Genomic DNA, 69,995 nt, shown 5'->3' on the forward strand with positions numbered 1-69,995 from the left:
TGTGTCGGAGTATGACCAGAAGTACCTCGTCATCTCGCTGAAGAGCATGTACCTCCACATGATGGACGTCGTCGAAGCGCTTATCCTTATTTCCCGCGGCGAGGAAGAACAGCGTGGTCCTGAGTACACTGCGCAGATCTTCAAGGAGGAGATCCAGCCTGCCCTGATGAAAGCGTACGCGATTATTTGGAAACTCGAGGAGTTCGAAGAAAGTCTTCCCAAGCCCCCTCTCACCTCCCAATCTGGACCCCGTCCTGAGCCCGAGAACGAGAAGGGCGTGCTTGTGCCTAATCCAACCGCTGACCCCGAGAAGGAAGCGCGTCTTCGCTCGCTGATCCGCGAAGCTATCTCCGAAGTTGCCGCCAATCTGCCGCAGGATCGCAAGGCGTGGTTTGAAGTGGTTGACTTTGACATGCTGCGCCCTTTCATTTACTCGAACGGGATGGAGTGGGTCGAGGATTACTTCGAGAATACGTACAAGGATGTTCTCAAGACTGCGGTGGAGTGCTTTGGTACAGGTACAGCTGCAGCTAAGGCGACTGGTGGTGCCGGCAATGAGTACATTTATCGGGGTGATGAAATCTCGTCGCCCGACTCCGAATTGACCACGATCGCGGAGACTGAGTTTGACGGCTCTGAGGATGAGGCGGGCAACGACATTTGCGTACCTTCCTGCAGCAAGCCAAATGAGTCCTCGGATGCACAGAACGCAATTAATGTCTCGGACGCTGCGGAAAACAACACCCAGCTCCCGATGACCGTGCCGGAACAGATCAACGCAATAGTTGGCATATTCAGTGAGGCTATGGCAAAAGCCCATCTCATTGCGCCCACAATGCCAAACCACATCATCCTCAACAATGTGGAATACTATCTCCGCAATGCCCCCCGCGCCGTTCACCAGAACAACGGTAACGACGCCATTTCTTCAGCTACTCATGCCTCCTCGGACGACGAGTCAAACTCCGACGATTCAAACACAGAAGACGATGACAACGACTCGGACAAGGAGAATCGCTCTCCCGTGGCGGAGGAGCCCGAGACCACCATCAATGAACAGCCCGTCCCCGATACAGAGTCAGATGTGCTCGCGTACCAGATGGGCCTGTGGTCGGGGATCATTGATTTTGACACCCCCCTCCGTGACCCTCAAACGGGCGCGCTCAACTTGTCCCCAGAAGCCCTTGCAGAAGTCGAGACATTGATGCGATGTGATGCCCGCTGGCTTGGTGCACGTGCCGGCGGTAGCTTCGCGGTCCCTGTGAGCTCTCAAGGCCACGAGGGCAGTGAACACGGCGCCAACGGCATCATCAACAAAGCCCCCGCCGATGAAGGACATCTCCCGACGACCCGCGGCTCGCTGGGCAAGAATCCAGCCTTGGATTCGCTCCTAAAGATCCGAAACGACATCAAGCTCAGTCTGGACGGGATCGTCGACGATGTCTATCGAGTCCTCAATCTCACTCAAGAGCTCGACAACGCTCTCGCTATTTTCGAGGATAGCATTACTGATTCAGCTCCACCTGAAGTCCATGATACCGTTGCTGGACCGTTCACAACTACCGCTGCCACGGTGTCCGAACCTCCCAATGCCCACAAGTATCATCTCCAGGCAGCACGCGAAGCAATCCCCCCATCCGTAGACTCAAATGCCGCGACTGCATCGTCCACGACTACCGAGACTAGGTTGACCGATGCTTCAGATATCCCCGATGAGGATGCCGAGGAAGAAAGCGAGTGCGAAGCCCTTGCCGCGTTTGTGGAGCAGTGGGACGAGCATTCTGAGGCCCCTGACGCGAAGGAGAACGCGACTACGTATGACGATCTATATGATGCCACTGACGACGAGTTGGGCGAGAGTACAGTTGGTGATCTATTTGACCTTTACGATGCATTGTTTGAAGATGAGAGCACTGGCGACGAGGCCGAGACCTCCGGCACTCTCGTGAACTCAACCAGCGCCGACGAAGACGAGGCCTCAACTTCAGTGACCCTGGTGAACGAGTCCACAGGCACCGAACGCACTGACTCTCCCGAGGAGTACGTTATTGTCGAAGACGGGATGGAGCTGGAGCTTCCGAATGGCGTCCGCCCTGGCGATGAATTCCCTCCTGGATTCATCTTCCTTGGTTCTACGCTTGCGGAGGCGATGGAGGCTGTTCGTGGTGAGAGGCTTCGCACTGATCCTGATTTCGATCATCGTTGGTAGAAGGTTTATTGCCTTGCCGGGTGCATCTTGCAGTTGTTCTCTGCATCCTGGATTAAGGTTACTTTGTTGCACGAGGTGTCTGGATACGATACCATATCTTGGATTCGCGTTGGACACTGTCAGCAGGGACGTATTCTCTTTTCATTTTCATGTTTCATTTGTGACTGTCTATCATGCTTTCGTTATCCTTTTCCGGGACTAAATTGTATCGTTGAGATTGATCGAATGGTCATGTATCTACCTAGTAACTGGGTTGGGTGAGCAGCTACAGAGCTCTAGGATACGAATCTCAACTCCCCATAAGATGTTGTTTCTCTTTTCTTTTCTCGAATTCAAGGTAGACGCAACGGTTTTTGCTTTCCATCCAAGGGCTTGGTCAAGTAGATCTCGCGCCGGATGCATCCACCGTTTACGAGAGGGCCTGTTTCTCCAGTTGCGATGTCAACGAATACGGTGGTCGGAGATAGGGCCTAGTGAGCAGTATATCTTTATCCAACTGTCTTGGATCACAATAACACGAGGCGGGGTATTTCTCACCCGAATCCTAGATTTATGGATGGATGGTTCTCGATCGCTCCGTATACGTAGCCAGTGCGCAGGTAGGACAGCAAAACAACCCCATTAGCTCTCTCACCTCCAAGACCCCGTTGACTATTATTCTCGATGTGGATTGCGAACAACATTGAGAGAAATATATTGATGAATCTCGCAAGTTGTCCGGCGACATGGATGGCGATATCCTAACAATCCGGTCAGAGAGCAGCGGAGCTCGGTGCAGACCTGAAGTTCTAGCTAAGTAGCTCACGTTGATTAAAGACGCCGTATCCCTTCTTGGAATACGAAGAACGGGCCTCAAAGGTTGGGTATTTCGCATCCGCGGACGTTGTCCCTGGAACCGGGGTCTCGCGAACCAATCATTCCTGCCACTGGAGGGTTTCAAGACGCCCAAAGTGCGCTGGAGGTCTTACTTTCTGACAAGGCGTATGGATGGCGTTATTTGTGTCCTTTGAATGTAGATGGTGTCCCCGATTGACGCGTGAGCCAGGCGTTCTCCTCGGTAACGACCATCGCTGCCTAATAGATTGATAAATTCTTAACCTTGGGATTCAATTTGAGTTTCCAGCATCTTGGTAATCTTACCTTTGTTGTGACTGCTGTGACAGATTCCAACCTTCAAGTCTGGCGAAGTAATCTCTCAGCGAGAACCGTCGTCGCTGCTTCACTGCCACAGAGGCCCGCTGTCCAAAGGTCCTAGTTAAGCACCGTGAGGCCAACATTGTATGCGGCGTGAATCTCGCAGCAGGACGGGGTTTAGGCGAGAAGGGGTATTTCCTTGGGGCCATAGTATGTAAAAATCGAATTCGCCGATTGATACAAAACGCGGCGGATGAATGGAGGAAGGATCGACGACGAGCTGGAGGGACGGACGGAGGCACGAATCAAAGGAGGAGGCTTAGCACTGTTATTTTCCAACTAGGAGACGTCCTTGTTAGTCCAGTGGTTGTGGTTGAGTAATGATTTCCAAATCATCTGAGGGTTTGTAGGTGTTGGAAGTGTACCTCTGTAACGTGCTCGCTTCGAGCCCTTCCATCCACCTCCTTGTCCATTTCTCAGCTCTCGCTTCTCCGGCTCTCGTTCCTCCCTCACTGACCAAATCTAAGAATGACGGGCAGGCACCATGCACGGCAGATGTAGTAGCAATCTGTAGGTTTGAGCCATCCAGTTCCCAAGTGTCGCCGGGAAGATTACCTGGCAAAGTTGAAGCGCTGCGTTTTTATCAGGGCACGCATTGAACAAGGTACTGACTAGCAATTCATCAGCATTCATCCGGCTGTTTCGGCGAATGGTGCTCTGCCGGAACTTGGTTTGGGAGAAGGGTGCTTTCGGCGGGCTGCAAAAACCGAGCGGTGGCAGATAAGAATCATGCTCATGACAGTTGAATCCCCCATGTTTGAAAGGGAGCAGGAACGATAGCATCTGTAAAAGAAGTTCGGGATGCTCAACCATTATCTGAAGCTTGTTCATGTCGAGATGAGCATGCGGGGCGGAAGACAGGAGAGCGGAATGTCTAAGCCGTCCGGGAAGGAGACACTCACCCTCAACCAACTTGGCCATCATCATTGGCAGACCCGTTGGAATTCGATGATCTCCGTTCAAATCTCCAGGCAATAACTTATTTGAGGATTCGATAGCCTTCGTTTTCATTAATCAGTGGATGGTGCAAAGTCCCTGCTCACAAAGTCACTTAGTCTTGATGGGTCACGATTTCTTCATTTCAACATCCAAGGTCAGTCATCATACATCAATCACAATCTGCATATAGTGAGCCATATGCGGCTATAGGGGGCTTACCTGAAACACAGGACAGATTCAAAATCGCTCCATCACCGATGTATCCAACGAAGCCTGCGATCGCGTCATCTGCTCAGTCATGACTCATCAGACCAGTCCCCTCGCAGAAAAGCTTCAAAGCTTTGCTAAACCCGAGCGCTGACCGTCGCGCGACCTGCACATGTGATGACGACCGAGTGAGAGCTGATTCCACCAACGACGGCTGCTACAAGGCCACGCGGAACCATCCGGAGATACAGGAACATGGATAACTTTGCGCCATGCGGTTGTGCCACAAGGTAAAGGGTCTTTTAGATCTCACAATCATACAAACTCAACTGACATTCTGTTCCATCCAGTATCGTTGTCAAACTCTGATTTGATTATAGTTACCACTTGCGTGTTGACCCCGGCCGAGCACCGCGCATGATACCTAGGGTAGGATCGGTAAGGTACCTCAAAAGATGTATTTTCCCTCGAACTCTTTGATTCATCTCGCGATAAATCTGTGTGGACGACCTTGCATTTCTCGCTGATATTCAACGGCATACAGACTCACCATGACACCTCGAACAACGGTCCTTTACGCGGCAGGCTTACTCCTATCATGGGTGATCCCATCTAACGGCCAAGGTATGCTAAGCCGTTGCTCACACCCAATTAATAGACGACGCTAAATATATAGGGTCCAGATATCAATGAGGCTCTGCTTGAACGCTTCGACATCTTCGCCCAGTACGCCGCGGCCTCCGGCTGCGACCAGAACAACAACTCCACCGATTCGTCGCTCATTACATGCGACTACGGCTGCCCCCTGCTCACATACTACGGTGACACGACTCTGTACGAGTTTCAGAAGTACGTACCGGCCCACGAGACTGATACCCCGACTCAGAACAGCTACTGACCGTATTGAAACCCCAGTCGAGGGCTAGGCGACGTAACCGGATACCTAGCCCTCGACAACTTCCGCAAGCTAATCGTCCTCGTGTTTCGAGGAAGCACATCCAGCCAGAACTGGCGCGCGGACCTCAACTTCCTCGCGTATTGGGATTGGCTTCTCTGTCCGAACTGCTACGTGCACGCCGGGTTCTGGGCCTCGTGGAAATCCGTCGAGGGCGATGTCCTATGGACGATTCGACAAGCGGTGACCCAGTATCCAGATTATCAACTTGTCTTTACAGGCCATAGCCTTGGTGGCGCGGTCGCCACAATGGGCGCGACCCTGGTGCGGAGTCGGGGGTGCTGGGGGGACCGATCGATTGATCTTGTGGGTTCCAACTCCTCCGTCTCTTCATCAGATTCAGGACCTCCGGCGAAGCTAACTTGCTCGCCGACGAATAGTTCACATTTGGCGCCCCCAAAATCGGAAACACTGCGACCGCGCGGCGGACAACCGGGCTCACCCGGCTCTATAGAGCAACGCACAAGAACGACCCTGTACCTAGGCTACCGCCGACATGGGGGTGGCCATACGACTACAGCCAGCCGTCGCCTGAGTACTGGATTCTAGCGGAATCTGGGGATGATGTCACGCTTGATGATGTTATTCACGTCGAGGGCATCAACAGCCAGGGCGGAAACGCTGCTGCAACACCAGGCAACGTTTCGGACCATATGTGGTACTTTAGCTATATGACGGTTTGCGAGGCGCCTTTAGATCAGTGTCATGGGCTGGTAGATTGTATTTTTGGAGGTGGAATCTGGCATTCGAGGGACTAAGGACGGGGAATCGCACCATCCTACGTCGGACTCTAGTGTAGAGCATACTCCCTCTGTAATCAGTAGGTTAGATGTCCTGTGTCGTCTATGTGATGTATTCGTCTTGTAACGTGGATCTGTTGTAGAAATAACCGCGCCTTTGGAGATTACCAATAGGTGGGATCAAGCCATATAGGGAGTAAATGCCGTCCATGGTGTGCTTCACTTGCGTGCAAGCATCTCCAAATCAAGTATCGAATGTTGTTAAAGGGTGCATCTTAGGTAGTAGACCATGGGGGGAAAGTCCAAAGTTTGCACCAGTACTGAATAGCTAGAATCTTTTGCTGCAATGTCAGCGAGCTGCTGCTGATTTTCTATTCTGGATCACTGGATGGAGCTGAAATCACCGGCGCTTATATTATTGCCTAATAACCTGCTTGTGTACCGTATTACTCAAATTGGGCATGTTTCGTCAACCCCCACCCCCAAAACCTTTACCAACGCCTCACCATCCATTAAAGAAGTCGACTCATTCAACAACGTCTCTCCAGCTTACCTTGGGCCCTAGTCCAATCCTTCTTTCTGCCCGACTGCTAAATCCCCTGGTCACATAGCTGATGAGAATCCCGTCATCAAGTTTTAGAACTCCGCAACAAACGACGGGCTTGTCAAACTCGGCAAAATCCACAAAGGCAAGTTTTTTATGTGTCCTTCATCTACTAACCTGGCGGAACCGCAGTGTGATCGCACTATCTTGATTAAGGCAAGGAAGACATCCGAGAGCGTCGGCGCGATCCAAAATGCTGTAGCCACCATCATCGATATCAGCGTGCCAGGACGCAAGGTCGTTATCGAGCCGCACGGACAGGGGCCGTGGTGTCTTGACGTCGTGGCAGAGAGGGTAACAAAGGCCGGGGGGCAGTTATTAGTCTGGCCATGGTGTCGCGAATGGCAAGTTTATGCAGTTGGTTTATTCAAGATAAGATATCTCATCGAACCACATACCGCTACATAACCCGTCTGCGTTGGTTGCGAAGGTAAAGACAGAGTTGAGTGGTGATTGGGACAGTGATGAATGGTTTGGCAGGCGGAAAAAACGGCTCTGTCAACAAGAGAGGCCCCGGACATGTGAGCTTTTGCGTGACAAGTGCAGTCGAGATCTCGAGGAGGTCGGTCGGAGTGAGTCCATACACGTTTCCATTGGGCTCTCAGAACCTGTCAGTCTACTACTCCATCACCGTGCAACTCACTCACCTGTCTGATCTTGCAACCGGGGGGTTACGGAGTTGACTTCCGGTTGTGAAGGCATCGCCTTCGATAGGGCCGGTATCTCAGGCTCCTCGTACGATGCTCCTCCGCAAGTGGTCTCGCTGAAGTTTTCGGAATGGTCGCCATCAGCTGTTTGGTAAGCAGAGTAGATCCCTAAGCCAAGATGGCCTACTGACATTCTGGATTCAGGAGACACTTAAATTCACGCAAGCCATCTCTGATGCAGGTAGATTGATGCCATTCTTCCTCTGCCAGTATGGCATGGCTGGAAACTTCTTCCTCAGTGCTTTCCTCGTGTCCCTGAAGGCCGACTTACCCTAAACTGCGTAATTGGCGGGGATCTTAACGCCACCCACGATACCTTCGAGCCCGAAGCAGATAACCTACACCACGGCAGTAAGATTGCTAGGTAGGCTAGTAATAATAATATTAGCTATATTAATAAGCCAGGCGTGTTTACACACGAAGCCAGCTATATTTTTAACCTAACCTTTTTAAATATTTTTTTTACCTATATGTTAGTAATGCCTAAGTTATATAATAACTTTAATTATTAAACTTTTATTATTATAGTACCAGGGCGCGGGAAAAAAATATTAAAATAATATTATTATAGTATACTAAACCACAAGCTTAAGCGCCTAGCTAGACTTATAAAAAATAAAATAATATTTTTTTTTTAATTTAAAGAACTTAAAAACATAATAATATTAAATTAATATATTAAATTTTTTAATAATATTATTATAAAAGTTATATAAGTAATTAATAAATACCCTAACCTAGGGAGCTATAACACCCCCTAGTAATTAATTAAATATATAAAAAATTATTAAGCCTGGGTAGTAAATCTTACCTTAAAATAAAAAAAGTATTTTTTAGTTATAGTTTATAAAACTAAGCATGTGTATTAAATTAAGATAATTAATAATATTAAAAATAACTAAAAACTATATTAAATAATAATATAATATAAGCTAAAGCCCAGGCTTAAGGCTTTCCTATTATTAATAAATAATAAAGTAATTAAAAACACGCGGGAAAAGGCTAATATCCTATAAAAAATAATACTAAAGTATTTTAATATAAATAATAATTTAAACTTTAATTTTTTAGTACTAGAGCACTAGCAGGGTAATAAATATTTTTATTAGTTAAAAAAAATCTTACTAAAAAAAATTAAAAAAAATATTATTAATATAAGCAGCACCTTTTTTAAAATAAACTAGGTAATAATTTATATTTTAAAGGCTTGCTAAAAATATATTAAACAGGCTATATATAAGTTATATAACTATTATTTTTAGTTAAAATATTTTTTTTTACTATAAAAGCTTGTAAAGGTGGTAATACTTTTAAAAAGTAGTAAAAAAAATAAGTTTTTACTTTAATTTTAATATTTTATAGTGCTACTTTTAGTATTAAAAAAAAAACTTAAATAAATTATAATATATTATATTACTTTTATTATACTAGTATAAGGGGTGCTAAGCCCTTAATAATATAGTATTTTACTTAAATATTTAATTATAAACTTAGTAGCCTTTTTTACTTATAATACAAAAATAACACTTTTATAAAACTAAAAGATTATTATAATTATTATAAATATTTTAGGTACCTTTAATATTATTTTATTATAATACCTATTTTAATAAATAATAAAGTAAGGCTGGCCTTGCGTGCTTTTAACCTTAATTATAAGTTTTTTTAATAAATAAAGCGCAAAGGTACGCCTAAAATTTATTATAATAATAATATATTTAGTATACTATAGTATATTATAAGGCTTACCTTTTTTTTAATATTATTTTTATTATATATAGCTAAACTATTATTAGTAAACTTAATTTTATATTTTAATTATATAAATAATTTTTGCCTTAGCCACGCGAGTAACTTTTTTTATATAAATTATAAATTTTTAATAAAAAATATTTACAGCATGCTAGCCTAAGAAAAATAAAATAAAGTAGCTTTTATACTTAAAAAACTAAAAATATTATATATTATTTAAAAGTAGCATGGTAAATTACCCTTACTAGTAATTAATAATTAGCTAATAATTACCCTTATTATTATAATACTAGGTTAAAAATAGCCTATGCTATATTAACTAGGCGTTTTTTTTAATAAATAACTTTTTTAATATTAATATATTATTAAATAAGTAGCTAAAGCCCGCGTAATAACTTAATATATTTATAATTTAATATATATAATATATAATTTACCTATAAACTTTTTTTATAAAATAATTATTACTTATATTATTTTTAGCCTTTTATATAATATAAAGGCGTGGTATAATAATAAAATTAAGCCTAAAAAGTATATATAAAACCTAAAAGTTAATACTTAACTAGGCTAATATATTAAAATAATTAAAAAAACCCTTGCCCTGGCCGCTTATGGTATACTTTTAATTTTTTAAATAATATTTATAATAACCCTTTTTAAGGATGCTAGGCTTTTTTTTATTATAATAATATTAAAAAAAGTATAACTATAATTTACCCTAAGACTTTAGCTAGTAAACTATTAAAATTTATTAATAATATAAATAATATTATTAAAAATCTTGCGTGGTTAGGGCGCTAGTTTATATTAAAAACTTAAAATAAAGGTATAAATAATAAAAGTATTTTTTTAAAGACTTTTAGGCTAGTTTTAATATACCCTTATTATTTTTAAAAATACTTAAAAAATTTTATTAATAGTAAGGCTAAAAAGCTAGCTATAAAAAAGTTTAAATAATAATAGCAAGTATTACTTAATTTAAAAGTAATAATTTTTAATAATAGGTTTAAATAAATATATTAAGGTATATACTATGTTAGCTATAGCTATATAATATATTATAAATAATACCTTTAAGTATAAAAATTATTAACTATTAACACCTAGTTTTATATTTATAATATTAAGGCTATTAACACGCTTTAAAAATTAAAAGTAATAATTAAAAAACTTTTTAAAGCTTTTATTTACTAGCTTTATATAAATAATACCTTAGTAATTTAATATACACGCAGGTAGTTCTTATTATTTTTTAACTAGGCTTTTTAAGTATTATATTAATTTATAAATTAATATACTATTTACCTGCGGTGGTTTTTTAATTATATAAAAATTAAAAATAATAAGCTAGCTAATAAGCTTATTAATAAAGCAGCCTTTATAAAGGCCTAACCTTTAGTACCTAACTTTCTAAAAATATAGCCTATAATAAGTAAAGTATATAGCCTATATAAGTAAATATACTATATTACTTAAGCTAAATAATAAAAAGGCACTTTTATAAAGTTATTTATATAATATAAGTAATAGCTTATTATAAAGTTAAAGCTTTACTAGGTTAAGTTATTATTAAAGCTAGTATTAAAATAATTAGTTTTATATTATTAACTTATACTTAAGTTTTTATATAAAAACTTTAAATAATATTATAAGTACTTTTAATATAAAAATACTAGGCTTACTTACTTTTATAAAATAAGTAAAAGCCCTAAATACTTAATTTTTTATTATTATTTTAAATAACACTTTTTATAATAGCCCTAGTATTTTATAATATTATTAATAACTAAGGCTAAGGCCTTAAAATACCTTTATAAATTAAAGCCTAAGGGCTTTATATTATTACTTAAAATTATAAATTTTTATAAATTTATTTACTTTTATTAGGGCACCCCACGCCCTAGTATTATTAAAACTACCTAATTTAATATTAAATAATTTTTTTTTTTATTTTATTATATTTTTTTTATTTTTTTTTATTTTAAACACCTTTTTTTAATATAACTAGTTTTAGCTAATATATTTTTTTTATAAAAAGGTAAATTCCTGTAACCCTTTGCAACTAAAGCCTTAAATATATAATAAATAATACCTGCTAATAGCTATATATAAAAATAATATATAAAAAATAGGTACTAGCCTATAAGCTTTAGTAAAAGTTACCCTTTAAAATAAAAAACCTTTTTATATATAAACTATTTAAATAGGCTATTTACCTAGTAGTGGCACGCCCCCATACCCTAAGGGAGGTCTAGAACAGTAGGCGTACGCCTAGCAATCCCCGGGGTGTTAAATATCACTACTACTACTACTACTAAAGGCCGACTTGCCGACTGCTAGAGCAAAAATCGCGGCAAGTTCCTACCACCGAGGGAGTGGGCCTGCCGCACAGCAACGGTGTATGGGTCGGTCTTGCTCTGGTCAGTCACCAGGTCAAGGGCTTCATATATGCGTTTCGAGTCTCTCTTGACAAACTTTTCACCAGCCTCGATCCATTTTACCCAGGCGGATGCGCTCTCCAGTACAGTTTCTCGATCCAATGGTGTATGGCGTGAGCTTTCCCCCTTTTTACTGCGGGCATGTGGTTTGGATGGGCGCTTGCGATGGACCATTTCGGATGTTCGTAGATGAGGGTGTGTGACAAGGCTTTTGGTTGGAAAGGAGGGCTGGATCAGCCACAGCCACAGCCACACTGGAGAACCCCTGCCATCAGGATTCCCCAGCCATTCCCCGTCCTCATTTCTCGCACCTTCTATCCTTCCACGTACGAACCAGCTATCCCGACACCATCGCCAATATACTCTTCAACCTGCTGTGATGTACTCGGTAAACAATTCGAGTCTTTCTGGTGCGAAGAAGCATCTAGCGAGAACCATGTCGTCCCTTGCTCCCGGACATATTCTCCAAGGCGCGTCTTGGGACTACCGAATTCTCAACCCTCTCAACGGAGATAACACGCACACCTCAACCGTCTTAAAAGCTGAAATCATTTCCCGAGGCACTGAGAGAGTATCTAGCGCACCCCAATGGTTTGTTGTGCTGCACCAATCATATCCTGAACCAACACTAACTGTACTACCCAGGGCTGTCATCAAAATAGCTCCGCCTGGCGACGCAAATGCGATGGAGAATATGAACCGCGAGCGTCAGACTTACCGCCTCCCTGGTGTCGCTTCGTCAGAATGCTTCCGGAGAATGTATGATGTGATTGACCCCAGCACTATCGCCCTGGAGTGGATGGACACCACCCTTGCAGAGGTCAAATACAAGCCTGACACGCGCACCTACTTGCTCATCCTGTCCCTTCTCAAAGCAGTACTGGCCAGTTGTATTACCCTGGAGAGCTACAGTTGTGTGAATACAGGTAGAGTACCTCGTCTGAAAGAGTCGGCATCCGCTAATTAACCCAGACTATAAACCAGCCAATATTTTGCTCTCTGGCATCGAAACTGGCCGTATTACTGCTAAAGTGGCAGACCTGGGACTCGGTGAGCAAGCAGCAATACATGGGAAACATTTCATTAATATGCCTAAAGTAGTTCCGATCGGCAATCTGTTCAATGCCCAGCCATATGGCATGCGCGCCCCCGAAGTCTTCCTAGGCCACGCATGCTCCGCGAAGTCGCAGGTCTGGGCAGTCGCCGCGATGCTACTTTGCTGGATAAAACCTGGTGTTTTAGGCGTGTGGGACAGCCCTCATCCCTTGCTCAACGAGGCATGGTCCATGGCAAAGATAAAGCGGCTTTTTCCACTCTGGAATCTTCCAGGTCCTGACAAGGTGGAGCGCCATTCGCTTAAGGCTGCGGTAGAATCTGCCGTCTGTTTAAGTAAGGAAGTGCCAGAGCTACAAGCCATCTCAGCTTTCGACGACGAGTTTCAAAAGGTGGAGATACCGCAGCAGTTAAAGGATATTCTTCGTTTCATGCTGGTAGCCGATCCGTCTAAAAGGCCGTCCGCCTCCTCCGTGTTGGTATCGAGCGAGCTTCAGGCGTTAGCAAACCTTGTAAATATCTGATAAAACCTCGCCAGAGGACCGTATTTTCCATCGTGTAATCTATATACTTCATGAATTTATCTTTTTTCGCGTCCCATGGTCAGGTCACAGGACCCGCTGAGGTACAAGATTGTGTACGAAGCTTACCGTATCAATCACTGGTTCACCGAGGTCGCTTCCTCAGCCTTGTCCGCTTTTCCTTGCACACGACAATCAACAAATCTAACTCATTAACTTTGATCTACTTTCCATCACTCTGTTTGAACAAATACCTACATATCTTCCGCGGACTTCCTTTAGGCTTCAAGCGGTATTGAGAGCCTCGAGGCGATCTGCCTAGTAAAGTATTCGAATATCATCAAGAAACAGGCTCGAGTCCTCTGGTCGTCGCGCAGGATACATCCCGGCGCCGGAGACTTGTCAGCCCACGGCATTTAAGCACTTTTCATGCTTGGTACTCCTCTACTGACAGCTCCTCTCTGTCCACTATAGCTGCGGGTTTGCAAATCACAATGCCGACATCCTCTCCCCCTTTCGAGTCCTTCCCCGTATTACCGAGCGCCTCATGCCCACTCCGCCTTCCTTGGCCTTTCTCCGGTTTCAATGTCTATTCAGTGCATGCCGTCTGCAATTCTCCTCGTTTCTTGAGTCTCCGGGACTCCGCAGCGCGATCGCAGCTCCCCGAGATCACTTTGGGGCGTTGTTGCTCAAAGGCGACCTTCAAGAATTTGGACTCTGCCTTCAGAGATTGGAATATGGAATCAGCGAGTTATTTTACCCGCTGAGCAAGATATTGTTGGCTGTCTACAAGGTTATACGGCATCTTCAGACCGGTACCATCGTGCGGTACTTCCCTACATTCCTTTTCTTCTCGATCAGAGTCTGCCGCTTTTGGAAGAGACAAAGGTCACGCTGATGCCTCTTCAACTCTTGCTCGCGACATTCGCCGATTTCTTTTCTCTCGATGTCAAAACCTTCGACACGAAACGATGGGCTTGGTACAGAGTCTGGGCCAAACACAGCGGCCAGATGAGAAGGCAAAGTATCGGAATGTTCAATACGATTTGGTCCTTTTACTCTGCCCCTAGCTGCGTCGATCGCTACTTCTGGTTACCTCTTCTGCAAGAATTTTAGGTTCGTTCGAGTGTCTTACGGGTGCGTACACCTCGACTCAGTGTCACTCATCCGCAAGTTCAGTCATCCCTCCTATCTTTCGGATCTGGTTCATTCTCCGCGACCTCTCATGGCGCCATTGGTGTGTATCTTCGCAGGCCGCAGCCTAACTTCGCGTTGCGGTTTGGGCCAGAATTATCTCTCTGTCTGGGGCTTCTCTGCAGCATCAAGAGCTCGACGCCGGCATTTGTGGCGCCTTTTTCCTTCTGCTCCCATGCCTAAGTCATAACACTCTGCTGTTTATTATTTGCCGTTTGATCGAGGTGCTATCCCTGACTCTTGACCGCTGTCTAGAAACGGAAGAGCAAAGACAAAGTTATCGAGTAATTAATTGTCGGGATCAGCCTTCAAGGGTTGGAAAAGCAAGTTCATACGCTGGCCGGGGGATTTCTCAGGCCTTCACCCTGTTGCGCTGTCTGCTTGTCATGGGCGTGACCTAGACCATCAGGGCGACGCCCGTTGATGTTTGATGGGCATCGAACCGGACAACAGCACGTGAGTCTCCTGGTACTCGCTCCCCTTCGCATGAAAGCCCAGCTTTACCGCTATGAACTACTCACTATCTTCCATCAGGTATGGCCGCCAGTGTCTCTCATGTCCGCATCCTGGATCCGGGGATAACGAAAAGAAGGCCTAATATCTTATAAGCAGTCATTGGAATCACCACTATTGAAATCATTCCCACCTGGAAACAAGGTCAACTCACGCTCCCTTCGAACCATCCATGCGTTGGCATGGGATGCCTTTCTTCTCCCAAGCCTCCAGTGAAACTGCGAGCCCTCTTACGATTCTATTGCAAGTTTTACACAGTTTTCAACCTCGCTTCGCTTTTACCAAAAGATCTACGCAAGGCGCCTTAATGGGATGAGAACTATAAGGAGTCGCCGAACCCTGAGACAATGACTGGAGGCAATGGCCTTACATGCACACAAAAGTACTGCATCTTTTGAGGGGTTTAACTGCAAAATCTCTAAAGCTAAGAAATGTGCGTCCTTATCCACCCTCAACTGGCTAATTGATTCCAGGAGCTGGCGCCTTGTTCCTCGAACTGGTTCTACCTCCGCGGAGTCCGAGTTCTGCACATGCAACGGGTACTCGTTGCCCTCCTCGGCCTCAAGCTTCGCATGCCTTGAACAGGCCCTGCAGTTTCGAACGAAAATAGGAACCCTCTGATACGAATTCTCCAAAGACTTCCTCGCATTCCTCTCTTGATTCTGTTTTCTCTTTTCGGCTGCTCGGCAACAAGCCCTCTTCGGCCTCCGCGGAATGGGCCTGTTGCTCCAAGGCGACGACAGCGAGGTTTGAGACTCTCGACATCATACTTGATTCCCGATAATATCAATGATCTCCTCTGTCTCAATTATCCTCGATGCTTCGGTCATCCATCGTTGATATGTCGCTCTGTTTACAATTTGTACTCGACCGCGCCGAGCCTCCACGCCCCGAACTATAGACCGCGCGGGCCGCCTCTCATTCGCGGACGCAATCTCCGATGCGGCTCGCTCCGAGGACGGCCACGCGGGATTGTCTTACCCACCGGAACTTTATTTCAACGGCGAGCAGGCGATCTATACGGCGATCTATACAGGGTCCGTTGTCGGCATAATCGCCCGGGCGCACGCCCCAGAAATTTAGAAGCGGTTGCTAGGGAGGGGAATCATCGGAGGCCAACGCGGGTTTAGCAACTTGAATAACACTGCTCCATCGTGCTGTAGTGGTCAAATCACTGTTAGAGCCGTGTTATAAGTCGCGCTCTTAGATTTGTCTTGTTTCAAGGTATTACTTTCTTTAAAATAGCTACATTTCTTACTTCAAACTGTAGACATTGACTGGTCAATTGACATTCATTAATACATACGCATTTGGTTAACAGATTTTGAAGCCAATTTCCTTTAGTCAGATATATATATTCTACGACAATAACACGATGAAAAGGAAAACAAATCCCAATGATATGAGGGAAGACCAGGGGACCTTAAAGGTTCCGAAAGTCATCAAGAGCCTTATAATAATACCTACTCCTGCTACAATGGATGAAGTATATACCCATAACGCAAGTGTGTATGTTTGAGTCTATTGCCTGATGCTCTAATTTTATTTCTACCGAAAGCTTCTCAAAACGGCTTGATGAAAGCCCTTGATCGTATGTTTCTGTGCCCCATGACTTGGAAAACGAGCCTTACCTGAGAGCAGGTTTTGCAATCATGATACTCAGTGGAGCTTGAGGCCTTCCAAACCTACGGGATAGCGGAACCCGTCATTATTTCTTATGTTCCTCCAAACTGTCCGATTGACCGGACAAGGCTTTTGCCAGTAATATTGGACAATTGCGAGCGGTATATGGCGCGGAGGCTCTGAAGGGCTACAGACAATGAACGGGTATACTGGTGGCTTCGAAGAGCTCAAGGGGCCGATCGGAAACCTATGGAAAGCTTGCGCATTAGCCAAAGAAGTCAAGGCGTCGAGGTCCTAAGCTAGTGAAAAACTGCAGCCATCGCTATGATGGCTGCGTTCTAAATACCTGCCTGAAGTACCCGATTGCAGAAAATTACCAAGTGAGCAATGGACGTTGACAGCCTTGAAAAGAGACCGCCGAATTTGACAGCCGTAGAATGCCCACAACAGATGCTTGTAATCAATCATAAGGCTCGTCGAGTATGGTCAGGACAGCAGCGAACTGAGCAAGAGTATCTTACCGAGTTTCTGAAGCTTCGTCGCCAAGGTCCTCGTTCAATCTGATTTTTCTTACCCCTCAGCCAGCAATTCACATTCTGCTCGCAACCTAGCACCATGGAACCCTCTAGACAATGCGTTGAGTCAGAGATAGGCGACTTGGTTTGGAACTGTGCGCAAGGGGGTGCAAGATCCCCACTCAATTTAGTGGCTCACGTCTTGGTTGCTTAATCGTCAGCTGAAGTGACAGAATGAGAGCAACAGGAGCAGCTTCTGCACTCCTAACTGTGGCCCGAGATAAACAACGTGACAACATGAATGTATTAGTGTTCATGACATTCACTTGGGCTCCTGGACTGCTCGAAATCAGCTATATCAAGCCCGTCAACCCCCATCCCCAGAACAGAAGTTTTTTTTTCATCACCTCTCTCCTCTATCATCAACAGCCTCCTTCCCAAGCACCTTTGAACTCAAATTTTCTTCAAAAGGTAAGTTCCCTTCCAGTTGCCTATATCATCGGCAAGTCAGTTAGGCACTGACATTAGTTGCCCTCTCGCAGATTTCCAATCCAACCACACGTTTCTCTTGACATTTTCGTTGAACCGCTTGATCATCGAAGATGTCTGCCTCAGTGCATAAACCTACCGCCAATGAGCAAGAGACCTTCGACCTGGTGACTGACGTCGGCCTCCGCAACAAATTCCTCATGGGACTTGTCGTCGAGAAACTGAAGGCTCAGAAGCTCAACTCCGGCGTTGTCACCGATCACTTTGACCGTTTCGCTCAGTGGTTCAACAAGGCCACGGTCGAGACCGCGAACAAGCCAATGGTCACCACCTGGGTTCAGCGCCTGGAGACTCACCTCGAACGCCTGGACAACAACCTCAACCACTACGAGCACGTCAAGAACGAGGACATCGAGGAGATGCAACGCGCAACCAAGCGCAATCTCGGATCCGTCTTCGTGGTCATCAAGCTTCTCACCAGCTCCAATGCAAATGAGAAACCTACCCAGCCCCAGGGCCAAGGTCAGCTTCAGGACAATCGTCGCGAGCTGGCTGGCAAGTTCTCGAACGACCAGGCGAAGCGGAAGTACGGTGCAGTTGCTTCCCCTAACTTTCACTTCGGCTTCATCGACACTGCGCAGGCATACACAAACTTCCCCGATCGCCACGCCGCTCTGCCCTCGACCGCCGGAAGCCCCTTGAAGCACGAGTGGACCCCGAACTGGGACGCCAAGGGCCACAAGTCATTCAACGAGTATGTCTCAACCATCAACGCCGGCACCGAACGCACCAACCGTTCCAACGAGGACATTCTCCTGGACATGAAGTACCCCGCCATGACCCCGATTGCGAAAGCCAAGGAGCTGAAGCGCCAGGAGGACGATGAGGCCGCTAGAAAAGCCATGTTCGCAAAGGAGGCCAAGATGTATGAGGCTGAGCAGCAGCGCAAAGGTCTTGTTCCGGCTGCGCCTGCCCCTTACTCAGTCAAGAGCATGAAGGCCGCCAAGCAGCTCGGCAGCATCAGCGCACACATTCGCGCCAAGCATGCGGAGGAGGTCAAGGAGCGGGAGCGTGCGGATGAGCTCAAGCGTGCGGCGGCGCTCGAAGCCGATCAGAAGGCTCTGGACGAGAAACGCAAGGCCGAGCTCGCTCAAATCACCGCGGAACACAAGGCCAAGCGCGAGGCATTCATGAAGGCGATCCACGACAAGGCGAACGAGGCGAAGGAGTATGACTTTGTTGAGCCTGGCGAGGCGGACTTTGATGACATCTTTGCTGATTTTGATCGGCTTTCTCTTGCTGATGCGGATGAGGACTGGGTTGATGTTTAGATCATTTCTTCTCTTCCTGTTCTTTCCCACTTTGTGTACCCGACAACTTGTGGTGTCATGTCAGATGAGGGTTCGGTGTTGCACTTGAGCTCTCGAGACACTCTTTTCTTTTGTATCGTCCTTTCATAGTTTCAAATCGCGTTTATGTCCCTTGGCTTAGACCAAGATGGCTGCGGAGTTGGAATAAGGCAATACCGCGGCGTTCTGGATACTTCAGTGTCTTGGGACAAGTTACTTGTTATTCAAACAATCGAGTCCACTTAACTTAGCATTCTCTATAGCGCGTAGCTTCAGGAAATTCAAGTGGCTTCAGGTCGGCGCAGAGCAAAGGAAACAGTGGACCTTATGGTAGCATGCATTGGCTTTCCGCAGCGTAAAGGACACCTACGACACTTTGATTGACACGGAGAACGATTAGACTGAGTTGCTGCATCTCTGATGATGAATAGGTACTATCTGGGCGGTGTGATCGAGGTTCCCTCAGAAATGTGTTCCATCCCCCTCTGCCTTAACCCCTCCCCTTCTCTTCAAACACTCGCCCCTCGAAGACCGACCCATTCCAAGAATTTATTTTTTCATTGACTAACTCATTTTCAAGGACAAACTCAAAGCCACGATAGAAGCTCCTTATTATCGGCCGGCGAGACATTATTTCGCCGCCCCTCGACCTTGACTACGATGATGAAAAACTCCGGACCCGACCAACACACTACCTTACGACTATTAACTTTGACCGGGAATTTGCCGAATACCATGCGGCGAGACAAGTCAACCTCCTGACAGCCCGGTGCAACAAAGAATACTTAAGGCATTACTACGCGGTCTCCGAATAGCGGCAGTCAGAGGAAAAGGTGCAAGCGGACAGAAGTGGGAATCACTCAGGCACTGCATGGACAGTCCTGCGGTCATCGCAGTAAACGCTCTTCTTAGACCCGGATCTACACCCTCATTCCCCAGTGCCCGCCATTGAGCAAAAGGAAGTGGAATAGAAGTCAAGAAGCCCGGGCTTGACCGGTTGGTGTTATCGGGAACTGTCCCTCAACTTTGTCGTTCCCCCATTTCCCAGCATGGTCGAAAACCGACAAAGTCGAGTGACCCAGATCGTGTTCTGCGTGTCTAGATGGACAGCCGCCCAGAACCAAGAGATCGCGCTGGACTGTGTACGATTGAATTGTCCTCCGACGTTGCCGCAGTCATCTCCATAATCGGTCTCCAGTGACAGCACTTCCGACCTCAGGATCACCGAGTAAAGCTTGAGATGAGAGCCTCGCCAGGGCTCTGTCAGCCATGGATTTTGATTTGCGGCCAATGCCTTTTGGGAGTACAGAACTCCGGATCTCCCATCTGTCCTGCGCAGTTACCGGCGAAGTGCCGTCTTCAAATGGTTGTTCCTGATGGGATTCTTGACGGCGCAAAAGCTCTCGAATGACGTCGCCGTTCTAGCGAGTCGGGATGGATTGAAAAGAAAAGGGGAATCAGGCGACTTGGTATCGTTGGGTCTCGTTCTGATGGCATCCCATCCAATCTGTCCTCTTTCGCCGCTGACACTCACTTTCTACACGCAGCCTTTTAGATCGAGATGATAAATTCCCTGCCGTGCCTATCCTTCCCTCTTTTGCCCTTGAACCATATGGCGCCTCATCCTTCGTCGCCGGGAACCTTTATCTTGCTGCCTCGAGCGAGTCTAGCCATATGTGAAGGCCTCTGAGTTCACGGACCAAGATAAATCGGGTAAATAGAAGGGCGTTAGATCTGGTAAACGGAGCCGGATATACGTACTCGAGGGATTCGATCCCGAATCTCACCATAACTCTGGAAGATTTGACTCTCACAGAGTGAGCGACACATCGACCCGAACGATTCCATTCTATCCACCTTGTACTGAGACTTGCGTCAGGGTTTAAAAGCTCCTACTAAGCACGAGAAAGAGGACCGAACAGCAAGTAAAGTGGATGGGTGAGGCCGATATGGAGAAGACAAAGGCTACACCGGCGAGAAACGCGATCGAATTCATAATTCCAGAGCAGGCCGAGGACACCTCAGGTTCTGGATAAGGAAATCCATGCACGGGTAGTTCAAACGTTTGCGAATGGTCTGGGCGAAGAAACGGGACGTGATAGCGACCATAGATATTTTAAAGGGGTAGTTCGGGGCTGTGTCGATGGTCTAGCATGCAGACTCCATATCGAGATGTTGACCGTTGACTTGACACGAGAATGAGAATAAGGGCGAAATAATAAAAAATAGAATACCGGGGTCAGTTCTAATCAAGACCTATTGCTAATGCTAATCTCTCATTGGATTTTCTTTCAAGTCCTGCCTGGTAGCTTATATCCCTATAATTTCACCCAAAACACCAAAGCCCAGGTATCCATGTAAATCTAATCCCAATTCCTTTCCAAAACACCTAAAGTAAATAGCCGATTGTATTCCCTTGAACCTCAAACCAAACATCTGCAAAACAGCGCAGTTATCCAAAGGCCCAATTCTAAACAGGCACCCACTGCTCGAACGCATCCATCTCCGTAACAAGAACTTCCTCCTCAAGCTCGGTCGCGACCGACGCAACATCGAAGAACTCCTCATCTTCATCATCTTTGTCATCATCATCATCACCAAATCGCCACGTCACGACCTTATCAATGGCAATAGAAACCTCTCTGATAGAAAACTCCATGTGCGTTTTTAACTTTTCAAACGGCACGCCACTCTCCAGCGAGACCAGCTCGGTTACCATTCGGATCACCCTATCCTCGAGGCGCTGCAGGTGATGGATAAAGTACCGCTCCTCGCCTGTTTCCAAGGCTCTCTGTAAATTCTTCCCGCGTCTCGAGAGACGGTAGGATGTATTGTATTCATGATCCGTTGTGGTGTTAGCCGCTTCATGCAGACCCACCATGAACCCCCATTCCTCAAAGCGATGGAAGTCTTTCGTGATGGAGTCAACATCAAAGGGGATTTTCTCTTTGTTGTGGTCATACATCGCCTCCGCGCCCTTCATAAGCGACTTGATGCGAATTCCTTGTTCAATGGTCACAGCGACATCATGGTCGCCCGGAATTGTTGCGCACAGTGGGCCTTTGATCTCATACCGCGGCTGCGGCGTATGGTACGAGGGTATGGGTATGGGTATGATCGAGCGAAGCGTCGAAAAGAGCTTTCCCGGTATCGCGGCGACGGTCTGCGTGAGGGTTTTGGTTGAGCATCCGGATGATGGGACGTTCGAGGTCACCATCGAGTGGAGCTTTGAGAAGAGGGAGGCAGGCATTTTTGCGTGTTCGCGGGGGATCGAGGGTTTGGAGGAGGGAGGACGGTGTGCGCGTTGACGGTTCGGTTTGGTTTCGAGGCTGGCTTGTTCTCTCGGCGGTGAGCTGTAAGCTTCTAAGCGCTGAAGAAAGTAGTGTCAGAAGAGGCAAAGGAATTGATTTGGATGGAAGTTTTGTACTCGATTTGATAGTAGGTGGTCGCAGGGATGAAGCAGAGATGGTTGAGGAAGGGAAAGCTGAAAATTGAAAACGTCGCGATGGAAAGGAGTGTTTAGAAGGTGAGGAGCGGTGAGGCTTTAGCTATTCTGCACTCCGAATGACTCTCATAAATTGAAGTTGGCCTTGTGAATACTGGTGCACTGAGAGATGTCCAGGATAGTGAAGAGGTTTATGGAAGCTCGGGAGTCAAGATAGCTTCCAGACAGCGGTGGCCAAGGCATCAGCATCTCTACCTTCTCGCGTGCGTTCAAAGGGGTATGTCTGCTCTGATGTCCAAGATGATAGAAAAAATAAAAAGGCTCCTGTCAAGTAAAGGTTGTAGGAGAGCCAGGATGGCTGACTTGAGCGAGACTTGTGTTGCTACCATGACATAAGGATTCACTGTGCATTGGAGAATTCTCAGCATGCACCCTGCCTGGTACCAGCATATAATAACTCCATTAAGCTGATGAAACCTGTTTCCTAAGGGCCAAATGAAATGTGTACTGACAGAAATGCTGAACTGGCACAAGAACGGCTTCCCTCGCGACGCTCGTGGAATGAAGCGTGCTGTTGCCTCCAGGCACTGAGGGACAACTCACTGTCAAGACTGTCTAGTGTTCCAATAGTAGAACCTGAAAGTGATCTGGAGTATTTAGGGCGATTCTAGACTTCCAAGGCGATGCGCATAGTCGCTCGCGGGACAGCAGGCAAAGAGGCCGTTCTGATATCTTCAGCAGTGCCTCTTCATTCGCGCATGTACAGGGCAAGGACGGATACCGCTGCCTTGTCAAAGCTATCAACATGTCTCCAAGCTCTTGTACTAAGTGAAATAAAATCTATTCTTGCCGTACTTTGCCCTCTGGATCTGGTGCATGGTGGTCGGCGTGTCCGCAAAACGTAGTGCGTACATTTGGCTTATCCTGAGATCGCGATAAGCCGAAATTCAGATCGCCCATATTAATGACTAGCGAGGCTGGAAAATCAAAGTTCGCCGTTATCAGCCCCGTGCTGGGGGTACGGCCAGCTCCGATATCCCCACGCTGCCTTCTTATCGCCACGTGACTGGCTGGCGACTCTCTGACTCTGCATTTTTCTCGGCACGCAGCAACAACCCTACATGGGCAGGCTGTGCTCATATTCTGACTATTTTGAGGGACATGCACATGGAGCTGCAATTGGCTACCTTTCTTGCTCTCCTGAAACGCCAACTATCAGTTCTCCAGGGTCCATTCCAATCCGTCGTTGCTCTGCACTCGGTGCGCTCTGAATTTCCCCGCAAAAGTCAACCCGCCCGCTGCAAACACAAGCGCGAAAGAGGCATCAAACGGCCGCAACGTATTCTCCTATTCCAATTCCCACCTCCAACACCTTCCCCTTGCTCAGCGAACGTATCTCGCCCATTTCGGAGAGGCCCGACCCCCCCGCTACCGCGCCGACCATTCAAGCGCCTCCAGCACCCCGATCGATCCCCTCTCATCATGATTCCCTTTGCGGCCCGCGAAGCGCCCAGATCTGTCGCTGTCAGGTATAGACCTTCCAGCGCCATCTCCCGATTTGCGTGACCAGCTCGAAACTGCGAGTTCTGACTGTCTCTCAAGCTTAGTGTGCAGTCGGGGTACGGAGAGATGGTGACTTCGCGACTTCGTCCGCTGCGCGCTGCATTATATGCGCAGCCGTCCCTTAGGTTCTGTCAATCACTACCTCCTTTGCGCTTGTGGAAAACGCACTGCCGCCTATTGTCCGTCGGGGTTGCAGCAACCCAAACATTCAGCGCCGCGATGCACTCAGACCTTGCGACGCTGCCGCGAACGTTCGGAATGGTTAACGCCGCAGAAATAGATCAAGGGTCTTCCGGTGGCCTGCCGTTGGATTTCCACGATGAAGGCCACCACCTGCGAGTCTAAAGCACGGTTCGGCCTCCCACCGTTCTACGCCGGCTGCATAGTCAAGGTAAGTAATGTACTGGCCAAGATTCAATGCGATTTCGCTGCCAATTTCGCTGCCAATTTCGCTGCCAATTTCCCTGGGTAGTTTACCTAGCCTCAAGGTACGGAAAGCGAGCTAATCTTCTCTGTTTGCCGTCTTTTGAGATCCCAGAGCCCCCGAGCATCTTCGCCTTTTTCGCCTACTGTCCTAGCTCCGCGCAGTGGTCTGCGATTCAACTTTGCCGCGCGCGGCTTTCCCGGCTGATCTGAGATGAATGTTACATCTTATTGACCCCTCTAAATGGCGAAGCTATGCTAACGCTTTTGGTCTGCTTCCAGGTATCTATTCGCTGTTTGATCCTGCGATTCACGTACGGCCAAATATCCCTCTGCTCAAGTGCCCTGGCATTACAACGATCATTTTTCCCTGCGTTACCTTCTGAACCTCTTGCGTCCGTGGAAGCGTCACTGGCTTATCCCTTTTCCGCATTCTTCTCATCGCACCCGCCAAACACGCGGAGCTCAAACCCTTTAGTGAGTAAGGTACCTCTTGTCGGATTCAACTCTCCCCAATCTCAGGGCTCAAGATGACGTTCTTTCTCTCTCCCTAGATCTTGAGGGCCGATGAAGCACCTGCGTTCCTGTTTCTATCCCTCCCAACTAAATGGAACAACGTCTGATCCAAACCTCTCCCCACTCCCTGGAATGACTGCCCGGTCAGAGCTTCTGAAGCCGTCAGAGGTCCACGTCTGAGTTTGCCTACCCTACCGCGGAGAACCTCAGTACTCGCTGGCATATCGATCATACAAGGAGTTCTGGAAAGCGGAGAGGTGCGATGAATTGATAAGGATCGGGGCTTTTTGGACCAGGGAGCGAGGTGGAATCCGCAGAGAGCGGCTACCTTGCTTTGGTTCGCGTTAAGGGAGAAGAATTTATTCATTTTTAATTTGGTGGTCTACTTAAATCGGCGAATTTCCTATTACCTCTTTGGTAGATACTAGACGCTGAAGCCTTGGTTTGAAGACTTGAGTTCTTTTACGGCCTACTCTACGCGGGTGGGGTATAGGGATTTCAAGGGGGCAAAATTTCCTCAACGCTTGAGGCTTATCAAGACACTCCGCTACGGCCCTGGTGAGTCTGGGTTAACTTGGACATGATTCGCGTGTACTTAGCAATTGGTGAGAACTGCAAGATGCATCCCTAAGTCAGCTTTCACTGTCAGAGCCGTCAAGTCTACTCGTGCGGATGATTCCCAGGAGTCAATCTCCTCCTGATGCGGGGTGCGCGTCCATCTGGTGGCAGCACCGAAAGATCTAACGTTGCGCGCAGGACAAGAAGAGTGCTTAAACGAGCGCCGAACACGATGCCAATGTCTCAAAGCACTGTCAGCGTCAGTGAAGGCGCGTCTAGCATTCGGCTGCGAATGATGGCTACAGCGGGGGGAAATTTCTGGCAGATCTGGCGAAGTGAGGGGGCACTACGAGCATCTACTGAGGTTGGTTGAGAAGGATTATCTACGCCAGACTAAACAGGCTATCGTCAGCGGAAAAAGCGACGAAGATGTCTTTTGTGAGGAAGCTACGTAGATCACCCCTCCGCCGAATCCGACCCCGGGATCCCCAGCGCGCGCGACTGTCTGAGATCACGCCGCCTCTGCCCCTCTTCGCGCACAAAGCCAATGACCAGCTGAGATCAGGAAAACACGCGAAATGTGCTCACTGAGCGCGTTGCGCGGAAATAGGTTGCGGGTGGGCCAGCTCGCGCTGTGATTGGCCAGAATCGAGGAAGGCGCCCAGTCCAGTCACTCTCCTTCACTCGAAGTGTTACTCCCCCAGGCTGCTCCCAGACTCCTCCCAGACTTTTCGCCCCCAGTATTTAATCGCCCACTTTGTCCGAACACTTCGTTCTCTTCCCTTTCCCCTCCACCGATCGGTACCTCTTTATTTCGCTCCCTGCTGTCCTAACAGACATCCTTCAGCTTCTGCTATCTATCTCTTTCCCTCAAAGCCTTTTTCGTGCAAAGTGTTCTTCCTTGCGAATACCTGTATTCAAAATGGAGAACTCCAAGCACCTTCTTCCCCGTGCAATGGACATCGCTCAGATGATGGTCCGCTGCATCGTCCTGCTCAACATCGTCCACGCCTACAGCACTTTCTCCAACGTCGAAGAGTTCTTCACCCTGTACAAGGACTGGCTCAAGATCTTCGCCACTGCCTCCCAATTCCTCATCGACCAGGCTGGACTGACCGTTTTGAACGAATGCATTGATTTGATCTGGACTAACGTTGACTCTCTGCATGCCTACCTCACTGACCTCACCCACAACCCTGGTTCCAGCGCCCGCAACGCCCGAGTGATTATTGCTCGGATGGACAGTGGCATTCTTCTTAGCATGAGGCGCCTCGCTGATCTGACTGGTCCGGACGGAGACATCTGGAAGCTTTATTGGAGGCGTTCCTACAATCAAGGATCGAATGTGCTCTTCGCGGGCGATGGTTACCAGCACTCTCCGCTTGACGCCATGGCTCGCTTCCAAGGTGCTATGCCTGCGCTTGCATTCAAAGTTAACCTGGCTCGTGACGCTGCTGAAGCAGCTGATGACAAGCCGGGCAATGACTCTACGAATAGCGACACTATTCTCATTGACTCGGACATTGGTAAGTCTCGCCATTCTCGCCGCTCGGGAGATCCAGATAGCTGACCATCTCCAGATGAAGACACTCCTAACACTTCGGTGGAGATTACTGATCACACCATGTCCGACGACAAAGATGAGAACACTCCTGTCACCATCAAGGCTGAGTTCGGTATGTCTCGCCATCCTCGCCGCTCGGGAGATCCAGATGACTGACTATGTCGCAGAAGAGGACACTCCTAACACTTCGGTGGAAATCACTGATGACCCCATGTCCGACGATAACGATGAGAGCACTCCTGTCACAATTAAGGTTGAGTTCGGTTTGTCTCGCCATGCTCGCCGCTCGGGAGATCCAGATGACTGACTATGTCGCAGACGAGGACACTCCTAACACTCCGGTGGAAATCACTGATGACCCCATGTCCGACGACAAAAATGAGAACACTCCTGTCAGAATCAAGTCGGAGTTTGGTACGTCTAACGCGAAGCTTTCCTGAACTAGATTACAATGATGGTAACTGACGAAGGTATTGGATCAGAACGCGACGAACCTGCCCCTTCTCCCTCGTCGACCTCCTCGCATACTGCAGAGGAAGCCGACGATGAGTTGTCCGACTACGCCTCGGACTACAACCCACCCGCACCCGCCCGCACAAGTGCCCTAGATGAGTTCATTCGAGGTCTTGGTCCGAGAATCCCCACCACTCGCTGGGTGGCCGCGGAACACAACAACCAGCAAGTCGCCGATCCAGGTTTCGATGCAATGTCGGACCGAAGCAAAGACTCGGATGGTGACTCATGGATCGCCCACATGGAAACTGTTCATATCCGCGAAGGCAACAGACTGATCTACGGCGATATGGCGGATTCGTCTTCTGTAGCACGGAACAACCATCCTGCTACCCAGACTGGCGTTGATGGAACCTCCGCCCACATCAACGAAGCAAACCATGACTTCGTGATCTATTCCAACGCGTCCGATGATGGAGTGAACTTTGATCCTCCCCTCTCCTCCCCTCAACCTTCCCCTCAACCGCACGGACAGAAGCGTGAACTCCAACACTTCCTGGATCAGTTTAATACTGTGGACGATCGCAACGTGGCCGCCAAGCACCGAGCCAACACTTCTCCGCATGGAACCCCAGACCCAGACTCCACTGCCGCAGCTGTCGGCTCGGCCCGCCTGCGTCGCTCTTCTTGGCCTCAGCCTCGCCGCACTCCATACCAGGCTGCCCTTTTCCGACGGGCCTTTTCCCGCCGTCGCTCGGTGTCTCCTACATCGGACCAGCCTCTCGCCACTATTGATCTTCCTACTCTTGATCTTACGGCGGCGCCTCAAGTCAGCACCCCCTCGCCCACCTTACAGACGTTTGACTTTAGTGCCACTTCTTCCTCGGTAACCGTTGGCCGCTCCACGTTGCCTGAACTGCATTTGGGAGATTGGCTGAAAGAGTCCGCTTATGAGCCATCTACAGCCCCTGGTTCGCCCACATCGCAGTTAGCTGGACAAATCGACCGATCTGATGAGTCTGTGTCAAGCTCTCACTTTGGTCCGATCTCGGCGACTCCAGAGCGCAATGGCAGCGGCTCAGGAGATGTCGCATCTGACAGCTTCGGTCAGGTTTTGACATCGCTTGGTCTTGATGGTTCTCCTCCGCGTGACTCTTCCTCTTCTCCCCTTCCAAATTTGAACCGGCCTCTCTGGCGCGGGTGCGATCCTGTCTTTCTCAGGTTCGAGAGTCCAGAGCATCGCTCTCCTTCTCCACCTCCAAACGTGAGCCGGCCTCTCTCGCGCGGGTACGATCCTGTCTTTCCCACTTTCGGGACCCCAGAGCCCAATTCCAATGGAGGAGGCATCACTCTACGCGATGTGGACCTCGCACTCTTTCACCGATCCGGTGCGCCGGAACCTGAATCCTCGCGGGCAGTTGAAGGAAATGTTGTCTCCGACGTTGACGTGAGTTTTCTGACCTCGCCGAATCTCATTGCTTCTCCTAACACCCAGTCCCAGCGCATTCTCGGCGAAGTTGCGGATAACTTACAAGCGATAAAGGATCGCAATGATGAGTCTGAATCCACGCAGACAATTGAAGCATATGTATCCGACATTCAGGTGAGTTTTCCAAACTCGTCGAATCTGAATGTTTTTTCTAACATTCAATCGCAGCGTATTCTCAATGAACTTGCGGATAATTTGCAAGCGCTGAAGGATCGTGACCAGGAGGATGGATATGTTGTCCACGATGCTGAGGTGAGTTATCCGACCTCGCCGAGTTTGAATGTTTCTCCTAACACTCAGTCGCAGAGTTTTCTCGATGCAGTTGAGGTTACCCAACGAGTAATCAAAAATCGCGATGCGGTTGAATTTGCCTCCTCTGAGTCAAATGTTGGACCTCTCTCCGGAGATGAAGAGCACGCTGGCCACAAGAGCGCTCTATGCACCGAGCTTTGGGTCGCCGTACAAACGGCTTACACAAACGGGCCAAACAACCAGGACGTGAGTGGTTTTTAGATTCCATCGTTGACCGTTCTTACTAACGATCATTCTCAGCCCGTTCTTCATCAACGTATCGAAGAACTCTCGCGAGCCATTGAGCAGCAAGAGAATGGCCGAGCCACCAGACCGGATACGACTTCTGCGGACGATACAAACCCTAGAGTGACCTCATCTCGTTCTTCTTCTTCTACATCATCCTCGGACAACGATTCCGACAAGGAGAATAATGCGCCTGTCGCAGCGCCTTTTTCGCCCTTGTTTGTCCCTGATGGTGACGAGACCATCTCTCTGCCTTCTACTTCGTCAGCAGCTGCGGACTCAAACAATGAGAACAACGCGCCTGTCGCGGTATCTTCATCACTCTCGCCAGCATTGGATAGCGCTCAACCGAACATCTCACCGGCCGCAAAGCCTTGTCTCCGTCCCACCCGCCCCGTTAAACGTCCGCTCCAGGATATCTGGGACGACGAGTCCGACGCGGACTCAGACTCGGATAGCAACCAGGGCCGAAACGTGACACCCAACCTCTCCCGCAACCGTTCCCCGCGCGGCTCCATCAATGCCGGACATGCGGGTTTAGCGCGTCCTCTTTCAGAAATACGCCGTGATTCGTCTTCCTCTCCCAAGCGCACACTTGGAGACGCTTTTGGCTCTGAGGAGCTGGAAGGACAAGGACGAAACGTTTCCCCAAAGAACTTTGAGGACCGTTCACCCCGCGGCACTGATAATTCGGGACACGTTTTGTTCAGCCCAGGTGCTCGTCCCGCTGGCGAATCCGATTTCCCGCTGCCTGAGCACACCGAGGAATTCCGCGCTTCGCCTATCCGACGAACTTTCCGTGCCGAAGCAGTGGAAATCCAGAATGAATACACAGCGGCCGTTCGAAACCGCGAGTTTCCAGATGATGCGCTTGAGCGTGCATTTGTACTGGGGTATTATCAGATGAGGCAAGGATGCCCTCCTCCCGGTAACGTCTTCAGGTTTCAGGAGCTCCAGGACGAGTTTGACAAGGGCCTTCGTGATACTTACAACGCTTCCCCGTCGATGCCGGATTATGAAGTTGATCCTTGGTATGAGAATGTCGGACCGGAGATTGGAGCCCAGATTGGAGCTGAGGGACGGTCCGGTTTGACTTCCGACGACGCAATCACCGTCTCATCCGACGGCGAGTCCTCGGGCAGCGCTCCCTCCGAGAACGGTTCTGCCACTGGGGCTGATCATGGATCTGAAGATGGGTCTAGGTTCGTCATCTATGAGGATGCGAGCCGATCTAGTACCCCGGCAAATGATGCCGGGCCTACTTCCCCTACTTATTCTCCTCCTCGCGCCCCTCTAAATCTCTGGCCGGCCTCTCCACCCCTGGCGGCAGAAGATACGCAGGAGCCCAGCTACGAGGACTCCGAGCACACCGCTCCATCTGGGACCGTCGGTGCCCATCGACAGACAGAGAGTCCCTCCCATCCCCTCGCCTCGAACCCACAACCCCCCGCTCACGGACTCCCTGACATCTTCAGCGGCTTTTTGGACACTAGCATCTTCAGCGGCTTTGTGGTTCAAGTCCAAGACTCCGATTTCGCCTTTGGCTCTTTTGGCCCTGAAGCCCCCGCCGACCCGCGTCTCTACTAGCACACCCAGTCTGCCACGCCTCCCACCAACCGGATAACACTTACTCCACTACCTTTCTCCCAGGAAACCTGAATCCCCTACTACTGACTCCGAGACCAACGAGCTGGACGCGATCCAATAGACAAGGCATGACGGGGACGCCTGTTTATGCCTTTGTCGAATCTCGCTGGGTGCCAAGATGCAGACGGGGACGCCTGTTTGTGTCTTGGTGGCAAGATGCGGACGGGGACGCCCGTCTGTGTCTTGTTCAATACCTGGCGAGAGGTGGCTGCTCACCTCGTTGGACTCGGTAGTTCGGTATAAGGGATTTGGTTCGGCTGGTGGGTACGAATCATACTACGGCTGGGGCGATGGCGATGGCGATGGCGACTGCGGCACTGTATCACAAACACTACGGCTATTTCGTCTTACTCGTTGAACAACTCTTACCTCATCTCATGCGATTAACATGCATCTTTAACTCTTCGTACCTGAAAGCCCAAAAAAACGCAGAAAATGCAAAGCTCCACAAAAAAAACACAACAACTTGCTGGCAAAAAGGGCAACACAACGCATGAATTTCACAGCCCTCTCAAAAAAAACTCGCGAAACCACAAAACGCGCAACAAAAAAAAACATCAAAACGCAAAACAACCCAAAAAAAGTCATTCTTACTCTGCTCTTCTTCAGTCGAGGCGCCTTACTTGTTGGACACCTTGTCGGACATCTCCTCATCTCCGCTCACATTATCCCATCAACGAGCTTCCACTTTTCTCTCTGTCACTTTGCGCAATGTACGATGACTGACAATCCTTTTCAAGTACGGCTCTTCATGCTTTTATTCTTATGGCATTGCCGCTCCTTCCACAATGCGGAGAAACAATGCTTCTTCTACTGCCGAGGGACTTGTCAAATCGTGTTGTCGCTGCGCTGGGCTCTCCACACACAAACACAAACATCCGCATCCACACATCGAGAGATTGAATTCGAGATCCATCCACCACAACCGGTGCACAATCTGCTACCGAAAACAAGCAAGAAAAGGCATAAAATGCAAAAGCCCTCCGGGGGGGAAAAATTCGAACACCACGAAACACCGAACAAAAAAACTCGAAAATTCAAAGCAACCAAAAAAAAATCGCAAAACCACAAATCGCACAACAAAAACATAACCAAAAATCATAAAATCGAAGGAAAAAAAACTCGAAAATGCAAATCAACCAAGAAAATTCATTTTTACTCTGGTCTTCTTCGCGCGAGAGTTTGAAGCTTTGGCCGGCCATACACCAAAGGGTCTTAAGACGTCGTGCATTGGTATTGTAAGGTGGAAGGAGTTGAATCTGTTATTCTTTTGCGCGCGTTTGTTGTTGGATATTCTGACAATCTGCAGTGTTTTCATGTATTGAGAAAGAGAGTTGGCAGATGAATATCCTAACTTAGATACCAGCCTGAACTGCCATACTAGGTCAGAGGTAATGGACGTCTTAGCTTAGCTTGGTACTTGGTGCTCTTGTAGTCTCTAGCTTTCAGAGTAGACCGGAGTAAAGGGTGATAGAAGGTCCAATCTAGCAAGCTAACAGAGGACGTAGTCGAAGCTTTGTGAAAATCCTAAGGTGTTGGCGCCAACTCTTCAAAACGAATTTGAATGTTGTTTCAGTCCAAGCTTGTTGTTCCTACAGTGGACATACTCCATCTCGATGTCTACGTACTTGGAGAAGCTTTAAACGGGCAGATACGAAGGGTGTGCCAGGAATTCATCGTCATTCTGGATTGAACCCTGTGAGGCGGCTATACAATTGTACATGCACGCCCGGTAGCTCATAGCAGAGCACTTTCCGCCTACTAAGCTTTACTGTGCCCCTTTCCGCCTTCCTTTTTTATTATTGTTGTCTTTTTCACGTTGCCTCAATCACGGGGATGTCTCTTTTGCATCCCATAGGTACCATAGTATGTGATGCAGAGCGAGTCGCGAGCGTAAGACGGTAGGCCAGTGGATAATACTTTGGACCGGATGGCGGGGAGTAAGAGCCAGTACCTAATGAATGGGGCAAGATTAGAGCGCGGCCGACCTCGAGTCCGTCTTAGTAGCCTTGGAGGAGAACAGGGGCAGAGAAACACTTGAACATGTTACTAGGAAGCAAATCCGCTGACAGAAGGGACCGCGAACCAGGGGAGACGATGGTGGTGGGAAGGCGCGGCGCGAGCTGGAGTAAGAGAAGCTTGAGAGGCTTTGTACCTGCCCGGACGAGATTCACCTATTCTGAATGCATAGCAGACGCTCTTTGATTCTTTGCATTTCAAGTTGAAACAGGATTCTGGTGGGCGTGAGGGGAGACCGCTACCATACCTACCCTACCGGTATCTGGCCTTTTGTGAGACGGTAGTGAACGAACGAGTCGGGTTGAGTTTGACGCGGGCAGTTGTCACCGAGCCAGTTGGGCCATCACTGGGACACCAACCTTGGAATGGCATTCTGGCTCTGAGGATCCTGCATTTACTAGGTCGCATAATAGAACGAGTGAGAAGTGGACGGATGCGAGATTCGGTAGGCAGAGGGAAGAACGGCAAACTAGATCGGCGATGAGGATAGGGCGCAGCCGGAGATGGAATGGGTAGTCGTGAGAGTTGCCCAGCTCAGAGATGGCATTGGACTGGAACAGCGAGAGAAATTAGGAGAATGTGGGCTCTTCCATGAGCCACCGGCCGCGAAAATTCTTACCTGAACATGCTTCGCAATATGTGTTGGCTTGGAGCTCCAGTTGCCTTTTCAGTCTGAATATCGCGGGGATTGATGTCCGCCAGGAGTTTGTCCAAGTAAGTGCCCATGGTATTCTATCTTACCTTGAACGTGAAGCCGCGAGACAGCAGACCAGGGGTTTCGCAGTGAAACGCAGTACCGTAGCAGTGCTTTTTCTATAGAATCTTCCTTTCCCGACATCAAGATCTCTCATACCATAGCATCACATCACTGGCCCGAGCGTCGAGAGAGCGACAATGAATTCGATTTGGTGATACGGAGCTGCAATCGGTCGATCGAGACACGGACGGCGGCGGAAGAAGGGGGTCGCGGAGTTCTCAGAGCAGTGTGCGGATCAGGGGAGAGGGAGTCCTAACTGCAGTGGGAAAGAGGTTTCAGTGGAAGAAGCGACGCAGGAAGGGCTTTGAGCTTGAGTGCAGGGAGACTACCTAAGACTTGCAAATTGTCCTATGGATGGAACTGCTGTCTCCGCTCTGTGTCGGATGTCGAGATGCAGCCTGGGCTCTCCTCAAGCGCATATTCTCAGGCGCTAATCACATTAAGGTGAACCGCAGTTGGCATGGAATGGCTGTGGGTTTGCAAGCTTGTTGAGAAGAGGGAAATTGGAGTCATAATAAACGTTATAAAATAGTGAATCGCAGCAAGATTATTGAGAGAATGCCAAAGGTCTTGCAGGGCAAGGTGATCATGAACAATCTGACTAACATGAGCACAGTTAGCTTCCACTTATCATCCGTATGCAGGCGTCTTGTAGAAGTGACATAAGGTTATTAATCTCATGGGGCGGTGGTGTCTTTGGCCTGGGCCAGAGCAGACTCATTCACTGTGGATTGCAAATTCTGCCCCTCCTTCATCCTCTACTACTTTTGTACCTATACCGCGATGTTTGTCCGTAGCAATGTTCATCCCTTCTCAGTCCATTGACGTTTCTCTTTTATTATTGTTGTCTCATCGCCCTGTGAGCAGTTTGTTGAACATAACCATCTCTACGCCTCAATCTGTCTATCACCCGTCTTTGGAACGCCATCACAAACTACAAAACCATGGCACCAGAACAAACCATCAAGCCTCTTGAACCCATCCCCAACGGCAAAAAGAGCGTTTGTTTCGCCCTCTCCCGTCCCGAAAACAGCGCCCGATTCGCAAGCATGTGCGTCGAGGACGCCATCCGCATCCGCAGCCTCATGCAGGGCGTTTCGGCTGTCCTCTTCAAAGCCGATATCGAACTAGACGTTCGCACCAGGGACATTTCCAAGACGTTCCGTCGTTTCCAGGATTGGATTACGGTGATGGGGATGGATGAGGACGAGAGCAACCTCGAGAACGCACACATAACCAAGGCTGAGAATATAAATATGCGCATCAACCACCCACTGAACATCCTTTCCTCGAACAATACCCTCCTCAACGGCTGCCGCGTCTGGCTAAAGGCCCTGAAGACAGCGATGGAGGGTCTTGTCCGCAAACTCGGTGATCTCGAGTCTGGTGTACCGTTCGCTGCGCTCGAAGAAGCGATGTATCGCCAGCTTGAGTACGCCGTTGAAGCCATCGACAAGCTCGATACCCTCCCGTCCGTCGAAGAGATCAAGCTTTCGCGTCAGGCCGAAATAGAACATGAGGAGGAAGATGAGTACGTCGATTGCGAGGCGTACGCGGGTGCCACGGGTCTGGCTGCTGGTGGTTTTGCGGATATTGTGTGGGCCGAAGATGACCCTCACACGTTGGAGGATGAGGTTGTTGTCCTTGAGGAGGAGGATGATTGTGAGCATGTTATACTGGATCAGACGGTCTTGCTTTCGAGGGAGGATGCGGAGCATGTCATCTTGGACCAGACGGTTTTGCTTTCGAGGGAGGATGCGCATTTCGGGATCATGGATCAGACTGTTTTGCTCTCCAGGGAGGATGCGCTTTTTGATGTGATGGATCAGACGGTTTTGCTTTCACGCGAAGACTTTGAGGACGAGTGGGAGTCTGTTTAGAAATCCCCAGCCGGGCGCCCCTGTTTCTTCCACGATGCTACGAGGGATCATGGACCTTGAAGGTGAACAGCACTTGTTCCATGTAAAGGTTGAAACTTTGGGAGGAAAAAATGTTTGGGTGAAATTGGAATAATTGCTTGTTTTATCTGTTATGTACCTGTCTTTGCCTTTTGATGCTCAGCATCAAGGCTTTTGGTCTGACTTAGTAAAAAGCCTATGACTACTACATTGACTTCTCCTTGTAATGCACTGATGGCATTGTCTTTCCTAGCCTCCAGTGTACCTAACATTTTTTCTCCATTGGCCAACTCGTAACGTTTCTGGCTACTGATACTACTCTTTAGTCTATACCGAAGCCGATTATAATGCTAGTTCTCCTTTTTCTCGTTCAACGGTAGCCAAGCCTCAGGGTTCGAACTATTCGCGATCGAACGAAAATATATAATTTACACAGAGAAGAACGTTGCAGCAAACACGCCCCTTCGCACGATATGCGGGGACTCTTGGCTCCAGTAGCCACCAGCTCTTGACATACAAGAGATTAATACGGCAATAAGAACAGCTAAGCCTGTGTACCCCAGACGATCACATCGTCATGTATTGGTATAGATGGTTAAAGCGGCGCCTTATCTCGCCCAAGTGGGCGGCGGCGATAAGCTGATAAGATACCAGACGCATGTGCTTGTGATAAGCCACGGGCCGATAAGATAAGCACTCCTTATCGCTCCTACCGCGGGATCGATCGCTCTTTCCAAGGTTCTCTCTCCACTCACCAACCAAGATGTCGCCAACAAAAACAAAAACCAGACGCATCACTCAGGCCTGCGACTTCTGTCATCGAAGGGGTGTCAAGTGCAGACCAAAACCTTCGGAGTCTGGAATCACCGCGCCCGAAGGTACCTCGTGCTTGACCTGCGAAGAATACGGCCAGGAATGCACGCGGAAGCGCCAGCCAAAGAAGAGAGGGACGAAGCCGCGGGGTGAGAGCAAAACAATAGCACCTCCAGAACAGGACATTGCAAGAACATCCCTGGACCAATCTCTCCGCGAACCGAGCATTCAGCTTTCAAGATCCCCGTTACTCAATGGTATAGCCGGGAAGCCGCCGTCGGCTCTCGCAAATCGGCGGACAATCACAGAGCTGCTTGATGTTTATCTTGACAGCATTCATCCAAAGTGAGCGACCAGGAATCAATACCAAGGTGAGTACAAACTAATGGGGAACAGCTTCCCGTTATTCTGCGAGCGCGAGCTTTGGGTAGGTTGGAGAGACGGCACCTTCCCTCGAAACGATTCGGACTTTATGAGCTTGACGAGCCTCTGTGCCTTGAGCGCCCAGCACGTTCGCGATGGTGCCCTATTTAGCGATAACATCAAACCCACAGAGTGGAAGAACCTGCGAGAAGCGTACGTCGCTGAAGCGGTTCGCCTCGTCCCAGTCGATCTTGAGAACTCCGATCTGAATCTCGTCCGGTCGTATACATTCCTGGCGCTGCTCGGTGCACAAACTGGAAACCATGCGATGCTTCACAAGTATCTCAGTCTTTGCCACGGTGTATCCGCGCAGCTCAATCTCGATGATGAATCACGATGGTCACCTACAATTACCACGTGTGAGCAGGAAGTCCGCCGGCGGCTATGGTGGTCAATTTACCGGCTTGAAGTCCATACTGCCTGCGTGCTTGGGAACTTTGTTCGCACGTCTGAAAGCCGCTGTGGAGTTGGCTACCCAATTGGAGCTCATCATCCTGCTTTCATACCTGGACGGACTGGGAAATATGAAGACTGGTTTAACGGCTGGAATACGACGACTGATCTTTACAGGGTTCTTGAGCACGCGATTTCCGAGTTGCGAGCAAAACACCGGCAAAGCCACTCCATACTTGGTCCCAGTGACTCAAACCCCGTGGCTATTATGGCTCGCCTGTCAGAGATCCAACAGCGCCTACTTCCTCAGTTCGTCACGCCTGCCTCGCGATCAGGCGACAACGGACGTAATCGTTGCGGCTTCCAAGCTCCGAACATCATTTGCACGATTCATCTGGCGAGACTCTTGGCATGCGTTTTTGACGACGATGGTCCCGCTCTTGCATGCGGTGTCGCAGGTGATCTGCTCGCGAGCATTACGGCTATACCTCTCGAGTACATCCGTGCTGCGGGCTCCCCTCTAATCCAACAGTTGGCGGGTGTAGCACACATTTTGGTCGGACTCGCCAAGAAGCGTCCTCTAACAGGGCTTCAACTTTCGCAAATCGAAGACGTTGTTCATTCAGTCATTTGTTTACTTAGTGTTCTTGCCGGCCAGAGTCCTATAGCCTTCACTACTCGAGATCGTCTCACCAAGTTACTGTCCGATTTGCAAGAGGTAGTTGCACCACCTCGACCGGATTATGAGGTCCTCAATACTTCCACTACTCCGGGTGATATACAGACACTTTTCAACATGAATGTGCATCCGGACTTTGCGAATGAGCTTCTGACGGACTTTACGTGGCTCTACCCTCAACATTCATGACGCTACTATCGATCGAAAGCTGTTTCTTTAAGACCAACGCAACAGACTCACTATCGCCTATCTGGCCATCTTCGTGTTATGTACATTGTTGCTCTTTTGCTTGTTCGACCTCCATGCATAGTACTCTCCCCCAGTCATGATTGGATACTTCATTGGATTTTCATCGCTGACACACGTCGGAATAGCCTCTAGGAGCCTCCGTCGATCGAATCCGAAGAAGAACGGCGCCGAGTACCTCTCCTTCCCGCTCTTGTTGATGACGCGATGAACAGTCGACACGAAGAAGTCATTGGTTTGCCGCATGAAACAATCCGCGATATTGACGACAAATGATCCCGGAATTGGCTCCGCCTTGATCCAGTTGCCGTTCTTCCCTAGCACCTCGAGGCCGCCGCTCATATCCTGCGTCACGATCGTGAAACACTCTACGTCCGTATGGGCGCCGATACCGTTCTGATCCTCGACCGAGTGCTTTTGTTCCGGATAGTGCAGAATACGCATACCCGCTTCCGGTCGCTTGACGTACTCATCGAAAGCGTTTTCCGGGAGATGCAGAGCGAGGGCAAAAATCCGAGTCAATCGACGTGCCAACTTCAGGAGCTGTCCGTGGTATGCATAGAGGCCTTCTCTAAAGCCAGGCACGCCTGATGGCCATATACTGACGGTTGGCTCAGCATCCTCCGCTGCCTCTGGGTCCTCTCTTGGATCGTACGACCAGTTGAACGCCTCGCTCAAGTCTTACTCGTCAGCGACTTTTCCTATGAAACGTGGCCATCATACCTTGATGCTTCCACCCGTTCCGATTATAGCACTCCATCGGATGAAACCCTACGTACTCGTTCGGAACCAACCCAGTAAAAACCTCCATCTTCTTCTCCTCAGGAAGAGCAAAGAACCGCTTTGCCTGCTCGAACGTCCGCTCTGAGTACGATTCGTCGATTCCCTTACGGACCATGTTAGCATCGAAGTGCAGAGTACAAGACAACGTACATGATTGACAAGATAGAAGAATCCGATGTTCCGCGACGCCTCCCGAATCTCCTCCGCTACGGCCTTTCGGTCCTCAAGATTATCGCTCCATATTCTGCCCGCGTCGACGACCGGGATTTTCTCGAGAGTGGTTGAGATGTTGGAGTTGAACGAGAATGTGCTTCCGTTCATCAAGGTCACCGTCCTCGGCCCCTCGGGTACTTCGATTGTTGTGGTCTGGGACATTTCGACTTCTCGTTTAGTGCTTCTAAACCAAGGCACAATCGAACCCGGTGATCAGTGGCTGTTTCCTTTATACTCGAATACTTTGAATCTTTGACCGATTGGTATGGGTTGATTCAGCGGGGTAACGGTTGAACTGCAGCATCGAGGAATAACTCGCGATTATCCGTCCAGGTCGAGTGGTTATCAGCAGGTTCAACGGTTGATTACGCCTACTGCCTTCACCATTGGCCATTCTCAGCTTTATCCGTGCAAGCCAGCGAGATAAAGTGGACCCCGCTCCCCGCGCCATGATAGCTCAAGTTACTCCAACTCGGCTGAACTGCTGAATTTCAGAGTTATCGACCTGGATTGATCTTGTGTGATTGGTTTACGCAAGTCTCTACACTTTGCCGATTTGCAGCCCGCAATGTCCTTGATGGGGTTGCATATCTTCTGACCTAGGTAGACATCGCCATTGATAACAGCCGTTCATTCAGATATAATACGGAATTGGCATCTCTTTAACCCGATGTGTTAGAGCGATCCTCCCCAACCGACGTGCTATTATCTGCTACGTTTCGTCCTGCATCTCGAGTATCACGCCATTCGATATGGCGGCAAAATCGCCGTTCCTCTCTCGTCTTCTAAGACGACTCGAAGTCAATCGCGATACGGATGCTCAAGTGGATATATATGTGAACAAAGATACGCGGCCACTGCCCCCATCTCGACGACCCTACGGGCCGTGGCATTTTGTTGGCCTCTGGATGGTAACTGGATCATTTAACGTTGGGGGATGGACGACCGGATCGTCGTTGATTTCGCTTGGGCTTAATGTTTGGGTAAGTCGCTGCACAGCACCAAGTTCGCTAGCTGACCATCCAAGCAAGCCATGCTCGCCATCATAATCGCGCATACCTTCGTTGGATTCGTCTGCGTGGCGGGCGGACACCCCGGCGCGAAATGGCACATCGGCTTTCCTATCTGGATGAAGCAGAACTGGGGAATATGGGGGTATTTATTTCCTATGGTAGGTTGATCTTGAAGTTTGTCGGTGCGCGCTAATCTCGCTAGGCAATACGAGTGTTTCTCTCCTTCGTCTGGACAGCCACGAATACCTGGTACGGAAGCCAGTGCCTCAAGGTCCTTTTGACCTGCATCTGGCCTTCATTCCTAAATCTCGACGGCGACCTTGCAAACGGTGCGATGAAAGTGTACGATATGGTCGCCTTTGTGCTGTACTTCCTCCTCTGCCTCCCGCTGGCGTGGTTCAGTCCAGAAAACTACAAGAAACCATTCATGTTTGCATCCGTCACGGTCGCAACCACCGTCTTCGTCCTCCTCATCTGGTCAACCGTCCGAGCAGACGGAGGCGGTGCCCTTCTTCGCGATACCAGCAGCGTCTCCGGCATCGAGCCTGCAACCGGCAGCGCCCTCGGCTGGGCCTTCGTCTCCGCTATAACAGCCAACATCGGAAGCATCGCAACGCACATGTGGTCGCAGTCCGATTACACCCGCTACGCCCGGAAGCCCGGCGACCAAGTCCTTGCCCAAATCATCATGGTCCCGCTCGGTACAATCATCGTCGCCTGCATCGGAATCATCTGCACCTCCTGCGCCGCAACCCTCTACCCCCAGGAAGAAGGCCTCCTCTGGAACCCCTACGATTTCCTCGACGCAGTGCGCCGCAACGAAGATACCCGCGGCGCACGCGCCGCCGTAGCATTCGCCAGCATCGCATTCATGCTCTCGCAATTCGGCATGGTCGTGGCCTCGAACCTCGTCGTTGCAGGAATCGATCTCGCCGCTTTACTACCCCGCTACTTCACCATCCGCCGCGGCGGCTACTTCACCATCGTCTTCGCGTTCGTCCTGCAGCCCTGGTCGCTCCTGAACAGCGCAACGTCCTTCCTGACTGTCGTTGGCTCGTTCAACATTTTCCTGGGCCCGCTCATGGGCATCATGTTCGCGGATTATTTTCTCCTCCGCAAGACGACGATGAAGTTAACGCATATGTACGGCTCCACGCCGGCTAGTATATACTGGTACACGGGGGGATGGAACTGGCGTGCGGCTGTTGCGTGGGTATTTGGGACGTGGTATCTGGTTCCGGGTCTTGCGCAGAGGGCGATGGCCTCAGGGGAGGTTTGGGCGGGGTGGACGAGGCTGTATCAGCTGGCTTGGTTCCTGGGGTGTCTTGTTTCCGGCTTGGCTTATTTGGGGTTGGATTGGGTAGCTCCCATGCCCGGGAAGAGGAAGGTTGATGATGAGGATTACTTTGGGACGTTTGAGGAGCGGGATGAAATTCTGGGTGTTGATGTTGATGTGGCGGCAAAAGAAGGGGCTCTTCGGGAGAAGGGCGAAGTGACTATAGCCGAGAAAGGAGTTGGTGCATAACGATGAGTTTATCCATTATGATACCTCGAGATAGTAGAGAGCACCAAACAAAACAGTTAACCCTCCCATATCTTATCCAAAAGATCCCTGCACAGCTGATCCGCAACCCCATTCTCCTTGCGCGGGATATAAACATACCTCACGCTCCCCAACTCCCTCACCTCATCATCCAAACCCGACGCCCTCTCAATAAGATCCCGATTGCACACCTCCTTGCCCATCGCATTCCTCCACCCGTTATTCGCCCACCAATACACCCACTCGCTCATACACCCCACCGCATACCGACTATCCGAGAAAACCGTCACCCGGAACTAGGGCGAGGAATGCAGACCCTTGTAGCGCGCCAGCGCCTTCTCCAGCGCAAGGATGATTGCCGTGAGTTCGGCGCGTTGGCTAGTGGGCGTGGGTGTTGTGCCGCGTGGCAGAGAGCGCGTCCAGGAGCGGAATCGGCCCCATTTGTTCTTGTGCGCTGCGGCTGCGGCGCCGAAGGCGTTGGGTGCGCCGTTGTTGCGGCACCCGCCGTCGACGTAGAGGTTCATTATGTAGGGCATTTGGGATTGTTCGGTGGTGGTGGGATCGAGGTTGGAGTGTTGGGTCCGCAGGGAACTGCTGGATGGAAGGAGTCTACCTAAGTTAGCAAAGATCACGACCTGGAAGTAGCTCGGGGTAGCATACTCACGATCTTTGGCCCTCTCTGCGTCTGCGAGGATGATTCAGGAAATTCAGCAAAGCAGCGAGGACAGAGGGTGCTGGGGGCCTGCGATTGTCAGGTAAACGCTCTGCTGCGGGGTCACGTGCGCTCTCTTCCCTTTCTTCACTGACAGTCACCCATGAGGCCATTCAATCTCAGCGGGATTCCTTTCCCACTTTACAAGGAATATGCAGCGATGAGGCGTTCTGGAATACCGTGTTGTTCAGATCATGTTTTCATCCTTACAGAGGAACACGGATAACGGGCGTTTCGCTGAGCGGGCGTCGTAAGCGCAATGGACCACTCCAGGTACTTGAATATCTACATATTCAAGGGCTAAAGAGCCGGCTCATTTGGACCCCGGAGGCTACTTAGTATAGGTATGCGTCGGTCGAGACCGCAGTGCCGAGAGCTGTCCGCCTGACATCTGCGAACTTGGAATCAAGGCCTTTCTCGCGCGCTGTCACTCAGCTGACCCTGACAAAAAAACAGAAACCTTAGACAGCCTTCCCATGATACATATCAGGCCTGAGTTCTCGTCGTAATTCCTGGGTCGTTATGCGAGGCCAACATGCAGCAATACACAAGTCAAGGCTGGACATGCAACTCAATTATCGCACCTGCAACCCCCGAATCTACTCGTATGTACGACACCATCCAGTCAAAGAGCCTAGCGACATCCGTCACCTCCAGAATCGTATTCATGAGCCAAACCCACAGGTCATGAACATCATGATCAACTTGCGCGGCCTCAGTGGTCAAGCAGCCGGTGCATGCCCTGCGGCCCTGACCTTCGTTCCCACCGTGCTGCCGATCTCAATCGTCGCCAGATACTCCCTACATCAATGACGCTCTCAAGCAATATGATCAAACAGATGATTCGTTGGTTTGCATGGGCATATGTCTTTTGTAGACCGCGAGAACAGCCTCGGTCTTCAAAGAACCTGAAGGACTTCGATTCGAGACGAATCCCTCGACGCCAGACGAAGAAGGCCCTCTGGATCCAGTCAAGCATGAAGAAATAAAGCGGTCTCTTCAGACTTGCAGCTTCCGCTCCTCAGCTTGAGCAATTGTCAAAGGAGCGGGAGTTGCTGCTCGCCTGCCCAGGGTGGCTTATTGTTCCTGGTGGTACAGGTGCCTGGCTATCTTCGTACATCCGGAGACAGCGAGGGCGCTGGTCAAGATCTGAGAGGGAACGACAAGCATCCTGTCATTCTTTCTTCGCATTCCGTGCCTGAAGGATTCGATGACAAGCCGAAAACATCTAAACCGATCTTTAAGAGTGGAATGAGGCGTCCAAAGCGATGTTGCCGCGGATTCTATTTGCCGAGTGAGGACAGGTCCAGACCGGGAGGAAGAGCGGCGAGAACGAAGCCCAGGGCCTCGACGATGACTTGTCAATTGACTGATATCAAGCAAAGAACTGATTGGAGAATTAGGGCAGATCACAGCTGTCATTGGCGAGGTGGAGAGCCCAAGAATTCGACCTCCAACGCGGATTCTTTTCCGTGCGCCCGAGGTCGGTCTGCTCAGGGTTTTCATCTTTGCTACCCGATCATTTCTGACTCACTGTTCTCTCAAACATAGCAATTAAAGTCGTCAGTTTCCGTAATTACGTGACTGCTTTGGCTCTACACTTCTAATCTTAACATGTTCGCCAGCCCTGAAGCTGCACCCGACCCACCAAATGAGCTTAAATGAACGCGAGAAGAACAATGGAGCCGATGAGGAGCGGGCCGTCGAATGTCCCGTGGATGAGTTTAGCCGATTCTCTGGCAGCAGGAAGATTGTCATGACGGTTGTTATCTCATGGACTGGACTGCTGTCTCCGATGGCAAGCACTTCAGTGCTGTCGGCCATTCCCAACGTCGCCGCCACATACAATACTTCCGGCTCGATGATCGGGCTGAGCAATGCCTTGTATCTGGTCTTCATGGCCTTGAGTCCGTGCTTCTGGGGTCCGTGGTGTCAAACAATCGGGCGACGGATGGTATGAATTTCCTAGCAAATCTTGAGCCCGTTACTGACTGTCCGACCAGTCGTGCCTCGCTAGCACTCTGATCTTCCTAGGCGCGTCAGTTGGAACCGCTTTGAGCCCGAACATTGGCGCATTCATGGTGTTTCGCATGCTGACTGCATTTGTTGGCACGGCGATCCTGGTTATCGGGCCTGCTGTGATTCGGGATCTGTACCCTCCGCTCGAGCGAGCGACCGGGATCGCATGGTTTTACACTGGCACTCTTGTTGGTCCGACAATTGGTCCTCTCCTTGCCGGTGCGATTGTGACTTATACGACGTGGCGTGTGATCTTCTGGCTGCAGACCGGGCTCGCGGCGGTATCGTTGGTCGGCATCTTCTTTTTGTTGCCCGAGACCCTGAGTGAAACCGCACCTCGGCCGCTCAAGGGCTTGAGCCGGAAAGGGAAGATCAGAGTATTGCTTACGATGACCAACCCTTGGCGGGTTATAGCCCCGTTCAAGCGTCCGAGTCTGGTGGTCACAGCTATCGCCAGCGGATCGCTCGTCTGGAACCAGTACGGTCTCCTGACTCCCATCCGATATGTCTTAAATCCAAGATTCCATCTCGAAAGCCCGCTGCAGTCAGGCCTCCTCTACCTAGCCCCTGGATGCGGATATATCCTGGGCACGTTCTTCGGTGGTCGATGGGCGGACTACATCGCTCGCAAGTGGTACGACAAGAGGGGGGAAGTCTTTGTGCCTGAAGACCGACTGTACGCTGCGGTTCCGTTCCTGGGAATCGTGATTCCGATCTGTATGCTCATCTATGGGTGGTCAGTAGACAAGGAATTCGGCGGGCTCGCGCTGCCTGTGCTCTTCATGTTCTTCCAAGGCGTATCTCAGCTCTTCTGCTTCCCTAGTCTCAACACGTATTGTCTCGACGTCGTTCCGGATAGGAGTGCGGAGCTCATCGCAGGGAATTTCTTCATTCGATATATCTTCGGTGCCGTTGCCTCTGCCACTTCCATTCCTGCTGCGGAGTCCATCGGTGTTGGGTGGTTCAGCACCATCTCGGCTCTGCTTCTGGTCGTCGGGGGCACGGGTATCTTCGTCGTTGCTCGCTGGGGCAAGGCGAAGTCAGTTGATGCATAAAGCCGAAGACAGGGAGGACCAGATAGGGTAGGTATGTGGATTTGACGCCCATCGGACCGAAGCCAGTGCCTGAGACGTGGGATTGGTTGTGGATTTCGCTATCAGCATTTTCAACTCCGCGGAGCAGGCAAGGCTGTCAAAAAATGGCCGAAAAGCTACTGCGTTAGGGTTAGAATGGGACGAGACCCTGCATGAGTGGAGGAAAACACTGTTGAGCAGCTCGACTCGTCGAATGAGAGCGGACGTGGATGAGGTCTTCAAGTCTTCTTCCTCATCGCCGACAGGGACACCGCGAGGAAGGCGCCATGCAGCAGCCTGCTCTGGGGCATTCACCAGCTCGAACTTCCTCTTCTACTTCGGCTTTTCCTCCAATATCTGCTCCATCATTTGCTTTCAGATCTTAACAGCTTTCTCACCATGTTCCCCCAGCTCCTGTATATGCTATGGGCAATTGCCTTCCACCTCCCCCTTGCCGCGTCGCAATCCAATGCCACAGCCCAGGATCCTCACACGGATCCCTTCTACCAACCTCCGCCTGGCTTCGAGACATCACCGCCAGGCACCATCTTCCGCGAGCGCGTGATCGCTACCTCCTTCTTTGGCATCGTCCCTGACCCCGTGGAAGCACACCAACTGCTCTACCGTACCACCGCCATCAATGGGTCTGCCATCACTTCGGTCACGACCGTCTTCAAGCCCGCTCGCCCTCTGACCGATCGATTCGTCTCCTTCCATACCGCATACGACAGTGCGTCCGTCACCTGCGATCCCAGCTACCAGTACCAGCTCGGCGTCGTCCAGACCGATCTCATTTCCACTTTCGAGTTCCTCTTCCTACAGCGACACCTCCTACACGGGTACATCGTATCTGCTCCAGATCACGAAGGTCCTGATGCCGCTCTCGGTGCCGGTCGCTTGGCAGGAATGGCGGTGCTAGACAGCATGCGTGCGGTTATCAACTATAACAAGACTATTGGGTTCTCGACTTCTCGTCCCGCCATCGCAGCAACAGGATACTCTGGCGGAGCAATTGCAACAGGCTGGGCTGCGTCTCTTCATTCCTTCTACGCTCCGGAGCTGAACGTGTTCGCATGGGTTATGGGAGGAACACCCAGCAACTTGACCGGTACATTCTATTACCTCGATGGCAAGATGTACAGCGGCTTCATTCCCGCAGCGATTGACGGACTCTCTAAGCCTAGCGCGTACGGTCCCCAGCTCCTACCCATCATGGATGCTATCGCCACCGAGCAAGGCAAACTGCTTCTGAACTACGCCAATACACACTGCGTTCCAGCGGACCTGGGCCACTGGCCCAACAAGTCCATGTTGTCCACCGACGTTCAGATCCTCGGACCCGACCTCCTCCTTGAACCGACCGTTCATTCCGTCCTGGGCGAGAACCTTCTAGGTGCACACCCCGAAGACACCCCGATTGCCCCGGTTCTTGTTTATCACGGCCTGAAGGACGAAATCATTCCATATGAAAATGTTCCCATAATGGTCGACGCGTGGTGCAACGCAGGTGCCACTGTCCACTTCACAACATACGTGAACGGAGGCCACGCGAGGACTCTGCTCGGCAGTCTAACAGACACCGCCGAGTACATTGACAGTGCATTCAACGGCTCGCTTTCGTGGGGCTGCTCGTCGCAATTCAAACGGATGGTTCTGCGACCTGATGGGATGGAAGAGGAACTTGAGCCTGAGTATCGTCGGCTCATGGGGAAGTTGGATCATGCGGATGAGGTTACGGATCAGTGCGACGTTTAGTTGTTGTACTGGTTTCTTATCAAAAATATCATCAGCGCAGTTGCAGAAAATCGACCATCGGACTGTTATGTTAACGAGGTTGAAAAGATGAGTATCATACCATTATTCAAGTCTCCCACCCTTCCAAGGGCAGATATGGCAAATAGATATTGTTTAGTGTGTCCGTTCCGTTGTACGCCGAAAATGAGCCGACGCGTAAATCTCCAGTACATAATTCTTGATGGTTAGATTCCTTTGCCTATAGCGTCATGATCGATAGAGATCATCAAGACGCTCTGTTTAAAGATGCTTGGTTTTAATCATCTCTACTACCAATGAAGCTACAGGCGAACGTCGATGATCTTTACTAAAAGTGAAGCTACAGACAAAGGAATTTAACCAAGAAGAAAGGTTGACTATTCCAAACCTGTTTCAGCAAGCGGCCGTCTGGCTCGCATTAAGGTCGCATGCTCCAGGCAGCAGGGATGGATGGATGAGACTGACTTCACCCCCGTATGGCTACCCTAGATAGCATCCAAAGTAACCGAGCGAACTATGCATTGCCAAGTCGACGACGATGCGCATTGGCTGAGATGCGGGCGTAGGCTGATTCCCGACGAGGGCAATGCGGACACATGGATCGGATGTGAGGCTGCGTCACTCCTCCCTTGATCGCTAGCAGTGCGTTACGTCAGTAATCGAACCAGCCGAGGGCATTTCAGGCGGCCGAATCACGAATACGAACTTCACGGTGCCGAGGCGGAGATTAGGGAGCGCTCTGGGGTGAGCCCATCGTCGACAACGAGTACGTGAATATGAGCTAAACGATGTACATCAAGTGGTCAATCAGATTCCGTGGACGGCCTCCTAGCGAAGATGTTACGCACGCTGTTTGCGGGATGGATATATTATTCTTGGTTTCACTTGGTAGCTTGCTGCAAAGTGAAATCCTCTAGAAGTGCCCGCCCTCTACATACGTCGATTGCCATTGAGGATAGTATCCAAAATACCACCCATTGAGAGCATTGAATTGTTAATGGACGTTATTTTAGTCTTCCAGATCAAGAACACATGGAACTGTGGATTGAAGGAATGGTGGCATGCTATTGCTTTGAAATTTGTGCGTGTGTGGTTGCGCCCGCCGTTTCGCCAGTGGAGGTATGGATGGATATAGAATCACCCATTCCCATCTGGAGGTCTCCTGAATCCGCGAACTAGAAGATGAAGCCCGAGAATACATGCAGAGACATAAGGGATTGATCATTTATGCAAGGCACACGGTCGGGTGCGGGTGCAATTGAGTCTCGCGAATGCAGAAGCGCTGGTCCAGCAGTGAAAGAACCCTAATTGCGGCGACCAGCCAGCGGAATAGCCCGTATAAGCCGGGTTCGATCTCAAGTGCACCCCTTACTATCAGTAATCCGAATCCGAATCAGAGTCAGACTCATCCAGTATCTCCTGACACAACTCATCCGCCCTAAAGTTCTCGGACCTCGGAATCCAGATATACTCGACATCCCCCTCATCGCGCAAATCGTCATCAAGGCTCGACGCGCGTCTGAGCAAATCCTGATTCGCGACCGGGTTCCCCATCGAGTTCTTCCAGCCGTTGTTGGACCACTTGTAAATCCACTCGCTCATGCAGTTGACCGCGTACCTCGAGTCCGAGTAGATAGTGACGCTAAGATAGGGGTCCGAGGCGAGGTTTCTGTAGCGCCGCAGTGCCTCTTCAAGCGCGATGATTATCGCCGTTATCTCGGCGCGCTGGCTTGTAGGAGACGGAGACTCGGTGCTGGGGAGTTTGCGGGTGTAGGAAAGTGTCCTGTGTCTTGTTTTGAAGACTGCGGCGGCGGCGCCTTTGGCGTTCGTGTAGCCGTTGTTGCGGCATCCGCCGTCGGTGTAGATTTTCATGGTGTAGACCATGGTGACTGGATGATGGTGGGTGGTGGTTGAATGCGGCGGATGTATTGTGCAGACGTGTAAAGCTCACTGCGCTCGCCTTTACTTTTGCCCAGGGAGCATAGAAGATGGAGTGTGAGTGTCAGATTCGATGGGGAGGGAAAGCCTTTTATACAACGTTCTGGGGGCGTGACAATGAGCCAGTCCGCCATCAGCGTCGCGGGGGTTGGCGGGGATGGTTGCCCGACATGCGGGTGTCATGGTAGGGGAGTTGATTGGAAATTGCGATTTGGACGGTGGGCGATCACATGAACCTTAGAGGCATGGCAATTTGCAATTGGTTGGACTTGTCGTACAAGGCGCTCTCATTCATCGGGTGTACAGGGTTCTCCCTGCAAAGGATCGAGTCGACTGGCAATCAATTCAAATAGGTAGGTGCTCTCCGAGCCTGGCTGGCCACTGGAAACGCTTCGACTCGGTCACGTTGCATAATCGATCCCCCGTCCGCAGGGCGACGGGGTTGATCCCAGCTCGTTCATGTTTGATCTAGAGAGACCTACCGGGTGCGTATTCCTGCGAACGATATCAAGGGCAACGGTTTATTGTGGACGCATGGTACCCACCAATTGCTTTGCCCAGAACGGAGTACCCCAACTTCATCATTTCGAATTCAGAATGAAATAAAAGAATGGATAGCATTTGTAATGCCGGCGCAGCACTCGAACCTGCAGCTCTTCTGCGTAGCGACATATGCCCCGGGGTCAGAGGTGTGTGACCATTTCGCCATACTAGCCTGAATGGTTGACTGGGAAAAGCAGCAAACCGGCGATCCATTGATGATTCAAATTCAACTACCTAAGGAATATGGAATGTGAATGTTTTCTTCTGGCGGATAATGCTCCGACGTCATTTTCAGGATTTCCACTTGCGGCCATTCGTTACCGCTGTCGGGTGTCGGTAACCATCAATGGCCTTGTGGTGCTGAATAGGATCTCAATTGCGGCAATCTACACGAAGCCTAGGTTTCTAGAGGTCCTGCGTGACGCTGCCAGGTGCAGATAGGTTGTGGTGGTGCATTAACAAGATATGGGATAGTTGGGAGTATAAGTTCAAGGGTTGCTTCCAGTTCTCTATTCAAGATTAGGGCCAATGACCGGCAATATCGCTCATCCTAAAGATATGTCCAGCCAGTGCATCTGGCCCTGGCCTTTGTTAATCCAACGCCGAATCTGGGCTTCCTCAATCAGGCAAATAGTCCCATTACTGCGCATCACACAGGATCCAGCGTTGGAGGTTATACAGCAATCCTTGGAGTTGTGAAATGTCATTGCGGGTTCTGTAAGGAAATAGGTTGAAGCAGATTGACTGCCAATATGGGATAATACAGCATTGAAATCGAAATTATGGTTTTTATTTCGAATAGACTTACAACAAAACCACACAAAGGCCGGGCTTGTGACACCTTTTCTCAAGTCCGGCGTTTTGTCTTTTCCCAGATGTTTATGAAGCTACAAAGAGAGTAGTGCGACCTAATCTTTCTCTCACTAGATATAAACATAGGCTTAAACCCGGCCGAAAGCCACCTCCAACCAACCACTAGTTCATCCTGCGGGTGAGACCAAAGCAATTCCCCCATCCAACTATTCTCATTCCATCGTCATACCAAACCACAAGCATGGCTTCATACAACAACACTTTCACCAGAGCAAACGGCGACCGCTCAGACTCCCAATGACACTTCAGATGACGCTTGAAGACTCGGTGCGCGAAAATGACAGGAGGAGGGCTGCCAACAGACCTTCGACGACAGCGAACGCCACCCGCCCACTCGCCCAAATGACGCTTGGAGAAATGGTGCGCGCCCAGAGGACCATGCGGGGAAGACTAGAGACGGCTGAGAGAACGGCCGCGAGTCACCCAACTGAGGCCCGACGCGATGGTGCTGGAAGAGCACATGTTACAGGAACTTCGGGAGAGGGTCAGGACGATGCCTACCGACGTACCTTCGTCCGGCGAGAACTGGAACCGCTCCTAAGTGCAATGGAGCTCGGGTTCATGATGGAGGGACTGGGAGTTATGGAAAAGGGACGGGAAAGGCCAGAACAGAGGCTGCAAACGGACCGGGCTTTTTCCACAGAGCACTGGGAGGACGTACTCCCCCAATGGCGCCCACAGAAAGACTCTTGCGAGATGATCTTTACAAAAAGGTGGAGCCCGCCATAGCAGCACAAAAGGACCCCAAAATCAACCGCGACGAGATGGTTGTACTGGTAAAGCAAAGGCGTGTTGAGAAGGGTGGAAGGCACCTTCGTCCACGACTGGTTGAATTCCTTTTCTCGAGCTCTCTTAATATATTTGATTGGACCTGGCTGTATAACAGTCAGTCGGATACACTGAAAATGCCGAATTAAAAGTGGTATTCAGAGTTTACTACCTATCGCCTCTTAATACGGTGAGACAGTATATTGAACATATTGATATTTTCAATGGATATTGTAACAAAGTACATATTCTAGGTATAATTCCAGAATATACTTCATTTTTGCTGTGTTTGCGTTTAAAATCATATTCCAAAAGTAATAACACGACAAGAAAAAGGGCCTTGTGATATCTTTTCCCCTCACTAACCGCAGTTGCCGTCACCCAAACAGTCATAAAGCGACAAACAGAGTACTCCTAATCTTTGTCCTACCAGATATAAAAATGACCATCACCCCCGCCCAAAGCCAAATCCTCCAACTAATCATCAGGTCATTGATGCCCAATCCACTTCCTCCATCCAGTCATTATACCATCACTCCATCGTCCTACCATACCACAACCATGGCTCCAACCAAGAAGTCTACTTCCAAAGCCGACGCTTCCTCCTCTGCAGCAAACAGTCCCTCTTCCTCCGCAACAAACAACCACTCCTCTGCCATCACCACCAACACCTCCACCACAGAAGTATCCAACACCAATATCAACAGCAACAGCTCCGGCCCAACTCCAACCGCAGCCAGCCGCTCTTCCTCTGGAGCACTCGACCACATCAGGGAGAATGCCGAACGACTGCGTGAGAGACTCGCGGAGGGATCGAGCATCCGGGGAGAACCCGACCCCTTGGACTCGGATCTCGAACAAATGCGTATAACATTGATGGCGGAGCTGAAGCCGGACCGCCCACTCTCACCAGTGACCCTTGACGAAAGGGCTATGGTGTCTGCCATCCAGATGAGGATTGAAGCCAACCCAAATCACCGGCTTACACTCGACGCGGCGGAGATGCGCGCTATGGCAAAGACGATTGAGTCGCTTCAAGGTCGCAGGCCTGTCCTAGAGTGGCTGTTTGAACGGCCTTGAGCTACTTCATTCGTCTAGAGACGCAGATCAAGGCTGTTTGAAAGGAGCTTTTCACCGGAGGTTTTACATTTGGGGTGATGCTGCTTGAGTACCGACCTATGTCTGTTGCTACTATCTTATTTAGTCTTTCTCCTATCTCAATCAAGACAATTTCGTTTATTTGTCTCCAGTTTCAAATGGTATAGGTGGTATAAGTATATGGAGTAGTTCAAGCAATGTGTAACACATGTTTTACCTTCTCAGCACTCACACCGGCCCGCATTCCATATGAACCTGTGTTGTCGTAAAGCCTTACTGGAGGTTGTCCCCCGCCTGCATGATTGCATTATTTACACTTTAGGATTGTGAGGACTCAGCCAGTCTTCTTAATTCCACACGACCCAGAGGCACTATACAAGGTCTCTGAGACCTTGCTGACTGCTACTTTAACATATACTCGGCTATGGACGTCACAAGAATCTGACTATTATTACGCAGCCTTAATCGATATATACTACGTAACTTGTAAAGACATTGCCTTCTACGCAGTCGCTTCAATCTCAAGACTCCAATCGAATCCCACGCCCTTCAGACAAAGCGTGATGTATTATGATTGGCTTACAACGTTGACGAGTACTGAGACAACAGTCTAAGTTGTCGAGGATCACTGCCCGTGGTCACGTGACCCGGGTGCTTGGCGCTCCCGAATATTTTTATGTTTTGTAGCCACCACCTAGCTTAGATAGTTAGTTAGTTAATTTATTTACTTTATGGCTTATTATTCCTTTCCTTAGGTTATAAGCCCTTGCTCTGCCTAGGTTTTATTACTTTTTTTTTTATTTATAAATACATAAACTATCACCCACTATATATTACCCACTATATATGCTTAGCTCCATTTTTATAGTTATATGGTTTTTTATTTTATTATAGTTTACTACCTTTTCCTATATTTTAATAAAATATATATTAGTTTTACTAGCTTTTACCACTTTTTTTTATACGCCTTTTAAATATATATATTTATTTTAATACTTATATATTTAATATATATACCCCGTGTGGTTTCCTAGGTTTAACTATATTTAATATTTATTAATACTTTACTTTTTTTTTTATATTTATATAACTTTTTTAGTTTTAATGCCCTAGGGCTTAAAATTAATACTTTAAATTTTTTAAATATTATTTAATACCTAGTTAAAATTTAGTTTTAATTAGTTTTTATAAATATAAGGCGGGTAAATTTATAAGCCTAGTTTATATAAGGTTTTTTTTATTATTACCTTTACCTTATATAAACTAGGCCCCCTAAAATAACTTTTATATACTTAAATATTTATGCCTATATTTCCTATTATTAAGGGGTTAGTAAAAATATAAAAGTAAATAATTAAAATATTATATATAAAAAATAATATACCTAGTTACTAGGCTATTATTATTACTTTTTATATATTTTTGCTCCTGCACCTAATATATTATTTTAAGTAGTTTTTTTATTAATAGGCCTTTTAAGTAATATTAAAGGTATTTATATTAAGTAGTAATTATATATTATTAGCCTTTAATATTTAATATTTTTATATACCTTTATATTACCCGTGGCCTTATTAAAATTAACTTATTAAGTAATATTAAAAAGCCCTTTATAAATATATTTTTTAAGTAATATTAAAGATAACTATTTTAATTAATTTTTATATTTTAATAACCTTTTATTTTTAATTTTTATATTTTTTTATATTACCTATAATATTCCTGGGTTAGCTTACTAAGTAATATTAAAAAAATTAAGGTTTTTAATAATTTTATGTATATAATATTATACTAGGCATGGTTTAAATATTTTAATATATTATAATATAAAAAAATAGTTATATAATTTAGTTTAGCTATAACTATTATTTTTTAGGTTAAAATTAAAGTAAACTAACTAGGTATAAAATATAATATTAAAAAGGTTATTTATAGCCTAGGGTATTATAGGTAATATTTATTTATATTTTATTTTTTAAATATATTATTAAAAAAATAATAACTATATAAAATTATAATTTTAAAAATTTTTTTATAAAGGCCCGGGTTTTAATATAGGCCTATACTTATTTACTTACTTAATTTACTTATTTATAGCCTTTAGGCTCCCGTGTAAGTACTTAGTATTTTAAGTAATTTTATAGCTAATATAATATATAACTACACGTGGTAATTATTTAAAATTTAAAAATAAAGGGGCCGGCCCCTGGACTAAAAATATTTATTTAATAATAATATAAATTTAAGGGCCGGCTTTATTTTTTAATAATAATAATTAAGGTAGTACTTATTATAAAAAAAAGCAAGGCCTTTAACTAAAAATTATAAATAATTATTTTTTAGTAATTCTAATTTAATAATTTACTTACTTAATTTACTTACTTATAGCCTTTGGGTCCCTATAATATATATAAATAATTATTATTTTAAAAGGCTTTATAATTAACATGTTTTAAATTAGTAATCCCTAGGGTGTTAAATATTATTATTATTATTATATATTTTATTATAAGTTATAGTAAATTTACATGCTTATATAAAGGTATATATAAGTTAAACTTTAAAATTTTAACCTTTTTAATAATAATTTTATAATTAATTTAAATTAAATCCTAGGCGGAACCCCAAAGTTTTATATCTTAATTTTATATTATAATAAGTTATAGTTTAGTTTACCTACTTAGTTTACTTATTTAATTTACTTATTTATGGCCTTTAGGCCCCTACGCGTAAGTGGTTACTATTTTAGGTAGCTTTATAATTAATATATTTTAAATTAGCAATCCCCAGGGCATTAAATATTACTATTACTACTATTATAAGATGCAAGTATAAGCCTATAGAATATCACCCACTATATATACTTAGCTTTATTTTTATAGTTATATAATTCTTTATTTTACTATAATTTACCGCCTTTTTTTATATTTTAATAAAATATATATTAGTTTTACTAGCTTTTACCACTCCTTTTTATACGCCTTTTAAATATATATATTTATTTTAATATTTATATATTTAATATATATACCCCGTGTGGTTCCCTAGGTCTAACTATACTTAATATTTATTAATATTTTACTTTTTTTTTATATTTATATAACTTTTTTAATTTTAATACCTTAAGGCTTAAAATTAATACTTTAAACTTTTTAAATATTATTTAGTACCTAGTTAAAATTTAGTTTTAATTAATTTTTATAAGTATAAGGCAAGTAAATTTATAAGCTTAATTTATATAAGGTTTTTTTTATTACTACCTTTGCCTTATATAAACTAGGCCCCCTAAAATAACTTTTATATACTTAAATATTTATACCTATATTTTTTATTATTAAGGGGTTAGTAAAAATATAAAAATAAATAATTAAAATATTATATATAAAAAATAGTATACCTAGTTACTAGGCTATTATTATTATTTTTTATATATTTTTATTCCTGTACCCAGCATGCTATTTTAAGTAGTTTTTTTATTAATAGGTTTTTTAAGTAATACTAAAGGTATTTATATTAAGTAATAACTACATGTTATTAGCCTTTAATATTCAATATTTTTATATACTTTTATATTACCCGTGGCCCTATTAAGGTTAACTTATTAAGTAATATTAAAAAGCCCTTTATAAATATATTTTTTAAATAATATTAAAGGTAACTATTTTAATTAGTTCCTGTGTTTTAATAACCTTTTATTTTTAATTTTTATATTTTTTATATTACCCGTGATACTCCCGGGTTAGCTTATTAAGTAATATTAAAAAAGCTAAGGTTTTTAATAATTTTATATATATAGTATTATATTAGGCATGGTTTAAATATTTTAATATATTATAATATAAAAAAATAGTTATATAATTTAATTTAGCTATAGTTACTATTTTTTAAGTTAAAATTAAAGTAAGCTAACTAGGTATAAAATATAATATTAAAAAGGTTATTTATAGCCCAGGGTGCTACAAGTAATATTTATTTATATTTTATTTTTTAAATATATTATTAAAAAAGTAATAACTATATAAAATTATAATTTTAAAGGTTTTTTTATAAAGGCCCGGGTTTTAATATAGGCTTATATTTATTTACTTACTTAATTTACTTATTTATAATTTTTAGGCTCCCGTGTAAGTACTTAATATTTTAAGTAATTTTATAATTAATATAATATATAATTATATATAATAATTATTTAAAGTTTAAAGGTAAAGGGGCCGGCCCTTAAACTAAAAGTATTTATTTAATAATAATATAAACTTAGGAGCCGGCTTTATTTTTTAATAATAATAATTAAAATAATACTTATTATAAAAAAAAAGCAAGGCCCCTAACTAAAGGTTATAAATAATTACTTTTTAGTAATTTTAATTTAATAGTTTACTTATTTAATTTACTTGCTTATAGCCTTTAGGTCCCTATAATATATATAAGTAATTATTATTTTAAAAGGCTTTATAATTAACATGTTTTAAATTAGTAATTTCTGGGGTATTAAATATTATTATTATTATTATATATTTTATTATAAGCTATAGTAAATTTACACGCCTGTGTAAAGGCATGTATAAGTTAAACTTTAAGGTTTTAACCTTTTTAATAATAACCCTATAGCTAACTTAAATTAGGTTTTAGATAAAACCCTAAAGTCTTATATTTTAATCCTATATTATAATAAGTTATAGTTTAGTTTACCTACTTAATTTACCTACTTAATTTACCTACTTAATTTACTTATTTATAGCCTTTAGGCCCCTACGCGTAAGTAGTTACTATTTTAAATAGCTTTATAGCTAACATGTTTTAAATTAGTAATCCCTAGGGTGTTAAATATTACTACTACTATTATTATAAAATATAAGTATAAGCTTATAAAGTATCTTAGTTTTTTTAAATATTTTATATTTACCCTTAAAAAAGTATTTCCTTAATTTTTTTTTAACTTAAAAGCTAGGAATACCCTACCCAGTAACTTTAATAATCCTAACTTTAATAATGCTTTTATGCCCGCTACGGGCCTTATATATTAAATATTACCTAAATAATAGTAAAGCTTTATATTAATTTTTTAACTTTTTAATTTAAACTTTAATATAGGTTCCTAGTAATAATAATTTAGGTCCTAGGTAAAACCCCTAAGTTAAATTCTAGCATATTCTTTACTACTAAAAACCTGGCCTAAAATAATATTTTAATAAAAGTAAGCTAACCTAACTACCTTATTAATAGTATTTACTAAAAATTTAATTTTTAAATATAAAACTATGCTACTTATAAAGTAAATTTTATTAAAACTTTTAAATACCTAGGGGTATACCTGCTTATTTTTAATAATAATTATAAAAGCTAGCTAAATAAATATACCCCTTAAAATTATTAAGTATTTAGTACTAGTAAGTTTATTAATATTAAAGTTATTAAAATACTAATATTTTATATTTAGCTACTTATTATTATTTACTTACTTAATTTATTTACTTATAGCCCTTTAGCCTTTAACCTATAAGTTATATTCTTATTTTATAAGTTTAAACGCTAAGTATAGCAGTTTAAAAAATTAAGTATAATTTTAAAATATTTCCTACTTTTTATAAAAGGTATTACACCCTGGATTAATATAAATTAGGTTATAAATAAGTTAGTTACCTTATTTTACTTAGCATGGTATTAATTAGTGCTAGGATAGGCTTATAATAAAATATACTAAAAATAGGTAGTTACTACGCTAGGGGGTAAACTTAAAAATATAAGAAATAATATATATTATACTTAGGTAATAAAAAATTAAAAAAAAAGTACCTGTGCTAGGATTAATCTAGTAACCTTATTAATATTAAAAATAAAATTAAATTAACTAACTATACTATTACTATTTTTTATTATATAAAATAATTTTTAGTTAATATTAGGGTTGCCCTGTAATATAAATAGCCTTAAAAATAATATATTATATAAATTTTAGCTTTTATTTTTAGTTATAACTATATTTACTACCTTTATACTTATTTAAGCCTTTTAATATTACTAGTGTATTTATCTTAGCCGCTTTATCCTACTTAATTTTTTAACTATTCTTAAGTATTTATTTATATAAAATTTAAAAAGGCCTTGCCGCGCCTACCCTAACTATAGTTTCCCTATTTTTTAAAGGCTTCCTACATACTAGGTATTAAAGTTATAACTTTATAAAGGGGGCTAGCCCCCTAGTAATAGTATTAAACCCTTAAAAATAGTAAGAATATAGTATAAAGTTTAATAAAATAATATAATAATTTTAATAAATTTATTTATTTAATATTATATTATTAAAAAGTACTGCCTTAGCCTGCCTCATAATTTATATTATTTATAGTATATTTTTAATAAAATAATAATATTTATAAATATATTACTAGGCCTAGTAAGCCTTATTACCCGGGCTTTTAAATAACCTATTCTTATTTTTTTTTATAACTTACTTGCTAAAAGTTGGGGTATTTATATATTAGTAAATTAAGTAAATAAAAAATATTTAAACTATATATTCTTACTAATATTTAAGCTTTTTATTATAAAAAATTTAAAATTAAAAAGTATTAAAAAATAAATAAACCTATTATAATACTAAGGCTGCTTTTTAAATACCCTTTAGTATTTTATACTTAATAACTTTATAAAAAATAATAGCAGCTAGGTGCGTTTAGGTAGGCTTAAGTTAACTAGTAATAAAAATAGGGGTTTTTAATATATAACTAGGCTAAACTTTAACTACTAGGTTAGTAAAAATAGGTTTAAGGTTATAGGCTATGCCTGGTTTATTAAGTATTATATAATAATAATTACCCTAGGGATTACTAAAATCCTTAAGCAAGTAATTATACCTTAATATTTTATAAATAATTAATATACTTTAATATATATTTTTATTATATACCTAGGCTTTAATTTATTACACCCTAGTTATTTTTAATACTAAATAATAATTTAGTTATTATACTAGCTATATATAATATACTTTAAATATTTAAAAAAAAAAAGGCAGGGTATAAATAATTTTTTATAATATTTATACTTTACTAGCTTATTAAGCTAACTTTTAAATTTAAATAAATTTTATTTTATTTATTATATAGCCCTTATATATATATCCTATTTTTTTATTATATATCCTACCACCTAGAATAAAATATAAATACTACTTAAATAGTTTTTTAATAACTTCTTACACACCTGGTATAACACGCTAATATTAATAATAATATTTTATTATTTTTTAAGAGACTTAACCAGGTCCTAATAAAATAAGTATTATTTAATAGCCCTTTAATAACCTATATAATAAAAAACTAATACTAACTTAAAAGGGCCCCGTGGTTAGCTAAATATTTTATTAAATAAATTATATTTAAGCCTTTTTTTTTAAATTTTTAGTAAATAATTTTATAATATTAAGTAATTATAAACTTAGGCTAGGCCTAGTATATTATAAATAATATGCTTTAAGCAAGGGTTAGTATTATTAAATAATAATTATAAAATAATAGTAGTACGGCAGGAGTAAATATAAAAAATAAAAATACTAAAAATATTATAAATAATAGCTAGGAGGATAATTTAGTTAGTAGGTAAAATAAAGGTAAAGAAAAGCCTAGTAAATTACTATAGTATAGCTATTTTATTACTAATATTAACTTATAGGGCGTAGTAGCTAGTAAGGTTATTAATTTTATATAAGTATTATTTTTAGCTAGTTAAACAAGGTTCTTAATGCTAATAATACCTAATATAATAAATATAGTTAATAATATTTAGTAAGTTAAATTAAAGGTTATTTATAATAATACTATAAGTATTTATATTAAGGTTAGTGGTACTTAAGGGACTGGCCGCGGCTCCCTAACCTTAGTAATAATAAGTTATAATAAATAATAAAAAAAAATATAGTATAAAAGGTTTAGTAGCTATATATATTAATATAAGTAAGTAAAAAAGGCAGGTAATATATTACTGGGATAAAAGGCTTTATAATTATTAAAAAGGTTAATTAATTTTTTAGGCTAGGGGTAAGATTATATATTATATAGCTTAATATACTTAAGTTATTTTAATAGCCACTAATTATAACTAAAATATATATATTATACTATTATTATATTTTAAATATATAGGTTAAATTTAACTTTACCAGGCATAAATTTTAATATTTTAATAGGTTTAGCGCTTGCTTAATATCTTTTTAATTAAGGCTATTATATATTAGTATATAACTACCTTTTAAAATTTTAATAGTAGCTAGTAATATAATAACCCCTTATTATTAGCCTTTATACTTAGTTTTTTTAGGTAAACTATTTTTTAGTTTGGTTTTAATTAGGCTAGTATAATTTTTTTGTTTTAATTATTAACTGCATAGCTTATTTATATAGCTTTAAATACTATTTTTTAATATAGTATAGCTTTTTTAGTATATATTATAATATTTTTTTAGGATTTTTCCTAAGAACTATATATACCTGCTTCCCTTTTTTTTATTTATACTAGAAACTATTTTTTTTAAATTTTAGTTATAATTATAATTTTTTATAAATTATAATTTTTTATAATAATACCTTTTTATTTTTATTATTACTAGGTACCTATTACTTACTATAGCTAATATAGCTAGGGTATTTTAGGCAAGTATAATACCTTTATATAAAGCTTATACTATAACTTTTATAAAACTAATTTAAATAATTTTAATTACCCTAGGTGGCTAGGTAAGTATTAATTTTATATTATATATGCCATGGGCTTTTTAATTTAATATTATTATATTAAATATATAAATTATTATAATAAAGCCGCGGTAACTACCCCTAGTACTTTAATTATTAATAGCCTAATATTACCTTTCCTAAAAATTAGGTATTATTTACTTTTAATACTAGCTTTAACCCTGGGTAACCTAATTATATTATACTTATATACCCTAGGTATTAGCCCTAGTATTATATTTAGCTATAGCCTAGGTTACTTACTTACCCTAGCCTTTATACTTATTACTTTTTTTAAGCTAGCCTAGCTAGTTACCTTAGCTACCACCCTAGCTAATAATAATATTAATACTAGCTATAATAATTTATTAAATAAGTTTTCTTACTTTTTAATTATTAGCTATATATTTAATCTTATATATTACTTTTAAAGTTTATTTTTTTCTAGCGTTTTAGTTAAGTTTATATTAAAATTTTAAGGTATTTTTATAATACCCACATGCCTTTATATAAAGCCTGCTATACTAGGTGCTTAAAATATTATATTTTATAGTATATAAATTAGGTTACTAGTAGCCTAGTATTATATTAACTATTAATTTTAGTATTTATATTTTTTATAAATACTTATTATGCTTATATTACATGCTATAACTTATTATTTATTAGCTTTAGGCTATATAAGTATAATAAATACTATTATAAAAAGTAATATACCTAAAATAATTTAATTTTAGTAATATTTAATTTTTACCCCGGGGACCTTTTAAACTTAGTACTAGGCTATATAAATATATAGTATTTAAATTATTATATGCTATTTTAGGACCTAAAAAGCTATATAAAATTTAATAAGGTAATTTAAAAAAAGTATTATAATAATAGTAATATTAACCTATGGCTTACCTAATTTTTATTTAATAAGTGGCTTGCAAAGCTATTTAGCTATAATATACTTATTATTAATAGCTTTTACTAGTATATTAATACCTTAAACTTAGCTATAATAATAATATTAATAAATAATAAAAAGGGCTTAAATTTTTTAGTAATAAATTAATAATAAGTATATAAAATTAAAAAATAAATATACTACTAGATTAGGCTATTACATGGTATATATATATATTTTTATTTATTTATTTTTTTACTAATTTAATAAGCAGGTTTCTAACCCCTTTATGCTAGCCTTTATATAATTTTATTAAATATTACTTTTAAAATTTATACCTAGCATAATCCCTAGCTTAAAACCTATATAAAATAATTATTATATAGTCTAAATACTTTTTTTTAGTAAATTAACCCCCTTTATAAATTTTTTATAAAGGTAGCTAATTTACTAAAGTTAACTAACTTATTTAAACTTTATATTAATACCTTACTACACCTAACTAAGAATAAAAAGGGTGGTAAAATATTTAACATGGTTTTTTTAAAGTATAAATATACTACCTTTATCCCGGACTTTTATAGTCCTTACTATTATTTAAATTATTAAAAATACTACCTTTACCTAAAGTTTATACTAGTTAGTAATAATATATTATATAATAAAGTTCCCTATAATGTTAAAAATAAAATAGCCTTAATTAAGTAAAAGGGTAAGTAGTACCTTATAAAAATATATTAAAATTATTTTTTTTATTTTTTACTTTATTTTATATTACTATAGTTAAATAGGGATATTAGCCCTTATTATAATTTATAGCTTTATAAGGTTATTACTACATAGTTGAATACTATAGTATAAAATACTAACCTTATTAATTAAATATAAGCGTGATTTTATTTTTATACTTAGCTTAATTTATTTAACCTGTTCTAGCGCGTGGCAGGCCTGTTTTAATAACTTTTTTATAACCTTTATATTATTTTTTAATAGTAAAATCTTAACTTTTATTACTTTAATTAAAGAATAATACTTAGGTTTAGCTATTCGCGCGTTAAATAATTAGTAAAGGATTTTTATATAAAGGGCTATTTAAAGACCCTTAATAAGTAAATTATTTTACTTATTATTTTTATTAAATATAACTAGTATAAGCAAAAGTATTACTAAAATTTTTTTATTATTATAGTAAAGTATAATAAACTAATATTATTTATTACCTTTATAATAAACCCCTAGTAGCAAGAGATTTAGGATAAGCTTATAAAGGTAATAAATATTAATAAAACTATTTAAAAGTACTTTAATTATCCTAACTTAATAACCCGCGTGTTTAGGCTTAAGCTCCGTGTCTTATTAAAAAAGATTTTTAAAAATAGTATTTTTAAAAAAACCTACGCCTATATTTATATTATTAAGTTTTAAAAACATGGTTTACCTTATATTTATATTTTAGTTTAGTTATTAAATGGGAATTAGTTTTTAATACCTAAGGTCTTAAATAAGATTATTTTAGTAAAAATTTTAAATAAAAATAGTAAATATAATATGCGGCTATATAATATTATTACCTTTATTATAATATATATATTTTATAGTAAACATAACCTAAAAGCCCTATATATAAATAATAATAGTAAATACTTTAAGTATTTTCCTAAAAAGTTTTATAATATAACCCGTGTTATAAATAATAATTATTTTAGTTATTAATGCTAGGATCTAAATTAATGCAAGATTAAGATTAATTACCTAATAAAAAAGGGAGAGAAAATATATATTAATAATAAATAAATAGTATTATATAATCCCTACCTAAGCTAGAAGTATTAAGCCTATATTAATATTAAAATATATAGTAATATTAAGGTTATTTATTATTTATATAAATACTTTTATAAGGGAGTTAACTAAATAACTATAAAAATAAGCTTTAATAAAATTATAAAGTATATAAATAATTAGTATATAGGTGCCTTAAAGGCAGCTTAAAAGTTAATAAAGTATTTAGTTAATAAAACAAAGCCCCTAGTTATAGCCTTAGTTATTTATTTACCTAGGAAATACTTTATAATTTTTAATAATTAGGTAAATAATATAGTAAAGCTAAAAAAATATATTATAAAATAGTATATTATACTTACTAAAATACTTTACTTATAATTATAACCCTGCTAACCCTGGCGCTGGGTAATATATATATTTAAAGTTTTTTTTTATTTTACTTAAAATAAAAAGTATTAAAAGCTTAAAAAAGCCTAGAAAATACTTGGCCAAGTTTATTATTTATTACCCTTAAATAATAAGATATATTATATTTAATACCTTTTAATAGTAGTTACTAGGGCTAAAAGCTTTAAAAACCTTTATATTATAAATAATTAATTATATAATTTTTTTTAAAAGGCTTGCTATGCCCGGGGGATTTTAATATAAAATTAAAAGTAGCTAAATTATTTTTAAAAAGTAATTACCTTTATAACTAGTAAAGTATTATATAAAATATTTACTACTATAATAATAAAGGTGCTACTTTCCCGTGGTTATACTAGGGCTATTTAAAATAATTATAACTATTTTATTTATAATAACCTACCCTAGTTAATTTAATATTAAGCTTATAATTTTAATAAAGTTTCTTGCAACCCTTTAAAAAATAATTTAAATTTAAACTTTAGCTTATAATATATTAGCCACGCGTTAGCTACCTATAAAAAAACCCTAGGTAATTTTAGGCTACTAAAGCTTATCCTGCCTTAAAAAAACCTTAAAAAGTTTAATAACCGCGAGATTTAGCAAGAAACTACCTATAATATTAATAATATGTGTTAGGACTTTAAAATAAAGTATATAAATTTTAATAATAAGTAAAAAGTAGCTTTTAATTAAATTAAAAAAATAGTTATAATTATATTAAGCTTAGTATATTTTTTTTATGGCCCCGGTGGCACTGGTATATTAATTTATATTTTATTAATATATATATTAACCTTTAGCAGGCAAGACCTATTTATATAAGGCCTTGGCTAAATACTTTTATTTTTTTAATTAAATTATTTTATATATAATTTTTACTAGTATTATAGCGCTGCTACTACCTAGTAGCTATATTATTTATAAATAATTTTATATTTTAGTCCTAACCAAAAAAAAAACTTTTTTTATAATATTTATTAAAAAAGTGCCCTTGCCGGACTTTTATAAAAAATATTTTTAATTATTTAAAATAAAACCTTAATAATAAATAAGCATGTTTTTAATACTATTAACTATATACTATAAAATATTTATAATATTAAAAATATAGCCATGCGCGATATCCCTTTTAATAATATTTTTATTATTTTAAATAATAACTTTTAATAAATCCTGCCGGTTATACCGCGTGGGAATTAATTTATAATTATAGGTATATATATTTAGTATATAGCTATTTAAAATAGTATTAAGGTTATTATTTTTATTAAAAATATACGCCTTTAAAATTTATATAAAAATAATTATTTTTTAGCATAGTAGCTATATTTACTAAATTATAATATTATTATATATAATTTTATATGAATACCTAACTTCCTGCGCATAACCTTAAATTTAATACTTTTTATATTTAAGGTATACTTTTTATTTAAAATTAGTACTTTATTAATACCATGCTAAAATTAAGTAGTACACTATAAGCTATATATTAATATATTTACTAATTATATAATTTTAACACCTTTTAATATAAATATAAATATTTTTAACTTTAAGCTTTTATTTACTATTTTTAGAATTATTATTTACTTATTTTTTTTAAATTATTATAATAGCACTAGAAAAATTATTAGTAAAAAGTATACCCTAAAATTCCTATATAATTTTTAATCCCTAAGCCTTTTAGTAAGGGACCTGTACTTAAAACCTAGCTTTCTAGTATTAGTAATATAAAATTATAATTTTTTAATAGTTTATATAATAAAACTTGGTTAATTATAACCTAAATTAGCTGGAAGTGCCTAAAATACTAAAATATTATAAAAGGTAGCTAATATAAAAATAATAAAGTCTTACTCCTGCGCCTGTAGCTATTTTTTATAAAAAATAAGTTTTTATTTATACTTACCCGGGTTTAATTTTTAGTTTAGCTTACTTATATTATAATAATTAATAAATTACAGGGGTAGTTTTTAAACTATATAAAAATTAATTTTTATTTTTTAATTTTTATTTATAATTAACTTTACATGGCACTTTTTTAATTAACCTTAGCTAATAATATTATTATTTTATTAATTAAGGGTAATATAAAGGCATAACTAATAAATAATATAATTTATTTAAAGGTACTACGCGAATTTATATAAAAAATTTTTAAATAAATTTTTTTATATATACCTGCCTCTTTCCCGGGCATTTTTTTTTAAATTTATTAATTTTTTTAATTTTTTTTTTATTTTCTTTTTTTTAATACTTTAATATAAGTAAACCTAAAGCGCCTTTTAATATTTATATTTTTATTAATAGCTTAATTACGGTTAACTTTATTTTTAATAATAATAATAAGTATTTAAAGTTAAGTTATAACCTATAAGGCGTGAAACCCAAGCTTTTTTTAAATTTAATTTTTTTAAAAATTTTTATAATAATTACCTATTATAACTAGTTTAAATTATTTTTTAAAAAAAATACTATGGTTATTTACCAGGGGTAGCTTTTTATAGTTAATAATATTAATAATAACTATTTTTTTTTAACAATCCAGGCTAATACCTTAATATTATAAGTTTTTTATATTTTATAATTACATAGTATATATTTTAAATAATACTAATATTTAGCTTTTTTTTAGGATAACTAGTTCCCCTATTAATAACCTATATAATAATTTTAGCCTGCTAATAATATTCCCTTTTATTTTTTTTATTAGTACCTATATTAAAAAAATAGCTAACTAAAAGGGGAACTATATTTTATTTATAAGGGTTATAATTTATAACTATAGCTTTTTAACTATTAATTATATTATATTTTAGGTTATATATAATATAGCCAGGTTTAATTATTTATATAATTTATTTTTTATAACCCCTAGTACCATGGCCTAGGTTTTAGGCATGTTATATAATTTTTATTAAGTAAATTATATTTTTTACCTTTTTATTAAAATAATAACTTAATTATTTATTTCCTATAATATTACTTTTATTACCCCTGGCCTTTTAACCCTAAACTATTTAATTAAGCACTATTACAGGCTAGAAAAGGCTACCTTAATAACTTTTATTAATTTCTTTAGCTATGGGCCTGGGCATAAAAAAATACCTATAAGTAAAAATAATATTAAAGGTGTTATAAATATAAAAAATATTAATTATAATACTTTTAAGCTAATATTAATACTAGTTTTTATAAGTAAAGGTAGTACTACCTAGTCCCTTATTATTTTTAACCCTTTTATATTTAAGGGCTAAATAAAAAAAAAAGTTTTTTTTAAGTGCTGCGCTCCTAAAACCTTCTTAAAAATTTTTATTTAAAATTTTACTTTTTTAAGTTTTTAGCTTCGCGGTGTTAAAGTTAAAAAGCTTAAAAAAAATTTAATAAATTATTTTTAAATAAATCTATATCTTTAAGTTTTTTTAATTTTTTTAAATTTAATATTAATAAATAGCTTATAAAAGCTTCCACGAAACTAACTAGCAAGGGTACAGGCAGGACTTAGGGTAGTAAAAAAAATAAAAAAACTTAGGAAGCAATAGTTAATAAGGTAATATTTACCTTTAGCTATAGCGGTATTACATAGTTAGCTGTAGGCATTACCAACGGCTTAGCTATAGGCATCACTAATAGCTTAGCTATAGGCATTACCAACGGCTTAGCTATAGGCATTACCAACAGCTTAGCTATAAGCATCACTAACGGCTTTTTTGCGCCAGTTGCTATTAATTTAATTAAAATATAGTTTACTTGGTTGGTATCCTTAGTATTTAGTAGGTTATTTTATTATTAATAGTAAAACTAATATAATAGCAAAATTAATTTAATATAGGTGTTTTAATATTAGTAGTTAATTTATATAAACTTTTTTTTAATAATATTTAATATAATATGCATGCGGCTTTAAGAATTTACTATTTTTACTTTATATTTTAATTTTTAATATATTTATAATAGTCCCCTTTAAGCCCCCGGTATATTAAGTAACTTAATAAAAACTTAATTATAAAAATTAAATAGCTTAAAAATTAGGCCTTAAGGTAAGCATAGCATGTAGTAAATTTTGGTTATATTTAACTTAAGCAAGCCCTTTTCCAACAGCGCTAGCGCGCTGTTGCAAGAGGCTTGTAACTACTAGGCCAGCCCTAGTAACTGTATTATTTTACGTGAAAAATTTTTATTTACCTTTGCTTTTAAGTTTAACATTCTAAGTGTTAACGCTATAATAAAAGGCTTTTTTACTATTACTAATAAGGTAAAAATTGCTAACTTAATTATTAAGCTTAATAAAAAAAATTATTTTTAGTAAATAAAATTACTGGAGTGTCAGGGCCAACGTTTTTTTATTTAATATTACCAGAGCTAATCTACTATTAGTTTGGAGTTAGCACCTTAGGTAACCTAAGCTTTAGCCTTAGGCTGCTAAGGCTTAGCATACCTTATTATTATATTAGGTTATATAACTTAACTAAGTTATTAATATTTAAGGTTTTAATTACTAGTTAGGCAAGGCTAGGGTAGGCCCTAAGTATAAGTTAAAGTAAAAACTTATATATAAAATATTTAAACTTATATTTACTTTTTAGTTAAAAATAGCTTAAGTATAATTTAAAAATTTATAAAAATAGTTTTAAGGCCAGCCTTTTTTTTAAATTTTTAAATAATTTTTTTAATATTATTTAATAAAATTTAAAATACTTTATTTTTATTAGTTAGATTTCTTTATTAATATTTTTATTATTAATAAAGATTTTTAAAACTTATTAATTTTATAGTTAAAGTTGCTTTTACTTACTACTTTTTAAACTTTTTTAATAATAATATTTTAAATTAAATTTTTAAAGGGTAAGTAAAGGCGGTCCACAGGTATTTTAATTAAGATTTTTAAAACTTAAACTTAAATAATTAAAAAAGTATTTCTTTTTTTATTTATGCTTAAGGATCCTATTATTATTAAAAATAATTAAAAAAAAAACTTAATTTAAATAATTTAATTTACTAACTTAGTAAAGTATAGGGTAAAATATATTTTTTACCTTATTATTTTATATTACTACTAAAACCTATTAATTTAAAATTTATTATAATTAAAGCTATTTTAAAGGGGGAGTAGCCTAAAACTATAACTTTTAGCTTATTTATTTTTTAATTTTAATATAATTAATATTACATGTTAAAATTAAAATATTTTTTAAAAAAAAATAAGAGGAAGTTACCCCTGCAACCTAAAGCTAAAATAGTATTAAATTATTAATTTTTATATTAATTTTTTTATTAATCCCCGCGCTAATTTTYTTATTAATATTTTTAATAAGCTTTAAAAAAAATTAACCCTAGTAATTTTTTTAATTTTAGTTTAAAGTTAAGCTTAAATAACTTAAGTTATTATTTTAAAGTT

General features: G+C 42.5%; 17 protein-coding genes across 17 annotated transcripts in view; 12 read left to right on the top strand and 5 right to left on the bottom strand.

The window, feature by feature from the left end:
* The window catches only part of DSM5745_03947 (uncharacterized protein), a gene marked incomplete at both ends in the record, with an annotated part of 2,481 nt that extends 272 nt beyond the window's left edge, over positions 1-2,209 (top strand). The window contains one exon of the mRNA XM_026745963.1: positions 1-2,209. This exon is cut by the window's left edge and continues 272 nt beyond it. Coding sequence (XP_026604959.1) covers positions 1-2,209 — 2,209 coding nt within the window.
* A 2,891-nt stretch (positions 2,210-5,100) lies between these two features.
* Positions 5,101-6,053, top strand: DSM5745_03948 (lipase family protein; the record flags this gene model as incomplete). The annotated part of the gene is made up of 3 exons (XM_026745964.1): positions 5,101-5,173; positions 5,233-5,398; positions 5,465-6,053. 3 exons carry the CDS (start codon positions 5,101-5,103, stop codon positions 6,051-6,053), a joined length of 828 nt encoding a protein of 275 aa, XP_026604960.1.
* A 1,195-nt stretch (positions 6,054-7,248) lies between these two features.
* On the bottom strand, positions 7,249-7,688 carry DSM5745_03949 (uncharacterized protein; the record flags this gene model as incomplete). Its single annotated transcript, XM_026745965.1, has 2 exons — positions 7,249-7,448; positions 7,496-7,688. 2 exons carry the CDS (start codon positions 7,686-7,688, stop codon positions 7,249-7,251), a joined length of 393 nt encoding a protein of 130 aa, XP_026604961.1.
* Positions 7,689-12,184: 4,496 nt separating this feature from the next.
* On the top strand, positions 12,185-13,325 carry DSM5745_03950 (uncharacterized protein; the record flags this gene model as incomplete). Its single annotated transcript, XM_026745966.1, has 3 exons — positions 12,185-12,339; positions 12,394-12,662; positions 12,721-13,325. The coding sequence occupies 3 exons, from the start codon at positions 12,185-12,187 to the stop codon at positions 13,323-13,325; spliced, it is 1,029 nt and encodes a 342-aa protein (XP_026604962.1).
* Positions 13,326-17,769: 4,444 nt separating this feature from the next.
* Positions 17,770-18,987, top strand: DSM5745_03951 (uncharacterized protein; the record flags this gene model as incomplete). The annotated part of the gene is made up of 1 exon (XM_026745967.1): positions 17,770-18,987. The coding sequence occupies one exon, from the start codon at positions 17,770-17,772 to the stop codon at positions 18,985-18,987; it is 1,218 nt and encodes a 405-aa protein (XP_026604963.1).
* Positions 18,988-21,475: 2,488 nt separating this feature from the next.
* On the bottom strand, positions 21,476-22,255 carry DSM5745_03952 (uncharacterized protein; the record flags this gene model as incomplete). The annotated part of the gene is made up of 1 exon (XM_026745968.1): positions 21,476-22,255. One exon carries the CDS (start codon positions 22,253-22,255, stop codon positions 21,476-21,478), a length of 780 nt encoding a protein of 259 aa, XP_026604964.1.
* A 4,177-nt stretch (positions 22,256-26,432) lies between these two features.
* DSM5745_03953 (uncharacterized protein) lies at positions 26,433-31,140 on the top strand (the record flags this gene model as incomplete). The annotated part of the gene is made up of 9 exons (XM_026745969.1): positions 26,433-27,036; positions 27,091-27,186; positions 27,242-27,337; positions 27,393-27,488; positions 27,557-28,974; positions 29,029-29,130; positions 29,185-29,268; positions 29,323-29,514; positions 29,569-31,140. 9 exons carry the CDS (start codon positions 26,433-26,435, stop codon positions 31,138-31,140), a joined length of 4,260 nt encoding a protein of 1,419 aa, XP_026604965.1.
* Positions 31,141-34,920: 3,780 nt separating this feature from the next.
* DSM5745_03954 (uncharacterized protein) lies at positions 34,921-35,856 on the top strand (the record flags this gene model as incomplete). The annotated part of the gene is made up of 1 exon (XM_026745970.1): positions 34,921-35,856. One exon carries the CDS (start codon positions 34,921-34,923, stop codon positions 35,854-35,856), a length of 936 nt encoding a protein of 311 aa, XP_026604966.1.
* A 781-nt stretch (positions 35,857-36,637) lies between these two features.
* DSM5745_03955 (uncharacterized protein) lies at positions 36,638-38,371 on the top strand (the record flags this gene model as incomplete). Its single annotated transcript, XM_026745971.1, has 2 exons — positions 36,638-37,032; positions 37,084-38,371. 2 exons carry the CDS (start codon positions 36,638-36,640, stop codon positions 38,369-38,371), a joined length of 1,683 nt encoding a protein of 560 aa, XP_026604967.1.
* A 57-nt stretch (positions 38,372-38,428) lies between these two features.
* On the bottom strand, positions 38,429-39,586 carry DSM5745_03956 (isopenicillin N synthase family dioxygenase; the record flags this gene model as incomplete). The annotated part of the gene is made up of 3 exons (XM_026745972.1): positions 38,429-39,108; positions 39,152-39,314; positions 39,362-39,586. 3 exons carry the CDS (start codon positions 39,584-39,586, stop codon positions 38,429-38,431), a joined length of 1,068 nt encoding a protein of 355 aa, XP_026604968.1.
* Positions 39,587-40,176: 590 nt separating this feature from the next.
* On the top strand, positions 40,177-41,962 carry DSM5745_03957 (nucleobase cation symporter-1 family protein; the record flags this gene model as incomplete). Its single annotated transcript, XM_026745973.1, has 3 exons — positions 40,177-40,407; positions 40,452-40,595; positions 40,640-41,962. 3 exons carry the CDS (start codon positions 40,177-40,179, stop codon positions 41,960-41,962), a joined length of 1,698 nt encoding a protein of 565 aa, XP_026604969.1.
* Positions 41,963-42,276: 314 nt separating this feature from the next.
* DSM5745_03958 (uncharacterized protein) lies at positions 42,277-42,805 on the bottom strand (the record flags this gene model as incomplete). The annotated part of the gene is made up of 2 exons (XM_026745974.1): positions 42,277-42,589; positions 42,645-42,805. 2 exons carry the CDS (start codon positions 42,803-42,805, stop codon positions 42,277-42,279), a joined length of 474 nt encoding a protein of 157 aa, XP_026604970.1.
* Positions 42,806-44,343: 1,538 nt separating this feature from the next.
* DSM5745_03959 (putative MFS transporter) lies at positions 44,344-45,766 on the top strand (the record flags this gene model as incomplete). Its single annotated transcript, XM_026745975.1, has 2 exons — positions 44,344-44,646; positions 44,696-45,766. The coding sequence occupies 2 exons, from the start codon at positions 44,344-44,346 to the stop codon at positions 45,764-45,766; spliced, it is 1,374 nt and encodes a 457-aa protein (XP_026604971.1).
* Positions 45,767-46,183: 417 nt separating this feature from the next.
* On the top strand, positions 46,184-47,539 carry DSM5745_03960 (uncharacterized protein; the record flags this gene model as incomplete). The annotated part of the gene is made up of 1 exon (XM_026745976.1): positions 46,184-47,539. One exon carries the CDS (start codon positions 46,184-46,186, stop codon positions 47,537-47,539), a length of 1,356 nt encoding a protein of 451 aa, XP_026604972.1.
* A 1,392-nt stretch (positions 47,540-48,931) lies between these two features.
* DSM5745_03961 (RNase H) lies at positions 48,932-49,441 on the bottom strand (the record flags this gene model as incomplete). Its single annotated transcript, XM_026745977.1, has 1 exon — positions 48,932-49,441. The coding sequence occupies one exon, from the start codon at positions 49,439-49,441 to the stop codon at positions 48,932-48,934; it is 510 nt and encodes a 169-aa protein (XP_026604973.1).
* Positions 49,442-51,148: 1,707 nt separating this feature from the next.
* DSM5745_03962 (uncharacterized protein) lies at positions 51,149-51,640 on the top strand (the record flags this gene model as incomplete). Its single annotated transcript, XM_026745978.1, has 1 exon — positions 51,149-51,640. The coding sequence occupies one exon, from the start codon at positions 51,149-51,151 to the stop codon at positions 51,638-51,640; it is 492 nt and encodes a 163-aa protein (XP_026604974.1).
* Positions 51,641-52,240: 600 nt separating this feature from the next.
* On the top strand, positions 52,241-52,759 carry DSM5745_03963 (uncharacterized protein; the record flags this gene model as incomplete). The annotated part of the gene is made up of 1 exon (XM_026745979.1): positions 52,241-52,759. One exon carries the CDS (start codon positions 52,241-52,243, stop codon positions 52,757-52,759), a length of 519 nt encoding a protein of 172 aa, XP_026604975.1.
* Between the last annotated feature and the right edge of the window lie 17,236 nt (positions 52,760-69,995).

Source organism: Aspergillus mulundensis (assembly GCF_003369625.1).
Source record: "Aspergillus mulundensis strain DSM 5745 chromosome Unknown scaffold_3, whole genome shotgun sequence".
In the NCBI taxonomy this organism is placed as follows: Eukaryota; Fungi; Ascomycota; class Eurotiomycetes; order Eurotiales; family Aspergillaceae; genus Aspergillus; species Aspergillus mulundensis.